At 42.0% G+C, this 72089-nt stretch overlaps 1 protein-coding gene across 1 annotated transcript; it reads left to right on the forward strand.

The window, feature by feature from the left end:
* The first annotated feature begins 7869 nt into the window (after positions 1 to 7869).
* EPYC (epiphycan) lies at positions 7870 to 36650 on the forward strand. The gene is made up of 6 exons (XM_073331070.1): positions 7870 to 8037; positions 23886 to 24039; positions 30543 to 30701; positions 32876 to 33078; positions 34406 to 34501; positions 36480 to 36650. The coding sequence occupies exons 1-6, from the start codon at positions 7870 to 7872 to the stop codon at positions 36648 to 36650; spliced, it is 951 nt and encodes a 316-aa protein (XP_073187171.1).
* The last annotated feature ends 35439 nt before the right edge of the window (positions 36651 to 72089 follow it).

A 72089-nucleotide genomic window follows, 5' to 3' on the forward strand; every position in this document is an offset into this window, starting at 1 on the left:
GCTCAACGGGTAGTGATCAATGGCTCCATGTCTAGTTGGCAGCCGGTGTCAAGTGGAGTGCCCCAGGGGTCGGTCCTGGGGCCGGTTTTGTTCAATATCTTCATAAATGATCTGGAGGATGGTGTGGATTGCACTCTCAGCAAATTTGCGGATGATACTAAACTGGGAGGAGTGGTAGATACGCTGGAGGGCAGGGATAGGATACAGAGGGACCTAGACAAATTGGCGGATTGGGCCAAAAGAAATCTGATGAGGTTCAATAAGGATAAGTGCAGGGTCCTGCACTTAGGACGGAAGATCCTAATGCACAGCTACAGACTAGGGACCAAGAGGCTAGGCAGCAGTTCTGCAGAAAAGGACCTAGGGGTGACAGTGGACGAGAAGCTGGATATGAGTCAGCAGTGTACCCTTGTTGCCAAGAAGGCCAATGGCATTTTGGGATGTATAAGTAGGGGCATAACGAGCAGATCGAGGGACGTGATCATCCCCCTCTATTCGACATTGGTGAGGCCTCATCTGGAGTACTGTGTCCAGTTTTGGGCCCCACACTACAAGAAGGATGTGGATAAATTGGAAAGAGTCCAGCAAAGGGCAACAAAAATTATTAGGGATCTGGAACACATGACTTATGAGGAGAGGCTGAGGGAACTGGGATTGTTTAGTCTGCGGAAGAGAGGAATGAGGGGGGATTTGATAGCTGCTTTCAACTACCTGAGAGGTGATTCCAGAGAGGATGGTTCTAGACTATTCTCAGTGGTACCAGATGACAGAACAAGGAGTAGTGGTCTCAAGTTGCAGTGGGGGAGGTTTAGGTTGGATATTAGGAAAAACTTTTTCACTAGGAGGGTGGTGAAGCACCGGAATGGGTTACCTAGGGAGGTGGTAAAATCTCCTTCCTCAGGGGTTTTTAAGGTCAGGCTTGACAAAGCGCTGTCTGGGATGATTTAGTTGGGGATTGGTCCTGCTTTGAGGAGGGGGTTGGACTAGATGACCTCCTGAGGTCCCTTCCAATCCAGATATTCTATGATTCTAAAGAGACCTGGATTTGTCACAGATCTGCTGTTTAATCTGGGGCAACTCATGTCACATCAATAACCTTATTTGTAATGATACTCACCCTCCCTTGTAAAGATTTTTGCAATCTATGGATGAAAAGCACTATACTACAGCTGAGTGCCGTTATTATTTAGTGAATTAAGAGATGATCATTTCTTAAAAATCCAGATGCAACCAGTGGAACTTTATATCTGTTAACCAGGGGAGTTTACAGCTGCAAAAGAACTAGTACTTTCCAACATGAAATACATTGATTTGGAATTTTGTAACTTCAATTGATTCATTTTACTTTCAACTCTTTCCCCCGTATTAAAATTCAATTGAAAGAGGAGGAATTCCTCAAGGACATTAGCTTTAATTAATAAAGGATGTGTGTGCCACCAGAAAAATCAGACATCCAAAATAAATAGGTTACAGTTGGAGTTATTTATAGACACTTAAGAAAAAGAGTGCAAGCATTTATAGAAGGAAAGGTGTATGTGTAAAGCAATAATGTGGTGCAATACAAGTAGTATTACCACTTCAGCCATTAATTCTTTTCTCCTACATGCAAAAAGTACTACATACTATATAAAGTCTCTTAATGCAATCAAACTAGCTCTTTCTGTTAAAAAAAAAAAAAGAAAAAAAAAAGAGGTAGCTCCTTGCCTGGATCTATGGATGTCAAGTGTCTGCCTAGAGAACAAATTTAGGAATCAAATTTAAAATGACGAAACAAAAGTGTTAGCATTTCCATTATGACACACTTACAACAATGGCCTGATTAAGAATAGGTGGCACCCTTTGCCTCTGGTGAATCCCCAACAAGATCTGTGAGAGTGTGAGGGGATCCAGGGGGTACATCTACACATGGATAAAGACTCTTGGCACGGCTGCAGCTGGCCCGGGTCAGCCGATGGGCTCGTGAGGCTTGGGCTGCAGGGCTAAAAATTGCTGTGTAGATGTTTGGGCTCAGGCTGGAGCCCAAGCTCTGGGACCCTCCAACTTCGCAGGATTTGGGGCTTCAGCCCAAGCCCAGGAGTCCACATGGTGATTTTTCAGCCCTGGATCCTGAGCCCAGCTGCAGGTATTTTCAATCCCTGTGTAGACATAGCCCATATTGTCAATGTGCAGGGGAACCCCCAGCTTTTTCAACAGAGGCCAGACAAATGGAATTCCTCTCCTACATATAGTTTAGTTCTATGCAGGGGACAATGCGGCCTTAAGCTTATTGTTCTCCTGTTTTATGGATCTTTTACTGCTTTTGCTATATGATGTAGGATCAAGGGGAAGATCGTGCAGTCTTAGCTTTGCCAATTAGTTCTTCCTTATTCATGTGAATAATCCTGATGAAATCAAAGCAACCCCTCACCTGGGGCTCCATTCCGCCCTTATTATGCTGAACACTTACTTATGTCACATGAGAAAGGGTGGCAGCCTTGGACCCTAACGGTCACATAAGGACTGTAGGATCTGGCCCTTGTTAATGGGAAAGACATAACGTATCTCTTTTAGAGACTGACCTAATTTTCAGCTTTTACTGTAAAATAATACCTTGTTTCTAAGCTGCAAAGTTTTTAGATCTGAAGTCTATGATCCCAAAAGAAAACAAAGCAAAAAACAACAACCACCCCCTAATCAAATGGATGTTGACAGCTGCACATGCTGAACATTGTGGAACAGCTAGATGACACTAAAGCTTTGGGACTGAATTCAAGTTCTCAGTCAGAGGCCTTTCCATCTCCAATAAAGCTGAAATGCAAACAAAAACTTCAGCAAAACAAGTAAATAAACTAACTCATTTAACTTTGTCAGCTATTAGATATCAGAAACGCATGTTAGATAGTAATGTGTTAGGCCATAAACTACAGCTGCGTGTAGTTGCATCTAAGGCCTTGATCCGAAAACAAATGAAGGGAATAAGAATCCCTAAATTGACTTCAGATGGGCTGTGAACCAAGCCCTAAATTAGTACATGTGAGAGCAAGACTGGCAAGTGATTGGCAAAGTTTATAAGGCAAAGTAACGTGGTTCTTTAACACAAGAAAGCCCTGTTAATTACATACTGTATATGGAAAAATAGATTAAAAATGTATGCTAGCCAGTAACCCATTTCATGATCCTCTGTGATAACAGGCTGCAACACTAAGTGTCAGCTAGGGAGTCAGAGATCTGGGATCAATTTCTGGCTCATCTACAGACTTCCTGAGTGACTATGAGTACATCACTTAATCTCTATATGCCTTGGTTCCCCATCTGTAAAATGAGACTAACAATACTTCCTTTTTTCTATCTGTTTAGTCTGAAAGCATTTGGGGGGAGGGGGGCAGAGAATGTCTTTTACCATGAATTTTCACAGTGCCTAGCACAATGGGGCTCTGATCTCAGTTGGGCCTTCCAGAGGCTACTAAAATAATAATAATATAATGTTTGAGAGTGAATGTATTGCTGTATAGTCAATAAAGCATGTTGTAGTCTGGGAGGAGTCCACAAAAGCAACAAAAATTAGTTAAGCTGAGGCCTGCAACCAGGGGGATTTAAATTGTGTTTGTCCTGATAACTGCAAATCACCGAAGTACCACTCCTACAGATATAACAAGTCACAGGTCCTAGACTACAGTATGTCTAAATCAGCCTTACTTTGTGAGGAGTATTAGAATCATGGATCTCCCTTTATGATGAGCTTACCTTAGACAGTTACCTGCCTTAGACAGGCTCACCAAATGTGAAGGATCAGGGCCTTCTGTGTAACTGAAATTCAGCCATTGAACAGAGTGCCTGTCTGGAAAGAATAATTCTGTAAAGGAAAAAGACATATGGAAAGTGAACTGAAATAGAGAAAATCCTTTAAATACACAAATACATGAATGAATAAATCACTTCAAAATAAATTTTAATGTAAAGATAGAGCATAGGTCACCCTAGTACCCAATCAGCAGGTACAAAAACACTTGTATAACCATTGGAGGTAGAAAATCAGCACTAGATTGCTCAGGATGGTGCTCACTCATTTTGCTGCACAGTGCGTGAAAGGTACAACTGCTTGCTTTGAGGCCAAGTGGTAAATGCTCAAAATGAAATCAGCTCACCCCTCTCAGAGCCCAAGTGTGATCCCTTAGGCTTGAGGCCAGTATTGCTTGATTCAAGAGCAAAGAGATGGAATTATTTGTAGAAACAGTATTTGTAGAGTGGGCCTACTTCAGCATTCACTATCCCAATTGTCTAATGGAGGAAGCTATTGATATAATGGGAGGAGACCCAGGAAAATGAAATGACAAATACCCTGTTCTCTTAGTTAAGACCTACCTTCAGAGAGAAGCAGAGCAGAATGAACGTTCTTTAAAACAAAAGGGCAATTGAAGAGAGGGGATATTATCATGAGACAGGAACCCTCATCATTTAAACAAGAGCTATTTCCCAAAGACTGAGAAAAGAATACTTGGATGAGGCGCTTTCTAAGGATATTGCTGCAAGAGTGCTCAGTGAAATGTAAGAAGAAAATATTAAGCAGTACATCTGAATGCACAGTATCTATACTAGGCTCAAATTCAGTTCACACTGTCAGGTATGCTGACCCCAAAAAGAAATATTACTTGCAGGGAGAACTATTTAATATTTAATCCAGTTTGTTAGGATCTTCCACTTACAGCAAGGGAAAATATGCATCCCCAATTCAATGGGACTCATAGTGTTTGCTTGGCTATGTGTTACTTTTTGAATGTTTTAAATGGCTTAGCCAAAACATGTTTTCCACTTCGTAATAAAGGGCCACATTCAGCTCTCAGTTAAATCATTGTAAATCCAGAATAACTCAACTGAATCTGGAATAAATCATACAGGTGTAATATAAATCAGGATTTGACCCAAAGTTAAAATCAATACAAATACCTTTTAAAAGTATGTAGATATTATCCTGGATTTTGTTACATCTAAATTACATTTTCTTTTACCATCAGGGATATCCTGTAATTACATATATTTTTTACTTAATATCTATATCTGAATATTAAATAGTAATAAAGACAAATTCTTCTAAATGTAAAAAACCTTGTTGTTCTAAGTCTTTGTTTCCATTTGTTTCACTGTATAAAGCATCCAGTACATCCTTGCATAGTTGTAATACATAGAATGCAAGTATTTTACTTTTTCTTTTATTGCAGAACTTATAATGAATGGATTCTAAAATTAAAAGTCTCTTTTTCTGCTCCTGAAATTTGAGGCACATTGATGGATTTTTTTTTTTTGTAACATGCTCTGTAACTTCTGAAGTAAACTGTACTTGCTTACAATACTACCTTTGTTTGACTTCACTTCAATTTGATTCAGCAAAATTAATATCAAGACCAAAAACCTTCTCAGAATGAGGTCTTCACTTGAGGGTAAGAATTGTACCACCCTCCCACAGGTCCAAAATCCCACTGCCATTGGTCAGGGTCAAATACCACTGGCTCTGCATTCTGAGTAATTCTGTGCCATTTGAGAAAGTGGAAGCCAAAGGTAAGTTTTACTACTTCTTTACTTGATTGGTAAATTGGATTCTTAAAGATGGAAATATTTTTTTTTATATTTGTTTTATTCTATAATGGAAAATACTAATTCAAATGAGGTAGATTACTGATGCTATTTACTTTATTTTTCTTCTTTAAACATTTCTTAGTTCCTTCCTGTGAAAGGTGTACATGATCTTCAACAAAATATTTGAACTGACAGCTACAGTAGATGCCAATATAATTACAGTGTGTTCCAATATCTGATGCTTAAAAAAAGTAAAGAGACACAAACTTTGCAAGCCGGTCCAGGTACTACAGTAACAGTTATAGAGATACAGTTTAATGGAGGTGAGAAGATAACTGATTACTTATTTTGTTGCTGATATTTGTTACGTGAGATAAAGTCTTTAAAAACTCATACATTTAAACTTTTATATCTAGGAAATGTAAAAATGGTTTTAAAATTATTTGAACATAAAGAAAACAAACAATTCTTAAATGATTAATTACATGTAATATTGATATACAGGAATGGCTTGGAAAAGTTTACACAAGGCAAAAAGAAACCTATGCCTGATACGTTAGTGATAATACACAGTATACTTTATTGTTGGACCTTTGGGGATGAATGCCAGAATCAAGCCAACCATAAAATGAGGCCAGTAACAATCCTGACAAAAATAGGGAAGAGAAAATAAAGACAAAGAAAAACAAATTATTTCATGTTTACTTTGGTTATTAAACCAGCACCAAACATTTAAAAAACCTGGGACTACAGAACTGAGTGAGGGCCGTAACGAATGTATTCTTCTTATATTTGAAGGATCTGCAATAGAATTATTTGTAAAAAAAAAAAAAAAAAAACAACTTTAATAATCTTGTAAGACACCACTGAAAAGCTGCCATTCAATTAAGACTTGCTCAAAGACTAGCTAAGCTGTCTCTAGGTTTTCCCAGAAGCAGATAAAAAAATTGTTTGAAAAAGCACTGGAAGGAAAAATGAGTGCCTTGTGCTGTTCATCATCCCCACTGGAATTTCATATCCTCGTGCCTAAACCTGCTTCATAAAGACCTTCTTTCAAGTAGCTGAAGTTCACTCTGTTGCTCAAAGTATGCAACCTCAAAAGGAAAGGCTCTCATGAATTTCTTATCTTTCATACACTGGGTAGTTTAAGCAGCTAGAATTTATAAATGAAATAATAAAATACCATAATACAACTGAGGATTGTACTTAGCATCATAGGGAGTACGGTTTATTAGTCCTTATTGGACCTATTCATCAATTATTACTGTCAATACTCCTGTTGAAATCAATCATAGCTATAGGTAAGTAAAGGATTGAATAAGGAATGATAAATAGAGCCCTACATGTGGATATTTTAGATAACAGTGAATGGATCACTTCAGCATGAGAGAGAAGGAATGTTAATATTCAATCCTATTTTGGATTTTCTACTGTTTATTAAAATATGGAACATTTAAATCAATTTCACGTGTTCGATATTCTAGCTGGGGAGAAGAGGTGACTATGTCACACCACCACTGCTCATTGGAGCGAGTGGGTAAGAAAAAATGGAGCATACCATTCCTTTAAGTAGTGGGGGGGGGACATAACTGCTTTTATTTTTTTCAGTTGGAAATCTGCAGAAGGGATATTTTTAAAATATATCTTGCCTTCCAACTAGTTGAAATGCCATAGTTCAACATATTGGTAAACAGAGTAAAAGTACTTGAAATAAGGTACTACCGGAATTGTGGAAAAAAGGTTCTACTCTTGTTGGGTTTGTAGGGGAAATATAAAATTCTGTTGCTGGATATTTTGAAAGGTCAATCATGGTTACTGTGATGTATAAAAAGTCTACTAATTTGGCCCTTGATTAGCTTCTCAAAGTCATTTTATGGTGGAATTGAAAGGGCCAATGTTATGAGAGTCAAAATGTATTCCACTTTCAGCTTTTCAGAGCTATTCTCATAGAGGCGAGTTTTGTCAAGAAATTCTCTGTTAATGCTCTCCTGATACACGTGAAAATCAGTGGGCCAGATCCTAAGCTGTTGTAAATCAGCACATGCTCAGTGAAGTCTGCAGAGCTATGCTGATATATACCGGCAGTGGATCTGACTGAATGATCCTGATTCAAATGAAATCATAAGGTATCTTCACAATAACATAATAATCAATTAATAAATACTTTCAATCAATGATCCTGGAATTTTTTAAAAAGCTCCTTAGCCTTCAGAATTCTTGCCAAATTGCATATCCTGCTTGTATAAGATTGAAATTTTGCAGGTGATTTGCAATTATGTATTTATGCATATTATGTTTCCATTTAGAAATAATTGAACAATGAAGACATTTGCAAATATTTTTCTGGGACTTTTTATCTTTGAGGCCATTGTGGCTGCTCCTACAATAGATACCTTAACTTATGACTCTGAAACCTATGACGTAGCATTGGAAGACTTGGATAATCTTTATGACTACAATGAAAACCTCCCCGTGGACCAGGCAGAGGTAATCTGAACTTCACTTATTTTGCTTTTCCAAAAAGTACAATGCATAAATGCAGTGGTTATTTAGGATTTTTTTTAACTATTCATCATTGAGACAGGTCAATCAGTGTGGGGGCTATTGCCTAGAGTTGACTCAACAGTTTTCTGTGTAATTTAATATACCATATTTAACACATGATTTCTCCCCATCTTCACATGTGGTCCAAATTGTGCCCCTGAATTTTTTTGAGCTAATCCTTGAGATTATAGCCAATAGCCTCTGTTTCCCTTAGCTCTCCTCACTTGGCTCTGATACATGTTGGAGGCTCTCATGGTGGTGCCACTATGTTGGTGGGACAAAAGCGAGAAATGGAGAAAGTTGGGATAGAAGAAACATCCACAGCTCCCCATAAAGTGGGATAGAGCAAGGCTGTTTCCTGAGGTTGCATTATGGAACAATGATTACACGGGATACAGGTATTTCAGCCCATAAGTTCTTTCTATAACTTCTGGCACAGAGACAAAGGAAAGGAGGAGGGAAGGAAAGGGGAAAAAGAGAAAAGAGAGAAGGGAAGAAAGATAATTAAGGAGAAAAGACAAAGAGAAAATGATTAAACAGATTATAGTCCACTCCTGCTGTAAGGATTTAGGCAAACTCCCAAAGAGACAATGGGGGTTTGCCTGAGTCAGCACTGAGTGCTAAGAAAATATGAAGAATAAAAGAATGTTAAATAATGTTAGATTTAGATAATAAAAACAAGACTTTTATTAAATATTATATGTTGGGGGTTCTGAATCTGAATCCTTCCTATGCCATCAGATGCTGATTAGGGCACAAACAAAGCTCCGCCATCCCTGTCTGGTCCCCACCCTTTGACGTGCTTAGTTTGGACGGCCCTGCCAGGAGTAAAAGTTCTTACCCTCACAGTTCTCAGGGTCATTGGAATGTGCAAGATTGCATCAAGGCGCAGTCCCCACCCCACAAAGTTTTGGTGCTCATTACCTAACAGAATTATATAGGTTTATAGGAGTGGTTATTGTTTTAGTGTTTCATGATTGAGGACAGTAACTTGTAACTATATAATAAACATTTCCCAGCAATCAACAGTCAAAGGACAACTTACTAAAAAAAAGTAAGTAGGCCAGAGTCAGATGGTGTAAATTAGCATAGTTTCATTGAAATTAATGCTGAATACTAGCAGAGAATCTGGCCCTAAGATCATAAACACTTTCATGAGCTCACTGATGTAGTGCAGGGGAACTGTACTGTTCCTTTTAAAATAGGGAGGAAGATTTCTGCTAAGCCAGAGATCAGGCTTTATTCAAAAGTGTTTGAAATGGGTTTAAAATGTTCCCAAAATACAAGACCCACAATGAGCTGGTTGCTCTCAGAGATGTTTGCAAACAGCCTGCTAATGACCATCTTCCTTCCCTGCTCCAGAGACAACACAGTCATGGTGAAAAGGTGGCTGACTCTTCCCTACAGAGATAACTCACCTTAGTCTATCTCCCCAATGCACAGCCCCCATTTGCAGACACCCAGCTCTCCCCACACTTGTGTTTCCTGCATGTCTTCCCTGGGAAATTTACCTCCACTCACTGAAAGCCACAGCTGCATGTCAGCTGAATATATTTGATGTTGATTAATATGGGATACCTATGCCTTGCTGCCATCTGGGGAAGAAAAGGAACATACACCACTACTGTAGGGCTTCTCATACTTAATTTTCCACCTGCTTCTCTTCCTTTGTGATGTCCTAATTAAATCAGTAAATATATTACACCACCGAATGTTAGTGGTGAATCTAATAAATCTATTCTTTTTGAGAGTTGCCCAGTAAGCTCCCATCTCACCAAAACATGGAGTGACTCTCTTTACCAAATTCCAACAATTAAGGATCGAAATGGGGCTAGCCTTTTGTTGCTCACTTCCTGCTAAACAGAAGTGCAGGGTTCAGTGCTTAATTTGTACCGGGGTTTGTCTGACTGAGCTCCAGCACCTCTAGGCTTGGTTGTTCATAGCCCTGGCATCTCTGGGCTCCCAGACAGCAGCCACTGCTCTCCAGCTGCCAAGCTCTCAAGTCAGCACTGCCATCAATAGCAGTGCAGAAATAAGGGTAGCAGGATACGGTGTATCGCCACCCTTACTTCTGCACTGCTGCTGGCAGCAGCACTGCCTTCAGAGCTGGGTGCCCGGCCAGCAGCCATCACTCTCCGGCTACCTAATCTGTGCTTAATTTGTGCTGGAGCTTGCCTGGCACCTCTTTCATTACAAATTAAGCACTGGCGGGGTTCTCAGCCCAATCTTTGCTCCCACCAACCAAAGAGAAGAAGTCTCTCTCCATCTCAATTTCCCTCCACTTCCCTATGAAAGTAATAAATGGGAGGGGTGAGAGCCCTTCAATAGGAAAGAAATCAGAGATGGAAAAGCCCTATTAAATTGTTTAATCAATCTCTCTCCTGAGACAGGATTGTCTCCTATTACTGAGCAGCTCATTCAGTCATTTTTAATTCCTTTTGTGATGCATCATCCATCACAACACTTGGAAGGTTTTGTAGTTTAAAAGACCTCCTGGTAAGAACATTTTCCAGCTATCTAGCCAAAAATTTCCTTTGCTTAGTTCCATCTCATTACTCCTTCCATGTCCCATCCTGAACAAGTCAAGGAACTCATAGTTCCCTGAAGTCAATGAGAGTTCTGAGTGCTCAGCATTTTTGAAAATCAAGCCACTATAAAGTAGGTGTTTAAATATGGATTTAGGTGCCTAGGAACCTAAATTTAAAAATTGTGGTCATACATTTTGTTTGTAGCAATTAAAATGTAATTTATCTACTCATTCCATCACTCCTATGTCTCCTATCTGACATGGAATCCAATTGTACTTATAGATCTGAGCTACATAAAGGGCTCTGTTTAACAGAAATGATTCATGCAAGGCACAGATTATAGGTATTGATATGAAGTGATGAGTGATAGTGCAAAAACTCAGGCTAGCTATAGAAATACAGTCTATCCCATTTATGGATGGCTGCTCTTTAGGGTCCTGACACACTTCCATTCACTTCAGTGGGCTTTAGATCAAGCCTTAGATCCTTAAGGTAGTGTAGACAATTACTCTACCTCTTGCATTAAGGACTTTAAAGTCAAGTGACCTGTGAACTTGAATTAACTTTATTAGAACAGCCTGTTTGCCTGTAGATGAAGGGTAATTTTTTCAAAGTGCCTGATTTACACACCAACATCCCATTAAATTTCAGTGGGACCTAGACACCGAAGTCAGTTAAGTGCTCTTCAAAATTTTACCCAACAGGTATTATACCTGGGTATTCAAATATGCAAGCACCAAGTTCAGTTATATTTCTGCAGACTGGGAAAAGAAATAAATTGAAAGTCTGAGTTCATTCACCATATAGGTCAGTGATAAACAGTGGATGAGAGAAAATTCAGGTCCATTTTATTTAAAAAGAGAGAGAGTGCACTTGATATTCTTTTATGGAAGTCCATCTCTTCACACTGGAGATCATGTTGTCTGTGAAGTGAGCACCATCTCAGCACTGAATTAATAGATGTGGAAAATGACAACCCTTAGACATTTATCTTGAACATGAGCCCAAATAAAGAGCTTGTCACTTTTTCTAGACTTGCAAGGGTCCACTGATGTGAAGCTGCTGGAAGGAGCATAAGCAGATGATCTTGCAATAAAGTGAAGTTATATGAGTGTGTTCTCGGAACTGAATGCTTGAGAAACTTAGTCCCTAACTTTCCCTCTGCCCTTTGGGGTTTGTTGGTAGGATGTATCGGGATGAGTGAGCCTGAAGAGAGGTATTGGTAGGAAGGTGTGAGAAGGAAACCATTTCGGAGGTAGGTGAGGAAAACAGCAGCTATAATTAGTGGAAGAGATCATGGTGGGAGTTGTGGGCACTTTAAAAAAAATTACTTAAAAATAAATAAATCTGGCCAACAAGGTAAGGGAGCTCAGAGAAGAGGTCTGGTTGGGTAACTTAAGCAGCCTACTAGAGGCAAAGATGGCCTTAAAGATCCTATCAATTTATTTCCTCTGATTCTGAGGAGAGTATATTTCCTTTAAATTTTGTGCTTGGGATACAGGTCTAGGGGTTCATTTCTGTGTCTTCTGTTTTAGAGATTCTTTCCTTGGGGAATCTTTGTATTCCAGTGAAAAGAAATGAATACTGGTATTTTTATAGACTCCATGGACTATTTTCTGTGAATTATGTCACCTAGCTGGTGGTTGTTGAAGGGATCTCCTGTGAAGCCTCTGATTTGTTAGTGCAACTTTAAGGTCTGTAGAGTTAACAGGCTGCAAGGATACTGCCAGTGAGCCCCTGAAGTCCCTTCCCACTGTATGTGGATAACGGACCTAACTTCATCTCCTTCAATGTGTTCGTCTGGTATTCTAAGTGTGGTGGGAAACACAGTATATGGATGTTAGAAAGGGCAAGATAGCTGAGGTTGTGTATTATTTAGGAGAAATGTACTCAATCCTTAATCCTAACTAGGAAGCAGTATAATAGGGAAGGCTAAATTTTGGCTATGAAACCCAAAGTTGCTTCTAGCACCATTGCCTTGAGACCTGCAAGTTCTACTATGGCTTTCCAACTGAAGGAAATTTATTGTCGGAGAGCCTTAAGAAAAGAAAAGAGGTAATTCCATTTAGAAATTTATGTGGTGTTTGTAAACAGACTAGCGTTAACCCACAGACAACAGGAAAAAGAAAATAAATGCAAGAACCAGGAAGAAATGCTGAGGTCCTGACAGAATGAGGCTAGGAAGGAGTGATTTAAAAGGCAGCCTTGAAACTTTAATAGGGTTTATCTTCTGAAACTGACAGACAATCATAGTTTAAATATGTTGAAATACCACATCTTTTCCTCATAATAGTTTTTATTAATGATTATTTATATTATAGTAGCAACCAGAGGGTCCCAATCAGTCTTGGGGCTTCCTTGAACTAGGTTCTATAAAAAACATATACAAAGTAATATTTTCTTCCCCAAAATTGGTATAATCAAAAGACCAGATTGTCAAAGGCACTACTCATATGAGTAAAATGATCACTGATTCAGGGGTTCAGAGACTTTCATTCAAAGAGGGCTTACACTAAATCTCTTAAATGAAAACTGGATTTGAACAGCATATAAGACAATATTGAAAACTGGAGACTGATTTATGCATATTTCAGCTAGTAAACTCAAAAGAAAATCCTAGCACAGTCTGATTACAGAATATATTTAAACATGACTAACCTCTCTTCCTTACAGCAGACAAAGCTGCTTTATAGCAGAAGGACAAATTAAGACTACATCTACACTATGAACTAGGGGTGTGATCCCCCGCTCTTGTAGAGTTACTTGTACAAGCTTGAGAGGTAGCACAAACATAAATAGTAGTGTAGCTGTGGTAACATAGGCCATGACAAGTACGTACCCATGGGGTTCAGGCGAGTATGTACGCGGCCCCACTAAGCCATATCACCACTACTGCTGCTCATGCTACCAGGGCTATTTACACTTGTGCTAGCTCAATGGGCTCCAGCAAGAGTATGCTGCATGAGCTAGGAATCACACCCCAGCTTGTAGTGTAGATGTAGCCTAAGAGATATTGAGATGGAAGTAAAATATTTTCAACTGAGATGGGGAAAATGAGATACAAGATGGCTATGCTAGATGATAGGAGCTAAGGAAACAGTAGCAAGTTTAAGAGAATGGACAGAGATGAGGCCAGGTCAAGACAAGTGAAGAAATTGGGTTAGGGAGATGATGGCAGGAAAAGGGTTAAAACAACACAATATCCTGTGACTGGTATTGGGAGTGCAAGGTGGGAAACTGAGTCACAAATCCATCCAATTTAGGCTTAATTAATTTTGACCTTATTTTATACAATTTCAGACAGATTTGTTATAATGTCTGTCCATATGCTTATGCCAGACAAAGAGATAAGATGGACTTGGTAGAGGGCCCAAGTTACCACATTCCTGGGCTCTGGGAAGGTCTCCTGTACCTCATGATGGTAGTCACTGCCTCAGATCTGGTCCTTCAGTCCTGTTCCTTCAGTTTCTGGCCTGGTGCTTGCCCAGTTTGGGTCTTTATCACTTGGACCTTTTTATATATTTCCTCATCGTGCATTACTTAACCTTTCTCCAATCAACATTAAGCACATTAATCATTTGTTTTAGGTAATATGCATGTGCAATCTTCAATTTACACAACTTTTGCTATTTATTCAATTTCCATATCATTCTACTTCTGTGTCACCCTGCCTTTGGGATTTCCCAGTAAAGTGGGCTTCTTGTCATTATAGGTTTACGTATTTTACCTAAAATCATCCAGCACATGTTGTCTTTGTCCTGTCATCAGTTACATCAGCAATTCCATGTAAAAAGAGAATTGGAAGAACACCACTCACGTCAGGCAAAGCTTTGGCTTAAATGTAACCTTATCTAAACTCATTCACTATCCACAATTTTAAATTACTGAAGTGTAACTAACAAAACTCTTAATCTGAATATTCTGCAATTCTTCATCTAAATAAATATCATTATTTAGCATGTGTGTGTTATCATACACACATAGGGGGTAAAAAATGCCACAGGCTTAAAATGTCAGAATTTCTTTATCTTCTTTAAAACATAGGTTTTGAGAGACTTTTTAACTCAGAGTACAACCCTAGGTTTGCAATACATTACAAAAAAGCTTTGTTAGTAATTGTCCATGTATTGCATTTTAAGGGGTGTCTTAATTTTAGGGCCTTAATAGTCAAAACTGGGGAATAAGAGCCTACACAGAGGATGGCTCAGAAGACTGGTAATTGTCTGCATACTATTTTATCACATACTCATTGGCTTGAACTTTGATAAAGTTAAAGTTATTATTTCTCAGCTGCCCACACAAAACAAATGTGTGGTGTTAGTGTACACGCACATATGACTACAAAAATCTACCTGCAATTTGCCAACAGGTGTGCCATCTCATCTGAGAAGGTGAGGGCTGAATAGAAGTGAAGATGAAGCTATTAACTCACCCCTACAAGTGAAGGCTGAGGTGCATTATCAGGGTAGCGTGAGGAAGCTTGTACTGCTGCTACTTTCTTGAGATAAAATAGAAGACTTCAGTGTATTGCTATGTAACGCTGACAGACCCCAGTCGTCGGTGGGCAGGATTGAACCTGGGACCTCTGGAGCTAAATATATGAGCCTTTTCTGCATGAGCTAAAAGCCATATGGCTGTTAGCTGAGACTGTAGAGCAGACTCATTAATCTCTCTCTCTAAGTGGTCTCAGTGCCACTAGATGGGACAGAACACCACACCCAGGAGGTGTGTGAGCTACATCTACACTTACCAGGGATCGATGCTGCAGTGATCGATGCACTGGGGTTTGATTTAGCAGGTCTAGTGCAGATCGCTCTCCCGTCAACTCCAGTACTCCACTGGAATGAGAAGTTTAAGGTAAGTTGATGGGACAGTGTCACCCATTGACCCAGTGCAGTGTAGACATCACAGTAAGTCAACCTAAGCTGCATCGACTCCAGCTACGTTATTCATATAGCTGGAGTTGTGTAACTTAGATCGGCTACCCCCGTAGCGTAGACAAGGCCTCAGGCTGACAATCCAACCCCTTTCATGAGCATGATATGCTTTTTTAAGACTTTCCATTTGATGAAGCTAACATGGAGCCGGGAAATAATCAATATGGGAATTAAAGCTTTCACAAGACACCATTTGTCCTTTATCTTAACACTGGAAATCTCCTGCTTTCTATTAGCTTCTTATGTAGCTCAACTGTGATGGAGGTATACAAACCCCACACTGGAGGAGGGGTTAAGGAGCTGCTCTGGGCCTGGGTGACTCAGACCTACCCCCGTTACAAAGCCTTCACAGGCTGGAGGAAGAGCTTAAAAAGGGAAGCAAATTAGCTCAGTGGCAGACAGGGAGGTGACCTGACCTCCTCTCCCAGGAAGCAAGTACTCTTGCTGCCTCAGCCCTGCTGATACTGATCTGACCAACTTGCAAAGAAGGGACTGGTGACTTTTGAAGGTCAGAAACTTTATCTCAGTGTTCTGTTATTTACTTTACCCTGTGGGAAGAGCAGGCAGTGGTAGGAAGTGATATAGGGAGGCAGCTATAAAGCACCCCAAACTGTAGGGTTTAGCTGCCTATGACTGGATCCTGGATTGGAGCTTGGTGGAGAGGATGGGCCCAAGCTCCCCTACCAAGCTTTAAAGAGTGGATTATAACAGATGTCTATCCCTCAGTGAAGAACCTATCTGAGGAAGACACTGACCCAAGGGGGACTCTCCAAAGCCCTTGCTGACTTCAGAAGACTTCCACATTGTTGGACTTTGTATACCCCCAAAAGGGTGAACTTGAACATGTGACATGGGCAGAGGGCTGAGCCTCTGAAAGGACAGAGGTCCACCACCAGGTGAAGCTTTAGTGAGAAAGGGGAACATCTGGAAAGACGACATCTCCCAAATGCTGGCCTGAGCACTAGGCAGCACTGGTAGTAAGTGTTCACACCAAGGTTTAACTGCAACTCTCAGATTTGTTCAGTTATTCATGATTGCCTTCATCCACTTGCACTTCCAAAAAATATCTATCCTTTAATATCCATGAGCTTTGTCAGGGAGTCACATGACTGCAAATCTGCAACTGTAAGTAATTGATAGAAATCGTGGAAAAACTGAATTCAAATTCTGCCCTAAAGCATGTGGGTAGCAGATCAGTATGCCTATTCCCTGCCCCCATATGACCCCTCTATCAAATGTGGAAAGTGGCATGCACAGGACCTTGAGCTGGCACAAAATGATCATAATGGTCCCTTTTGATCTTAAAAATCTATGACCATGACTTGCATGAGCAGGGAGTTCCACTCTGACCATGAATTATCTGCCTTTCCACTCCTTTGCACCTCCTGAGCTGCAAAGAGGCCAGATCTAAGTATCAAAACTGGCCCAGTACAGCTTTATACAGCACTATTGTTACCAGTGAGTTTCTAGCTTTGGTCCAACCAAAAGAGATGCTGAAGGCTGACTTATTTCACCCGCCTAATACTTTTCTAAACAAAACATCAGGACCAGAAACTAGGGCACCTGAAACGGCAAATGAAATTGGTAATCAGGCTGGATGGAGTTAGAGTCAGTATTTGATTTAATTGGTATCAGTGTAAATCTAGTGACTCTCCATTTCAATCAATGGATCATTCAAAATTCTGGTACAAGTACAACAGAAGTGGTAAGTAAATGTCATACCAGTAGAATCAGTGATTACTCAAGATTTATACCAGCATGTCTGAGATCAGCATGCAACCCACAGACTCTTGTCTTTGGAAAGAGGTGCTTCAGGGTACCTATTTGCAATTCAGTGGCCAAAGATGAATGGATGGAGTGTTCCTGCTTCCCATAAGAGATTCAGTGGAAGAACCCAGGAACCTTCCTAAGTTTCCATGGACAGCTTCCACAGATGTTAGCTTCTGAAGAATCACAATACAACTAATTTTGTTTGCACAGAGCTATACATATGACATTAACAGTGTGCCTGTCCTGAAGAACTTGCCATCTAAAGAAATGTTACTTTAACATGCTATTTGCTGCTGTCTCTCTGGGTTATAGATTTTAAGATAAAGAGGAACAAAGAAAGAAACTAGGCTCAGGCTACTTCTGTAATAAACATCTTAAATTGCTAGGCATTTTCTTGTATGGTAGCTGCCATCTTCTGTACCATGCAAATCTCCCTCTGTTATACCAATAAAATAAAAATCAGCAGGATCTTATTAAAGGGGGAAACGACAAAATACCACATTTATTGTGAATACAGAAAGAATCATAGTAAGCAGTTAGTTATAGCTATAACATTCCATTCAATCTCATATTTATTCACACATTCATTCATACACACACACACAGGTTCTGCTAGGTTGTTATCATAGTTACCAGCCTTAGAGTTGCTCATGCCAAGCCACTGGCCAGGTGGTCTGGATATGAGGAGGGAGCCTTGTGAGATGCACATCTGATGCTCCTGGAAGTTGGTTTGCAGAATCAGACCCCAAAGTTCTCACTTTCTAGAGTCCATTTTTATAGGAATTTCTTCCTAAGCCAGTCTATGGGAATTGTTTCATCATGCTGTTGCTGAATCAGTCAGCAGATAACACATTCCTGACGGCTCTGTGCTGCTAGATCTTGTTATTTTGTTCTTTGGTTCTCCCATTCTTGAGGCTGTTGGGTGGATTCCAGTCTGCCCTCCGGGGGTCTCTGGTTATTTCCACTTGACGCCTTCTTCAGCAGATGGACATTGGATTCTTAGGCTGGCACCTCCCTGATCATTCAGTTATTATCCACACCAAGCATCCATCCTCTATCTCTATTTTAATCACAATTGTTAATACAACAAAAGGGTGGGGAGTCTCTGGGTGCTGTCTCTGTTGTTAGAGTATTGCTTTGAGTCTCTCTCTCTGTGAATTGCTTTGAGAACAGACTCTGTCTTAGAATGTACTAATGCAATTAGCAGCTTGCAAGTTTCACACATATAGGGAGAGAAACAGTCCCAAAAACCAAGAGACCTCTTAATTAGTAATACCCTGGAATTTAAACTATGGGGAATCAAACTTATTTGTGATTTTAATACAGGACTTCTTTAATATGATCCAACACCTCTCTTCCTTTAAATGCCTCCCCAAAACTCATTTGCTTTCAGTTAGTGTTTCATCACTCATTTCTGTTCAGGGGTATTTGCTCTGTTTTGTGCCTCACCATAAAGTTCATAAATATCACAAAAATAATGTAAAGTAAATCAGCAAAAAGCTAATACATTAATTTATGTTATGAAAAATACTCTCTCATGGTTTTACTCTCTGCTACAAAATGCTATACTGTGCATATGGGCATATGAAAATTGGTTTTGAGTGCCTCATTCCATAAATAGCATCTAAAGAAAGCTGGAATGCTGGTAGAAGAGAAAGTCTATAGAACATTGGTACTGACTACAGGGCTTTTCCAAAGCCAGCTGATTTCAATAGAAAAAATCCCATTGATTTTAATGGGATTTGGATCAGGCCCAACATTAGTAAATTTCATACCTGAGATGAAGTGTTATACAGAAAGTCTAACTAGAGACTAATTTTAAGAAGTGTTGAGCACCTACAATTCAAACCAAAGTCAGTCTGAGCTGGGAGTGCTCAGCACTTCTGAAAACCAGATCTTAAGTTATCTAAGATATAGACCTACAATTTCAAAGGTGGCTAGTAATTTTAAGTGCTCAACTCGACATGCCTGAAAGAGGCTTAATTTTCAGAAGTCGGTGCTCAGCACTTCCTTTTAGGCATACCAAGTTGGGCATCCAAATTAAGTTGTCACTTACGAAAATTTAGTACATACTGTGTAAATAGACAAGGGGGATAATTACAAGATGCTATGTGGGTATCTGAGCTTAAAAGATTTCACGGTGTTATATTATATTCCTTGAGAAATAGTTTGACCATGTGGTTAAATATTCAGTCATAACGTGTATACACAAAGGAACAGAGTTGAGGTTACATGTGCAGCCTTAAGTTTGTCCTTTGCTTACCTTTAAGGGTATAAGTGTGCAACCTTAATGTTTTCTCTGTGTGCATAAAGGGATATATTTATACACTGTTTGCTTATGTTGGGGTATGTTATGCAAGGCACAGGAGCTTTGTAACGATGTAAAGAGTCACAGTATTTAACAAAGAAAAACAAATGCGTATAGAAACAAAAAAACCCACATACTTTGGCCCTCTGCAATTTCTTTGTAAAATTCTTCACTTTCTTAAAATAAGAAAGGAATTGCAGAGAACTACAGAGAAAAAAACCTACTAAATCATCTAGAAATGTTTTTGCCTGAAATATCTAATAAGGCAAATCCTGCCAAAAACAAACAAACATCTGAAAGACAAAGGGTCATTTTTGACAGTCTAGGAAACATCTTTCTCTTATTAAAATTTTGCGTGATCTATCAAATATGTAAAAGATGGAGCCCTGCAGGACTCAGAAGCTTGATAATAAGAAACAGACTTTTACCTCTAGGTCACTGGTTCAAATCCAGCCCCTGTGTAGTGGCCAAGAAGTGTTCATATTTTGTGACTTGTTTGTAATACATATCAGTGGTTTCTGTCCATTTTCTAGTGGAGAACTGTCGACATAAAAATCATCATTTAAACTGGCATTTTCCTTGACAACTTCAGCAGAGGTTCTAACAATTTAAATTAATTTAATTTAAACAATTAAACAATTCTTAACAATTAAGAATGTCTCAGCCACTCTGTTGGCAATAGCCTCACCAGATCAGTGTTTAAACTCACTGACAAGACAAGTGTAAAGAAAGCTCCCACTGCCCATGCTATCACTGCTGTGTTTGAAAGAACTACAGTTTCAGTCATGTATCTTTCACAAGCACTATATTTAAAATAAAAATACCTGTAATATTACACAGGAACACAATAGGAGAAATGGTGATCTTATGCTTAAGGTATAGGAGTGGAAGCTGGAATAGCAGGATTTACTTCTTGACTCTGCCAAAGATTGTCTGTGACCTTGGACAAATCACCTAGAGTGAAATCCTGGCCCCACTGAAGTCAATTGGAATTCTGTCATTGCCCTCTATGAGGGTAGGATTGCACTCTTAATCAATTTTCTTCAGTTTCCCAACTGGAAAACTAGGGATAATACTTATTTCAGAGGGGTTCTGTGGGACTTAATTCATATCAGTGAAGTGCTTTGGTATCCTCAGAATATGTAAGTAGAAAGACTACATACTATAAACAGTGTTCCAATAATGTACCTAAAAATATGGATCATAGGGTATAATAATGGTGTGGTAGACAGGAATGTTGATAGGAAACCTATCTTTATGACCTGACTCCGTCATATGACCTAGACAGAGTTTACAAGACGTTACTGGACATCTGTCAATAACTACTTTCTTCCCCAGAATTTTCTTTGCAATACAATTTCCATATCTTACTTGAATAAAAATGTGCAAAGCCATTGCTGAGTTTGGAAACACATTTTGGATGTGTTAACACTTTTCCAAATCTGCACTTCAAAAACTGAAACTTTACAGATGTCCACAAAAGAAAGAAAGTTGACCTCTGGAGACGGACATATGCAAACACTTTTGCACAACACCAGTGTAGGGTCAATAAGTTTGGAATGCATCTCTCCCTCTAGGCTTTCTCCATTCAGAGAACATCTGCCCCTATTTCCTGTGTTCTCTTGGTCTTCTTTTGATTTGTCCCCCTGTCCATTCCTGTTAAAGCTGTCTCACTCTTAGCCCCACAGATTGGAACAGTATGTGTTTTTGATAGATACATTGATAAGGTGCATCCTTACTTCCTATTACCCCAAGTTGGCAAGCACTGGCATATGCAGTTTTGTTCATGTTTAGGACATAGACCAAGTGCCATTTATGTTTATTCTTAACTTCTTATTTGTCCTTCATGAAAGGCCTGAATAAAAAAAAATCCTAGAGGTAAAGTCCTCCTCATTAAAACACGGCAACCCACACTCAACTGGAGACAAGAACTGATGGGCTTGGCAAGAAGATGCAGTGCCAAATCATCTTCGAGATGTGGGGATTCAGCACCTCTCCCACATCCCCTGGTGCAACTTGTGTAAAGCACCAACTGGTCTGTAAATCTGCCATCCCACAACCCCCCCACTGGCCAGTTATTGTGGTACGAATGCCCCCCTCCAGCATTGCTCACATATGGGCACAGGGGAGTGAGTATTAACTGCACCACCCTGCACTTGCAGGAGAGACCATCTCCACACTTGTAAAGGCTGGTTAAGTATGCCCATCATCTTAACAGCACCCAGCCAAATCGCAAAATAAACCATTTACTAGGAGAAGAAAGCTCTAGGACTAGATGCAGACTGCCCAGTAATAATTACATACAGCACACAGATGCCTGTGGTTTGGTTTCTAATTTTCATAACACTTCACAATTCTGAATCTGAACTATTCTTCAGTTCAGCTTCTCTAGTTTGAAAATAAATCAAAGTGGTTTAACTAGGGAGTCCATTATGGCCAGCACACCAGCATGTGATGTTTGTTCTTTTGTCTGGGCTGATGCAAGGACAGGCAGCCATATTCTAATCTATAAAGCATTCTTTAAACACAATACAGAGATGGTGAGAGGGGTGTCAGGCCTTGTGGAGATGACTTTACCCTTTTGAGCTAAAATTCCTCATTGTCCCTCCTCCACCCCCCCCCCCCCCCCAAAAAAAAAGATAATCCTTAAACGCCTACACAAAGTAACAATTTATGAAACTGGGACACCAAATGATGCATTTCAATTCGGTCCAATCACTAAGAGGAATATGCACCTTAATATGGAGGAATGTATGCCAATTTATTGAACAGTTTACAGGAAGAATTAGTTCTAGCCCAAGTCCCTGGGGCTCATTTTCAGTGTACAAACATAAAGCCCAAACCAGTAGTCCTTTCTAAGGCACTTACTTCAGTGGGAGCTGAGCTTGAATTTTATAAATATTTGGCAGTTATCTAGCACCTTACATGTTCAAAGCACTAGACAGACATTAATTACTTGTTCCTTATCAAATGAAAATACTCATGTTCACCCATCCTCAGAGGGGCTTTTCAGGTAGGTAAGCATTATTATTTCCATTTTACATATGGGGAAATGGAGGCAGAGAGGTGAAGAGATTTGTCAAAGACCACACAGTGAATCAGCGGTGGCAGAATCCAACGTAGAATTTGTGACCAATTGATTCCCAATCCTGCGTTCACTCCTTCAGATGACACTGCCTGTCTGCAATGGTAGGCTTCTCCTATACTCACTTGCCAACACTGCTTTGTTCTGTGATAGCAGCAGACGTGACACTGGAACCCATAGATGCTGAACCAGGGGTGCTGCCTCACCCCCTGGTGAGTTTCCATTATATACAGCGTTTACTGTTTGGTTCAATGGACTTCAATATCCCCACTATACAAATTGTTTCAGCACCCCTGCTAGAAACTGGCCACATTTATTTTTCCCTAACGTAGTTTTGAAGCAACATTGACAGAATGCAGCTTTATGGTTAGTATAGTAACAATTGGGTCTTCCAACTTATTAGATGGTGGGACTCAGAGAAGGAAAAAATGTTTTCTAGTGCCATGGCAGGGTTTACCAAAGTTTATAGGATTTTCTTGAGTGGAGGTCTTCATGCTTATTTAGATGCTTTTTATCTTTAACCCTTCCTTTTTGTGTCTTCTGCAACTGCTGATGAATAAAGCTACACAGTGCTGTGCAACCATTCAGACAGTGAAAAAGGTTGACAAACACTGAGACTAATTTATTATTACAAGCACTGACCCCCTGTCCTGTTTTAAGAGGAGGGTTCTTTTAAACATATTACAGTTCAAATGTAATATACATGTGCTGGTATGTTTTGTGGATTTATTCTGGCAGATTTTGCCATTTTAAATTCAGATGATTGGCATTTTTCTCAGGAGCTTCTTAGTAACTTTTCATTTGTCAAACAAAACATCACTGGCTGTATCACAAAATTGGTTTGTTAATTTGAATAAGTGTGAAAAGAACTTGGTTAATAGACGTTCTCATTAATGTAGAATGTTTATAATATTTTCCCTAACAAAGAAAGTATCTGAGGTGCAAAGTGAATAAATGTATTTCAATTTTATAAGCTCTACAGCTGCAGACCAAGTCAAAGTCATCTAGTAGCTGTAGCATAAAACACAGATGTACCATTGAGTGTCAGAGCATGTTTGGCCTCTAGTGGTAGAATCTGATCAATGAAGCATTGTTAGACCACCACCAGCCAGTGAATGCAAACATGTAATGTACCTCCTTAATATAACTATGTTTCTCCCCAGATAGAGATTGGAACCGTGTTACCTTCTGTAACTAGAGAGATTCATTCCCTGCCACCACTGCCAGAGGAAGCTGAGGAAGAAGCATCAACACCAAAACTAATTGATGGCTCTTCACCACAGGGGTCAGGAGTTCTTGGGCCCCAAACACATGATGGTTAGTGGGGGGGGGAAAGCCATATCATTGCATTGGGTTGCTTTCCATGATGCACTGAGTCCGGTCGTGAGTTTGCTTTTAAATTAAGCATTTATCTAATTTGGGATGAGTTGTCCTCTATAAAGCTAGTCAAATTTTCCCCACAAAACAAACAAACAAACCAGAAGTGGAGTGTTCAAAAACAAAAAGCTTTTCATGAAAAAACACAACATTTTCCATTTTGTGAAATTGTGACAATTGAAATTTTTTATCAATATCATGTTCAATATCATTTTTGAACATATGTTTGATGATTTCTAACAATTTCAGTAAGCCTTTCCATTAAAAATATTGATTAAAACATTGTGGCAACTCTGGGAAAAGAGACAGACAAGTTTCCATTCTTAACTTGCAAAATGGAAACATGGGCATTTCCTGTGTCTTGGACTATTGCTAGTCAGACAGAAATCCTTGACAAGTCCCAAGGGAAATTCCTTTAAAAGTTTAGAATAAAATGCAAGCCCACCAAACACCACTACACCAAAGATCAGTAATTGCTACAGGCTCAAGTACATGGAAGGGAGGGTTCACTAGTTCTGGTGGCTGCCATGACAGGTCTCAGTGTTATGCTGTGATAGAGATGCAGCTGGGGAAGAGCCTGCAGATTCTGTTTTGTATCGAGTGCCTACGGGGACAAAAAAGAGACAAGTTCCTATTTCCAAATGTGAATGTTTAGTGGATGGAATGGAATCACTCCCAGACCTATTTTTTTAAATGCCACCAGTTAGACTCAAGCAGGATAAAGAATCTGTACTGATGTCAAAACACAAAACAGGGGTGGGAGGTTCTCGGGACAATTCTGAAATATCCAATGCAATTTCCTCCATTTTAGATTTTCAAACCTTTCAAAAGAGGTGTTATGCAAAATTTCTCTATGTTATGTATTATGTATGTCATACTTCAGAGGGGTTAAGGGGGCTCTAGCAGAAAGAGAGATCTTCCTTTTGAAAATGTGAATAGTGAACTCCTGGCTGGAACACCTGTTCTTATGTTAGGTGTTGCTCTGCCAACTAACAGGAAGGCTGAGAGACCCAGGAACTCCAGCTTCTCTTGCTGAATCCACTTCAGAGTCCCTTGCCTCCTAAGTTCACACCAGCCCAGGAGAAGTAGTAGTCCCCAAGAAGGAGGGAGAAGAGGAGAAAGTCTGTCCCTGTTTTAGCTGCAAAGTCCTGTCTAAGGTGGTCATCTAAGATTCTGAACTAAGCCTGGTTGGGAAACAACAACTCCATTTCATGAAAAGTTTAAAGGCTTTAATATTTGTTTTCACTCTAGTGAGGAATGAAACCAAGCCCTTTTGATATTTTTCAGAAAAAAAAGTGAGCCCCACCCCAGAATAGCCAACAACCCAATGATAAGGGTATTCACCTGGGATGTGTGAGATCTAGACTCAGGTTGACGCGCTGAATGAGGAAGAACAGGGTCTCCTACAGGTCATGTGAGCTGGAGGCTATAGAGGCAGTGTCTCTCTCTCCATTTCTCCTGTTGAAGCTGTTCCACTATGTATAAATAGCCATTAGAGCAGAGAGATAGATACTGACTCTATAGACCAGTGATAACTGCACTCACCTGCAATGCCATGTGAAACAAGGACTGGAATCAGGGTCTTCAACTGCCCATGTGGGTGCCCTGATCACCACACTATTGGCCATTCCAAAGTCTGTGGCCATGTCTATATCCTGGACCTGAGAAACCATTTTAGGTGAAACTGATTCATTTGCAAGAAAAATGTTTTCACAAAATGGTATTTTTGCCAGAAAAATAGTTATTTTTTTTCCCCTGAACAGCTTTACTCTAAACTCACTTAGCCCCAGATTCACTACAACTGATTCAAGGAAGTTTGAGGAGGTGTAACTTACACCTTTCTGTGTCAGACTTGCTCCTTGAAATTAGGTTAAATCACCCAGTGGGAGGGAAGGTAAGAGGGCAGGCTGGAGTGGAGTTTGCCTCTAAGATATTTCTCCTGGATCCTTGAGCACTGCAGACAGAAGTTCCAGAATAAGGGAGGATTTTAGTCTGTGTCTCCTCTCTCTGCTTGTCCAAAGAGAGCAGGTAGCAGACCTAGTATGCCCTTGGGGGGGTATCCCTCAGCTAGGCACTGCTAGCAATTATCATGGTCTTCAGTGATTGACCTTTTTGCAGAAACAAGACTTCTTATCCTGGTTGACCAAGTGGGGTCAAGCCAAAACAGGCAATTAAAAAAAAAATCTAAAAGCCAATCTAATAAGAACTTTTAAATGGTAAGTTCCTCTAACTTTCACTAACTACATTGCTAACTCAGCTGTCTAGTAAAACTGACCAAATAAGTTTTACAAATAAAACTATCTAGCACAAAATGCACAGTTAGTTCTGTGGCCAAAACAGGTGAGAAACAGATAAGGTGTAGCAGGAATATTTATACCCTCAGTGAAATGTTAGGTTTCAGGGATACGCCCATGCCCACTAATATTCCCTATTCAAAATGGTCTGAAGGCCATCTGGCCAAGCATATGATTTCCATAATTTGGCTCTGCAGAGGAAATACCAGGAAAAGAACCTACTCTAGCCTTCCATATCCCACATCTTTTAGTAGAAAACTTCTGTGAATGAGGTGAAATGGCTTGAGTTTTGATTTTCATGCTCCTCCTGGGGCAGCTAAATGTTTTCTTTGAAAATGCACATCTTTCAAGCAGTTTTAGCTCAAGGGATGAGAAATCTTTCCTGATGTCAAGGTTCTGGATCAGAAATGTTAATTAAAAACCAATGGGAAGGAAATTGATATCCTGTCTCTAAAAGTATCTGAAAAAATTCATTTCCTCAATAATCATCCAAAAGATACTGTTTACGGAACTAAACTTAAGTAACTGTAATAAGTTTCAAAACCACCGCATTTGAAACTTTAGGGCAGCATAGCATCTGAGGAGTTCAATGTGGCTATAATCTCATAACCCTAATAAGAAGGAAATGTCAAATTAATTCTACTTCTCATATGAAACTCTTATGACAGTGGATTGCAGTTGTTATGACTGCTGTTCTTATCACAGTTTTAATCACAAAAGGAATCTATCAGGAACTTAGATGTTTCATATTATTGTATATTAAGTTCATGTTCATTACATTGAACTTTGAAGCACTAAGTTTTGATTGGCCATATCATGTCTTGGTTCACTGTTAAATGAGACTTAACAATCCAGGAAAGGAATTAGCCATTAAAAACCCAAAGAGGATTGTCCAACGGCAACCCATACAGATAAGTGAGATGATGAATTCTAGTTCACATACCTAATCTTTGTAATCAAAATTATAGCAAGAATGGAATTTGCACACAATATGGATTGTATCAAAGGAACTTGATCCATTCCACTGAAGTTTTAAACCTTCTGCTCTTCTGGGAATGCCAAGGATCAGGGGATATCTGGAATGTGTTAGGATTCAAGGTTCATTTTCCCTATATCATTAGGTTAGTTCTACAAAAAAAATTGGATCCTACAATCTCTGGGACATATATAGTAAAGATAGCTACAAAACCTACCATGTGGACAAATGTCACTATAGCTAGACGCACCCCCTCCCCGCCAGTCCCAAACTACACCTTATTAGATTCTGGACTTTAACTTCTTTATGCAAAAACCTAAGGCCAAGACTAGTGAGTGGGACTAGCATAATCATACAGTGGTGGGCAAGCAGCTATCACCCCTGGCATGGCTGCTCATGGTCAGGGCTGGCTCCAGGCACCAGCGTTCCAAGCAGGTGCTTGGGGCGGCAGTTAGAAAGGGGCAGCAGTTCCTTCTCCCCATTGTCGGCCGCGGCAGCTTCTTCCTTTTGCCAGCCATGGCGGCAGTTATTTTCCCCACTGCTTGGGGCTGCAAAAACTGTAGAACCGGCCCTGCTCATGGTAAAGGGGAAGCATGTAGGTAGGTATTCCTCACAATAGCAGTCCCTGCATCCTTACTCTCGTGGGAGAGCAGGTGGTAGGAGGGAGGGAGGATCAGAGTACCACACCAGGCCACAGAAAAGGTCGGGAGTACCAAGGGAAGCATTCTGCACCCACTCTGCAGCCTCAGGGGAGCTCATTCCTACATGAAGGACAATCTCCCCAGTATTGCCCCCGAGCATGCAGAAGCCTGCACAGCTCTCTACTGCCCCCTACTGAACATTTTTGGCTTGCTACCACAGTCTAGTCCCAAGAAGAGAGACAACAAGCCTTGCATCATGAGTTGAAGGCAAACAGACTGAGAAGAATGCTTGGGCCTGATTTTCGACTTTGTTATTGTAATCAATAGCGTTGTACCCATGGCGGTAAAGGGGATTGGGGGAGTACAGCAGAATGGAGTGTCCTCAATATAGCAGAGGATGAATCTAAGAATTGAGCCAAATGGCTCCAAATGATTTCAACAGTCATGACAACACCTAGGAAGAGAGGGAACAAGCTTCCAAATCATGCAGAGGTTTCTAGATCAATGTCAATATCTTGAATTACTCCTCAAAGCAAAATGAGAAGCCACTGAGATCTTTGGAGATGACATAATATACACTATATAGCTAGGACATGAAACAGACTTATTCTGTGCTAGCTGCAGACATCAAATGGTCTTAGAGGCTAGCCTCATATCAAACACGGTCATAATTTAATCTGGAGGTCAGAGACATGTAACTGTGACAAGATCCTCAGGGGATTAGTGTCCACCATCCTTTACTCAAAAATAGATGAAAAAAAGGCATTTTGGCCACTACTATGAGCTGGAAATCAAGAAGTGGTAAGGGATCCAGGACCACCCATATATAGTGAGCCTCATTCTGACACACACACAATCAATCTTTGGCATACAATCTACATGCTTTTCCTTTACCTATAAGCATCACCTCCGTTTTATCGGGACTGACTCTTAATCAGCTAATCTCATCCATTCCCTGCTTACCGCCAGATACTTGGAAAGCAGAGAGGCTGCACTATTTGGGTCCAATAAAAAGAGAAAAAGTAGACCAGGGTATCATCCACAAACTGCTGGTAATAGAAAGCCACTCTCACAAGCACCCCCAGCAGCCATCCAAACATGCTGAATAGGAGGAGGGGACAGAATAGAACTTTACATAAGAGAATTCTCAAAGGGGATAAGCAATTGATCCCCCACCCGAACCATCTCAGAGATCAGAGATGAAAGAGATCCCATCCATCCCAGCAAGGTGTAACAGACACTGAAATGGCACTGAAGGCTGCTGCCAGAGCTAAAGGAATCAACATGGATATTTAACGGTCTTTCCTGAGAGAGGAAGTCACTATCAATGAATGCAGTGGGATTCTTTTGCCACTAGCAGAAAGCCAGACTGAACAGAGACAGGGAAATCAGGGGACTCCAGCTGGCATCAGAACTGATTCACCAAAACCCTCTTTGTTGCTTTTCCCAAACGAGAAAGTTTAGAGACAGGGCAGCAACTGATCAGTTTGCCTAAGGAAAGCTAAACATCTTTTATTCTCCCTTCCAGAGGCATTAACAATCTCAACAAATAAAGGGCAAAATCACCTCCTCTCACATGCACGCAATTGATTTTACTGTCCATTACTGCATCTTGTGAATTGTGGTCTCTAAGCAGGTGAGAGAGCAGCAAGAGTAGATGGAGATGGATCCCTCCATTCTTGTGACTGCTCTCCCAGTCTGTGGGTTGGAGGAGCAGCCACTCCCCATTTGCACTGGTCACCCAGGATGCTGAAGACACTGGATCTGCATAAAAAAAAACAACCAGTTCCCATGGCTTGGTCCTGGCCTGCCTCTTTCATCACCATCTCAGCTGACCCACTCATCAATGAGCCAGTTGGGAAGATTCTTTACTCTGTGTGTAGATGTGCTCAGGCACCCGCCTGCACAAGGGCCACCCCCTTGTGCCCATGCACATCCCTTGCGTGAGGCTTAAGTGCCGTAGAGGCCCTCCCATCAACTCTTCACGCCATGGAGGAATCTCACCCTTTGTGACTTGGATCCTATGTCTACATATACTTCTTTAAAAGCACAGAATAAAAATGTCAGCTACTGTAGGATTATTGGATTCATTTTATATTCTAAAAACACATGTTTACAACTACAGTTCCTTTAATTTCTATCTCTATCATTAATAAGTCAAACAGGCTAAAGTATACAACATTTAAAAGCTTCAAGTTTGGAAGGAATATCTGGAACATAATATGTTCTATAATTATTGCACAATGTGCTATTTTCTAGTGCTTATTCTGTAATGAAAGAGGTGCCAGGGCTCAAGCAATTTTTTTACTTTCATAACTGATGCGGCAAGCCCAGAGGTGCTGGGGCTATGAAGGGCCAAGCCTAGAGGTGCTGGGCCTCAGCCCTGGGAGCCCCTGGAACAAATTAAGTACTGCCATTTTCTTAATACCACCTAACTCTTAGATAATAGAGCTTTTATAAAAGTGGCCCAATCTTAATATTCTCACTGCACATTTTTCTTCACATAATTACTTTCTTTTATTCTTTTGATAGGCCTTCCGACTTGCCTTCTGTGTACATGTCTGGGGACCACAGTCTACTGTGATGATCATGAACTCGACGCTGTTCCTCCACTGCCCAAGAAAACCACCCATTTCTACTCTCGCTATAACAGAATCAAAAAGATCAACAAAAATGACTTTGCTAATCAAAGTATGGATGACAGTTCTGATGCAATTGGTTTCCCTTTCTTTTTTCCTTTTCTGCTTCATGCCATTTTAAGTGGTAAACTGTCTTATATAAGACATGTCAAATCTATCAATGTCAGTGGGACACATGCTGAAAGTTAAGCATCTGGTAAAGTGCTTTGCTGTACTGGGGCCTAAGCCTTCAGTAACTTGACTATAGATTCACTAAAATTCAATCCTAGAATTAGTGCAAATAGTACAATACAAATAATTGACTGTTTACCTGTGTCCTTGCTAGCATTTCAAATTAACATTAAAGGGGAAAAAACCCACAGAGAATTTAAAGTGCAGTGGTTAGTTCTCTTCTTTAAAGAAAGCAATCATTTAAAAAGAAAACGAGTCCTTGTGACACCTTAGAGGCTAACCAATTTATTTGAGCATAAGTTTCGTGAGCTACAGCTCACTTCATCGGATGCATGCAGTGGATGCATCTGATGAAGTGAGCTGTAGCTCACGAAAGCTTATGCTCAAATACATTTGTTAGTATCTAAGGTGCCACAAGGACTCGTTTTCTTTTTGCGGATACAGACTAACATGGCTAACTACTACTAACTACTCATAGAATCATTCTAACTACTCATAGAATTCTAGCTACTCATTCTAACTACTCATAGAATCATAGAATATCAGGGTTGGAAGGGACCCCAGAAGGTCATCTAGTCCAACCCCCTGCTCAAAGCAGGACCAATTCCCAGTTAAATCATCATCATCATACTCTGAAAATCATCATTTAGGCAGTATATCCAGTAATTAGCAAGAGTAAGACAGGAATCTATGTAAAAGCTTAAAGAAGTTTCTTCATTTAAAGATATTTATTGATTTGCTCTGGTATGAACAGGAAAACCTTACGGAAAAGGAAATATTGAGGCTAAAATTTTCAAAAATGTGCTAAAGTTAGGCTCCTTGAGGCCTAAATTTTCAAAATCAACTAGTGATTTTGAGTCCCTCCATTTTTTAGGTAAGCAACTTATGAGGCCTTAAAGGGGCCTGCTTTTCAAAAAAAGTTCAGAGCCCCCAAAATTGATTTAAAAAAATGTTCAGTACCCAGTGGTTTCCACTGAAATCAAGCCAGTTTTTGGGAACCCAAGTTTAGCCACCCAATTTTGAAAATTTTGTCCTGACTGATTTTGTTTACAAAGTAAAACACCAGTACTGAACCGTTAAAGTAGTGCACTTAGAATTAATCATGTAATGTAACACACCGACTTATATCATTACTTCATTAATTTGAAAATGCCCTATTTATTCTTATTGAGTAAGACTGCCCATCTCAAACATGTTTACAATATCCAGAGTCACTACCAGGCTCACAACCAACCTACTAATTTTTTTTTTTGTGAATCCCCCCCATGTACACACACACACCCCTTTTAATGGTAAATACGTTTTTTGACCAAAAGAAAAAATACTTCTTTAGGAAAAATTGTTTCATTTTGCTGGAAAAAAAACAAAAATCAAAACCTGTTATCACTTTTTACTCTTTTCTACTGGAAAAAGTTAGAAAAAAAGGAGGCAGTGGGTAATAAAAGTGTTTGGATGGAAATGCTTACTTTTTTAACCTCCCTCCTTTCCTTTTTTCAGTATGAAAAATATTTTGCCCTAAAAAACTTTAAAAATTTCAGAAAATTTTGAGAATTTGACATTTCATTCTGAAATTTTTCAGATAGGAAAAATTTTGAACAAAAGGAGAATCTTTTTATTCATACTCATTTTTTTCAAACCAGCTCTCCTCAGAATCTCTCAAAATGTAACTTGTTCCAATTGTGTAATTTCACTCTCAGTGGAACACCCCCCCCCCCCCACTTCAGTTGCTTACTGGACCTCCTAGAAGTATGTTCTGCTCTTGAAGCTCCCATAAATTGCATTTGCGCTCATTATTAATGGAAGCTGGGCCCTTTCAGAAGAGGAAAAGTTCTTCAAGCCTCAAATTGGCATTACTGCATTATTAAAGACCTCTGGAAGAAGTAATCAATGCTCTCCCATACAAGTACATGTGTGTAATTAAATACCCATATAAGGGGATGTTCATATGTAATTAAAATGCATTTGCTTTTTTTTTTTCCTTTCCTTTTTAGGTTTTAAGACAATCAGAAATAAGTTCTGGAGTGCTCTAAATATTTTATTAATTTTCTCTGCCAGACAATTTAAAGAGGATTGATTTGACATCAAATTTTATATCCGAGATCGATGAAGATGCCTTCAGGGAGCTGCCCCAGCTTCAGGAGCTAGTGCTCCGCGATAACAAGATAAGGCAGCTCCCCGAGTTACCGCCTACCCTGACATTCATTGATGTTAGTAACAACAGGCTTGGCCGCAAAGGAATAAAGGAAGAAGCATTTAAAGTGAGTTTGGGATTGACAGAAAAATCTCTCCTCCTCTCTGGGGGAAATTGTGGTCTGACCAGAGCACAGAGGTGCTATGTCCACCTTTATGGGTGGGCAGAGCCTTGGCTCTCCTTTCCAATTTGCTCACCAGTGTAGCTACACCAGCACTTTGTGGAATGCACACTGCAGTGCATAGATGTTACCTCCTTCTCTGGAGCAGCAGGTAGACTGCAATTTCCTGAGCGACACCCTTCCTCCTAGTAGCAAAGCTATCGTGCTGCCCTTTACTCCAGGCACATCACTAAATCACAATCCAGGCCTTGATCTTAATACATCTAAATAATAAAAATAGTGGGCCAGATTCTCATGCCTGATCTGACTCTTCTACACTGTCCAGTTGTCCCAAAGGAGCTACATTCTGGCTGTACCAGATCAGCTATGAATTCCTGCATGGGAAAGTGGCTCTCAGACAGCATAACAAAGTTTGCAGAATCAGCTCCTGCACCAACTGTTCCCTCTCAGCCTAGTACCTAGGGTGAGATGTGGAATGCACAACCCAGCCCCCAGACTCCCTGATGGACTCTCACTCATGCATTCAAGGGGGTCTCAGACATGGGAGAAAATCTGCCCCACTATTCCACACATACACACCTGTCATCCTAGAGTCTGAAAGAGCTTGGCAAACGTTAATGAATTCACAATAGCCAGTGAAACAGGTAGGTAGTCTTATGCCTGTTTTACAGATGGGGGAATTGAGACAGAGAGGTTTACTGACATCCCCAAGATGATCAGAAGGGACGGGAACTCAGGAGTGCTGATATTCTGTACCTTGGTGTAATTAGAAGATACTGCTTCTCCCAGACTTGCCACTATTGATATGCAGGGGTCTATCTTACTTTTGGGGGAGGAGGGTAAAGATTATTATTTAGAAACATTTTGCTTGAACAAAAGTGATTTCTGCCAAACAATAACCTGATGACTCCTCAAAGTAAAAAAAAAAAAAAAAAAAAAAAAAAAACAGGTCCAAAGGAAGGGCTTTCTGCAGGTAGCATGTGCATTTTAAAACAATGCTGAGGTGAAGACTCCACTTAAATATTTATTTGCCATTCTCAGTTGCTTTACCAAGACAGCTTATCTCTGATAGTAACTGATCTTGGCAATGCATGTTCCTATTTATATTTCATTGTAATTTTTTTTTTTAAAACCTAGAGTCATGTTGATTTAAAAGGAATTGTTGAGTTCAGTTTCTCATTGCAAAGATGTATGTAAAACTTACTGTCTCCTTCTTGGAGATTTTACAAAATTCTAGTTTTTTTAGGAAACACTCCCCTTCCTTCTCTTCCAGGATATGGTTGATCTGCATCATCTTTACATCACCGACAATAACCTGGATCACATCCCACTCCCGCTCCCTGAAAGCCTCCAAGCTCTTCATCTTCAGGTAGATTACAAAACCAATTGATTTTTTAATAGCAAAACAGAACAACAGATATAACTGGGAGAGCAAACCAATATTAGTGCTTAGTGGTTTGTTTGTTTTTAAAACTTCAGGTAAACTCTTATTATCCAAATGGATCATGGGACATCTGAAACCTTAGGCTAATCAGGGTATTGAATACATTCACTCTTTCTACTCATTTCAGAGTCAGGTGACAAAAAATGACATTTGAATAATCCAACTAGTACTCCATCTGGATATGAATCATTAAAACTTATCTGTGCAATGTAAATATTTTCAAACATAAAAGGCCATATTCTCCACTGATATTATTTAGTATTGGCAATGGAGCCATTTTGATTTATACCAAAGAAGGAGCTGGCCCACAATTCAGAACATAAGTTTTTTACCATTTGTCATGGGGTGCTTTACTCATCACTAGGTGGCACCTCCTCCTGGATGCTCTGAGGATTAGCTCTTTACAGATCCAATACCCTATTCTACTACTTACTGCATCCCTGTCACCACTCTCTCTTACTCTCTGTGTCTTAAGGTGTTCTGTCTTCATGCTTAGCCCTCCAGCCAGGTCACTATAGTTCTCCCCTTCCAGGGTAGGGAAGTCCCTCTGGACAACCATCCTAGGCAGTCTGCACTCTGCTGCCTGGTCTGTGCCATTTCTCCTGTGGCTGGTAAGGGAACCTAGGGCCACCCACTATTCCAGGTTCTAATCCAGGGACCCTATACCTGGCAACTGTAGTCTGCTTTCCCTCAGACTCTGTTGGGGCTTTCCCTGGATTCCTTCCTACAACTTCTAGCTCCCCACTCTCTGAGTGTACCAGCTCAAATGCTCTCCTCCCAGGGAGAAGCTGCAGGCTACTGAAATCCATAGCATCAAACTCCCTGCCCTACAGCCCTTGTCTGCTGTCAACTTACTAGCTTTATACCAGCCCCTCCTGTTCCTCCCCTGCTGGGCTCCATCTTCAATCAGCCCTTCAAGGCCTGGGTCATCCCCAGGTGCAGCCTATTAGCTTAACTGGCCTCTCCTCAGCCTCATAAATCCCTTCTGGGCTGCTGTGGGCTGAACACCCCATTGCACATTCATACTTTGATTCCAACCTTTTAAGAAATAAAGACCTGTATAGAATAAATGTATTCTAACAATGTTAATCCATTCTATTGGTTTCAAATTGCTAAACTGGGGCTACATACACCACTACATATTGAACAATAGTACAGACAGGTAACAAGCTGGATTCCCTCCTGCACCAATATCTGGCTGGTACAAAAGTGTGGGAGGGGCTCTCCATAGCTGTTAGATGCTCCTCATTTTGAGACATGTCATTTTAGTTCTAAAATAACCTATGTCCAACACAAATTTGGTGTCCTATCTTTTTATTGGTGAAAATTGTTTACCTCAGAAAAAGAATCACAAAGCTGGAGTTACAGGAAGAGTTAGTTATACTAAATGAATGAATCCCACAGAATTTTAAGCTTCCTGCATGAATTGTGTGTGTGTGTGTGTGTGTGTGTGTGTAAGCCCTTTATTTAGGACCTTTGACAAACATTGCATTCCAGATCTGTGCCTGGCAAGTTTAGAGGTCTGAGGATGTCAAGAAGCTGACTATAGTTCCATGATTCTTTGGGCTGAGGATTTGCTCTGGTCTCTCACCTTCCCACTTTCCTCCACCCAGTCTTCTTGGTCTTTTCCAGAGAGTGTAAGGGGTTGTTTCAGGCTGCAGTTTTATACCAGTTGAGAGCTCCTCCTCCCTGGGAGAATTGTCAGTTGGCTATCTGCAGCCAGTATCTGTCTCTTTTGCACTTTGAGCATGAAAAGGCACTGGTCTGGGAGATAACCTGGTCCTTTGTGCTTATGTTACTTTCTTTCATAACACAGAAAACATGTCAATGCATTGGTTTTCAAAGACAATTATCATCAAACATATATTTTTGTCTTTCTGGATATTTTTGCTTTTCTTTTTAGAACAACAACATTCAGGAGATGCATGAAGACACTTTCTGCAAAATGAAAGATGTTGCTTATGCCCGTCGAGCTCTAGAAGACATCAGACTGGATGGCAATCCTATCAACTTGAGCAAGACTCCTTCTGCTTACATGTGCCTACCCCGTTTGCCAATTGGTAGTCTCATCTAAGCTTCGACAGTGGCCAACACTGTCCTCTGACATGGTAGTGCTATGACAAATGAACAAGTCATTGCTACAGAAAGCCCAATGCATATTATTTTCAGAGCTCATTTGACAGGTTTTTAATCAGTAATGAAATTAATGAAAAAGACAAACGATAATGTGAAATGCTAAGAGATGTACTGAAATATAGGCTGTGCGATGCTATAGATACCAATGCATTCAATACAACAACTGCATTGAATATATAGAAAGAGGGGATCAGAACAACGGAAACTGTATAACTTGGATGCAATCAGATGTAATGTATGCATGCTAAAATTTAATAATTTTATATAGATTTAAATTAATTATAACAATAAATGAATAACACAAAATGCATGTACGTAAGATCTATATCCACGACATTTTCATTTTAATTGGCTTCATACTCTCAGTGAAATACAAATCTTTGCTTTCTACTTGTTTTCTGAAGCACCAGATTGTTTTGGAGAAATCCTAATAATATTCCAAAATATTTGGAAAATATTGAACCTGCCCTTGTATCAATACCGAAATGTGGAGAATAAACATATACAAGTAAATAAATTTACATAAAATGCTTCTCATTGCCTTTGTAGTAATAATTGGACATTATAATCTTGATGAAACGCAAAGCCTTGTTTTCTTTATCTTTGCTAAGCTAGCCAGTTCTTTTGGAACAATAATAAAATCCTCAAGTTTGGAAAATATTGAACATTAACCTGTATCTGTTAAAGAAGCTGAAGAACTTTACCTGGAGTACCTTGATAGTCATACAGAACATTGTAGCTGAATAAGTTCAGTTTTGGCATATGATCTAAGTCTCCAAGTATATATAGCTATTTCTCTGAATTCTTCTTCATTCCTCCTGGAGTCTCAACAATTAGGATCTGGAAATTCTCTCACCCTGGCAATTTAGAAGAAATCTGTTTTCTGTTGAATGTTTAATACCTTCCACTTTGGAACATGATGGTCAAAAACAACCTGATGGATTCAAAGAAGCTGTTCACTCAGAAGGGTAAAGAGAGAAACGTGACACCCTGAAAATCTTTTGAAATATTTCTGAAAAAAGTTTGTGCTAGCCAATAACAAAAAATATCTTCCCACCTACAAAAACTAAAATTTATTTGGTATGAAAATTCACCTGAGCTTAAATGAGCATATGCACCATGTAAGCATCAAATGCAGCCAAAACAGTACACTTCGGCTGAGCCAGGCAATGGAAAGTCTGCACTTAGGAACACTGCATCTCCCTTTCCCATGCTTTCTGAACCACAACATGGAAGTAGGCATACTGGGGACATAGACAGTAGGTTTGTATGTGCACGGCATGAATTCAGAAGGGCCAAAATTAATGCTGGACAGTCATAGCAGGCTACCTCCACTACTCCCCCACTAAGCTTGAGAGTATTTTTTCTGAAAGCTAGATAGGAAGGATATACGTTCTTCAGGATTTCAGCCTCTGTTCTCATTTCATACTTCTGCTCAAACTTCAATTTTTCAGAGTTTTGCAAATCCTGGTATAACAGGGAACACAGGAAAATAGTTTATTTTTGCATTCTCCAGCCCCCTAAACATGTTCCTCCCCCCCCCCCAAAATGTGCTATAGCATCAGTCTTTCCACTGGTGAAGCTTCTTTTTGTCCTCAAAGGGCCCTGCTGTCTCAGACAACAACTGGTGGGTCAACAGTTTCAAAATCTCCCCCTACTTCAGATCAAAAAATCTTAATCAGCTGCTTTGTGTTTGGTAGTCCAAGGGTAACAAACAGAGATGCATTGCATTTTACAAGATAAGGACTCCACATTGGTTTGTTCTGCAGCCATTTTGTCTAGCCCCTGTGGTTCATTTTACCCACCTTGTCATTCATTATTCAATCCGTGACAGATAGGACGACTTCCTCCAATATCTTGGAGAGATCTCACTGTTTTAAATTTAGGTACCATTGCGGGATAGGAATTTTACCTAATTCCATGGGGGAGGGAGATCATAGCTCTCCAGGAACTAAGAACAGTGGGTGGAGACCCCAATTCTTCATGGGAAGGGTTGGAAGGACTTGACCTATTCATGGCGGTGCTTGTTCCGAGACAAGATGTTTATGAACTTGTAACCACAGAAAAAAACCTTGTCGGGGTTTGAAGGACTGGACACTTGCTGGAGCTCTTGTTGGATCCAGTTGGGGTGATCACTGGTAAACTTATTAGCATATTTGTATGGTTTTAGCATGTTCCCTCTGTTAATGCACTTCCTTTAAGAATAAATGTGCTTGCTTAGAAAGATTGTGTGGTAATTTACACCTATGGGCAATTATGCTGCTTAGAGCATAAAGCAGGCCTGTTTAGGCAGTCTGATTTGCTGGGGAATTCACAGTGTAGACAGGCAGCCTGGAAAAAAAAAACTGGTCAGGAGGTAGTGGGACACCACCACCAAACAGAGGTGACAGCTGGGGAGCCTGAACCCTGAAAGTGGGTGCCTTTGGTGGATCATAGAGGGAGAATACTGGTGCAATTGCCCTGAACTGTGACATAAGCTGTATGTAAATTTTTGGCAGTCAAATGGAAAGTAATGTTAGGAAAAATAATCATTTAACATTACTTTTATCTGCTTCACACAGGCAATTACGATTTCCCACTACTAAACACTAATGGCAGAGGTCAAATTATACTGGTAAAGTGCAATATGTTTCATAATATTGTTTAAAATTTTTGAAAAATATTCAGTCCCTCCTGTTGTTTGGTTGTTCTAGCTAGAGAGACAGTCCAGGGGAAACAGTGGGACAGAGAAAGCAAAGGAAAAGTGTTGGAAGAAAGGGGAGTGAGTTATTCATACCCATTTACTGAGATCTGAATATATGAAAAATAGGAATCTCCCTTTCTCTCACTGCGTACAAACCACCTGTCTTTTCTGATTCCTGTTTTCCTGCTTTGTTTTTTATACAACAATGACATAAAAATCAGTCACAGACACTCAAACTTTACTAATATTTATGATTAATCATGGGAATATTTTTAAAGTGAATCCAGTGTTCACCATTTGAAATGCTGGATCTATTATGTAGGGCTCCAGCAGCTTCAGCATATTCTGCTTTCTTTGCTCGTGCTGCAGCAAATAAATACACTCAGAGGCAAATAAATGGCTTCTTAGTCACTTTTTTAGTTGCCATACTGTGAGAGACTTAAAAAGCTCAATCTATTCAGTTTATCAAAAAGAAGATCTAGAGGCAATCCCAGATTAACCAGTGTTCATTTGCTGCATTTGCACAGGGCTCCCATCTCAGGGGGCCCCCGACCAAAGTTAAAAAAAACCTCTGAGCAGTTTGGAGACTCCATGCACCAGATCACCCACTCAAATTTGGCCAGGCCGCCCCTCCATCATGAGGGAGGAGTGGGCAGGCCAAACCTGAGCAGTGTGGACCTTTATGAGTGTAGAGCAGGTGAGGAGAATGGATAGAGCTGAACACCTGGGATCAGGAGAAGGCACCCTAGCTCCGGATAGGAGCAGAGCACTGAACTGCGGGGGCACCGGTGAGTGGCCAGGAAGGTCCCGGGGCACTGGTGAGGAGGTGGGGGGCAATTGTTGATGGATTATGAGGTGAGTGTAGGAGAGCTGCAGAGTGAGAGGTAGGGGGCAAGCAGGGGATGTTAAGGGCAATGCTGGGGACTGTGATGAGTGGGATGTGTCCAGGCTGCTGGGATGTGTGTGGAGGCTGTCAGGATAAGTGGGGACTGGTGAAGGGTTGTTGGGGTAAATATGGGGTGAGAGGGGCATTCAGGGTTCTGTGGAGGGGTGGGGAGAGAGGGTCATTTGGGGTCTGTATGAGGTGGGTTAAGTATGGAGTGGGGTTCCTTTGAAGACCCCCCCCCTTCTCATAGTGCACAAGGACCCACAATTCTTTAATCTGGGCCATGACTTGGCCATGAAGAGAAGGTACCAGGCACTAAAGGGTTCTTTAATCTACAGAAGAAAAGTATAGCAAGAACAGCTGGATCAGACAGAAATATAAGATCCCAATGATCAGCTGCCTGGTGAACATTAAATAACTGCTCTGGTAAACTTGATAGTGTGGTGTTCACACAAAGGGGTAAATTTTCAACATAGTGGCTGGGGAAAAAGTGTACAGCTTTCAATACACCATGAGCTGAATGGCATATCAAACCTCTCTGTACATCACATTGAAAAACATACATACCCGTTGTATGCCAAACCAAAATACCGAACAGTGAACGAAAGCTTTGTTGGAACTTCTGTTTGCTGAATACTCAACATTGTGGCAGTTGCCTGGAAAACTATTAAGAATGAAAGGACAAGGGACTACATTCTTGTAGGACAACTGCTAAAGGGAAACCGAGTCTTTTATCATTGTCACAGGTTCAAAATGACTCTGCTCAGTAGTGACATAAAAATCTTGACCACCTTAAACTGTAGAATTATTTAAATGGAATGGGTTGATGTTAGAAGTCTTCTTCCTAGTGAGCAGGCCATCAGCAAAGATGTCATCATTGTGAGCACACTTTGAAGAGGCCCAAGATGCTAGCACTTAACAAGTAAATAGAAAAGACTAAATAAAATAAAATAAAATAAAATCATCATCTTAATAGACAATCATGACTATTGAATTACCCTATCACCCATATCGTTGGCCCTTCTGAAATGGGGTTAAGGTATGTTAGCAATATAGTTTGGAAAATGGAGTCTGTTCTGTGAATACAGAAGACCTGTTTGTCTGGCAACTTTCTTAGTGCCTGATCCAAAGCTCATGGAAGGCAAGGGAAAGGCATCCATTAACTTCAATAGGCTTTAGATCAGACCCTTAAATACTTAAATATAATTGAGAAATAAAGAATGAATAGGGAGATCTGCTATAATTAATATGACATGCCACAGATACTGGAATGATATGTCAGAGCATCTCCAGACTACTTCATTACACAACAGAGTCTAGTTCAGAGACCATATTTGTAGTTGAACCTTGCTCAACTGCATTAAACAAAATGTAACATCTCTCCCACCCTAGTTGCAGCTCATCCCAGTAATTGTTGGGCTATGTAAGCTTTTGTTGTGGTTGTCTCCATAAGAACTAAAAGCAAATGAGGTTTGGTTTCACATACCCATACATTGTATGAAATGTTGTTGTAGCCGTGTTGGTCCCAGGATATTAAAGAGACAAGGTGGCTAAGGTAACCTGAAGAAGAGCTCTGGAAAAGCTTGTCTCTTTCACCAACAGAAGCTGGTCCAATAAAAGATATTATCTCACCAAACTTGTCTCTCTAGACATCTTCAGTTAATTATTTTACAGACTACTACTGCCATCGTGTGTTGATACATTATACAACTTTGTATTATACCAAAGCCTTATATTAAAGATAAATGTACTTGTCCTTCGTTCAAGCTTGCTATGCTCATTACTGAGAGCATCTTTCCCTTTGTAGTCCCAGTATATCAGTCTGCTAGAATTTTCACCGTGGCCTCCTTACTGAGTACTAATGAAATACATGGAATTGGTTTGAGAGTAAAGCACGGTGACACAGTATGAAATTTTATTAAACCAAAAGAAAAAAAACTGACTGTAATTCCTTTTGCGACACTCTGTTTCAAAAACAGCATTTTAAACACACTCCATTCTTAACTGTTTTTTTTCTGATTTAGTATTTAAATAAAGAAAAAGCCTGCCAGAACTATTTAGGTTAGGAAAATGATTACAACAACTGTATCGTGATGACACCTTTCCCACATCGAGATAATACTGAGGCATAATATTCAAAAGCCCTCACTGGGTATTGTCTTAGTTATCTCAGAGATTGCAGCTCCCTCTGTGATAATAACCACATATGACAACTACAATTACCCGGGTACCATGAAACTAACGACCCACAGGAAGAGGCATACAGATGGGGGACATATATTAGATAATTAGAAGGCATGGATATGCTGTAACCTTTAGTATCCCAAGGCTACCCCTCTGCATTCAAAAGGAGGCAGACCTTAGGACCACATTACAGAGCTTTGTGGGCTGCATTTTAGCCCATGGCCAGGTTTTATTTTTGGAAATCCCTAAAGGTAGAGTACATAAGGCAACATGCTCCAGTGACTGGGCATGGGACATGAAGCAGGAGAGCTGGGTTGAATTCCTGTCCCAACCATTTGCTCCTTGTTACCATGGAGAAGTCACTTAACCTCTCAGTGTCTCAGACATCCTATCTGTACAATGGAGATAATAACAATCACTCACCCTTATTTTTGAGGTGTTTTGAGAGCCTCAGATGGAAATCTCGGTATATGTAACAAAACGTAGACGGGTATTAAAGCTAGGAGTGGGGCTGGGGCCTGGAGGTAATAAAGGGGTGACACCCAATTTTATTTCTTAGCCCCAGCCTCCTGACCTGAATCAAAGTCACAAAGGTTGATATCCTTGTCACATGACAGGTGCCAGCATCCACTGACTTCAGGGGTAACTGCTACACTAGGTTTGATCTATCCCAGAGTTTGGGGTATTTGGATCAGGCATCTTGTCTCAAGCCCATCTCTAGTTAAAACCCATCCACAAAGCGTGGCAGGTGTGTGGGATCTGAACATGGTGCAGTTGCCCCGGAGCCTCGGGCAGCAGACAAGGGATTTGGCTCTCCTCAAGCCTCCTAGGCAAGAAAAACAACCTCAGGCCCCCTCTGGACAAAAATTCCTGTGGAATGTTCAGTCACAGCCCCGCCCATTGCTTTGTGATTGGCTGCCCGTTGCCCCCGGTGACTGGGATGCTATGTTCAGTGTGGACAGGACTCCTGAGGCAAAAGGAGGCCGCCAGCCCCGGTGGCACTACACCCGCGGCCTGTTGAGTCTGTGCAGGGACAAGGGACCAAGCGGCATCTCGCACCGGGGGCTCATCATGTTACGAGCCGCTATAGGAGTTGGGCATGGCCCCAAGGCAGGAGAAGCTGGAAGGAACAGCAGCAGACAAGGACAGGAGGTGCAGGAGACCAGCTGGTTAAGGCCAGGAGGAGCTGGCAGTAGCAGAAAGAATCAACAGTACAGAGGGAACTGGCAGCTGCAGGAGGAGATGGAGCCAAGGAAGCAGCTGGTGGTGCAAAAGAAGAAGTATCTGGTGGAACAGGATCCTTACATATCCCTGACTAGCCGGTGGAGGAGCCGGCATTTGTGGCAGCAGCTTTCTATGCAGGGTCAACAAGATCAGTGGCCTGCAACAGCAGACAGGGCCCTGGTGTGGGGGAGAAGAAGCCTGGGAGGGTTTTCTCACTGCCACTATGGCACTGGGCAGAGGCAGCCAAGGGCTGTGCATCCCTCTCCTAGGTGGTACCACTACAGACTCCCTAGAAGGAGGCGGTGTTGGTGGATGGGGGGAGGCAACAGCAGGGGATCCTGGAAGAAGAAGCAAGCAAAGCGTTGGAGCACAACACGGCGCCGCTGGGTCCCCAAGTTCCGTGTACCAGCAAGTATGCGTGCAGCTGTAGCTGCACTGCTACGACCCATGAACCTGTGTGGCTGGCGTGCACCAGGGATGCGTGCACCAAGGAACACAACTCAGTTCATCATGCACCAGGTGTATCAGGACATGCGGCGGCAGGAGAAGGAAGCAGCAGCAAGCAAGGGAGCAGCAGCAGTGTCCACTATAGTTGGGGAGAAGCCAGCGATGCAGCACCCCAGAGGAAATAACATCTGCAATCTGGTGGCAGAGAACTTCTCTCACATGGTCACCCTCTCTGCCATGAGCCCAGAGAGGTGCATCTCTGATGGGGAGGAGGAGGAGGAAAGAAGACAGCAAAGCCAATTTGGGCCCTTCTGTCAGGACCTGGGGTCCCATCTTGGTATCTACTGTGAGACATAAAATAGAGTCATGGGCAGTGCAAGGAAAGTGTCTGACTTGTGGAATCATCAGCTATTAAGAGCAGTCCTGCTCTTGACATTCAGGTCCCTGAATAAATATATATATCTGCACTCCTAACCATGCTGCCTACTGCCTAGTGATTCACACACGCTGAGACAGGACCAGGATGATGAAAGCTACAGAAGTGCATGGGCTAGTTTTGCATAGATGTGTCCTTTAGCTCTGATAGGTTCCTCAAAGGTCTATTCAGGTCCCTCTTTTGCACATATACCCATTCAGGAAAGCATCCCTATTCAGAAAAGCACTTAAGCACATGTGAAGTCAATAGGATTCATGCACATAATTAAAGTTAAGCATAAGCTTATGCATTTTCCTGAATAGGAATGCTTATGTGCTTAAGTACTTTCCTGAATCAGAGTCCTAGTTAGGACATTAGCTGGGAGAATACTACTTAATTCGTTAATTTATTTAGATTTATACAAACATTAAAATGTATTCACCCAGAGCCTTGGGTAACTTTGGGGTCTATATACTAAAAAACCCAATAATACGATAAAAATAAATGCATCAGCTTCCCTAAAACCATCAAGAAAGGGAAAAAAAAAATCACATTCCAGCCACAGAACACTACTGTCAATGGATCTATCCTGACCCTCAGCTCACCCTCCCCTCACAAAAAGTCAGTGAAAAGAGAGAGGCTTTACAATGTGTCCTAGCTTCAATCTGTTAGCCGATGAAAGTTTAGCCCCAGATACCATAGAGTACATATCAGTAGTCTAATCTCTAGGTGACAGAGACAGGGATTGTGAATGCACAGTCCGCATCAGAAAGAAATCATCACTAACTCAGAGATAGACAGCAATAGAAAAAAAAGCCTTCCTGGCCCCTGCTGCTATATGATCATCTAACCCCAGCTGGGGATCCAACAAGATCGCCAGATTAAGAATTTGAGTAACAAGTGACAACCATATACCAAAAGTTGAAAGGGCACATATAATAATCCTAGCCATATCTCCTGGTTCCTTGTGCCCACCCCCCAGGCAGCATCACTTCCGCCTTATCTTCATTGAACTTCAGCCTGGTTCAGGAGCTTCCTTTTGTACAACTGAGTTGTGCGTTGGGATTGGGAGGTAATGAACTGTGATTTGTGTTGTTGAGTTTGAAGTAGGTGGGGCTACAGTTGTTCTCCTTTTCTTTGATAGCCCATATTCCCCTTGCCCTTTCCCTATAGATAGAGCCCTACCAAATTTGTGGCCATGAAAAATGCGTCACGGACAGTGAAATCTGGTCTCCCACCATGAAATCTGGACTTGTGTGTGCTTTTACCTTACACTATACAGATTTCATGGGGGAGACCAGTGTTTCTCAAATTGGGGACCCTGACCCAAAGGGAGTTGCAGGGGAGTCACAAGGTTATTTTAGGAGGGCTGCGGTATTGCAACCTTTACTTCTGCACTGCCTTCATAGCTAGGCGGCTGGAGAGCAGCAGCTGCTGGCTGGGTGCCCAGCTCTGAAGGTGGTGCCTCACCAGCAGCAGCGCAGAAGTAAGGGTGGCGATACCATACCAGGCCACCCTTATTTCTGTGCTGCTGCCTTCAGAGCTGGGCAGCCAGAGAGTGGCAGCTCCTGACTGAGAACCCTGCTCAGCAGGCAGCAACACAGAAGTAAGGGTGGCAATAACATACCTTGCTATCCTTAGTTATGCGCTGCTGCTGGCGCAGGTCTGCCTTCAGAGCTGGGCTCCTGGCCAATAGCCTCCGCTTTCCAGGTGCCCAGCTCTGAAGGCAGCACCTAGGGTTGCCAACTCTCCTGGTTTTGCTGGGAGTCTCCCAGAATCAGGCTCTATCTCCTGGAGGCTACTGAAACGAAACCAGGAGAGTTTAGGTCACTTAAAGTTCAGTGGCGCAGCAGGGCTAAGGCAGGCTCCCTGGGAGCAGGGGTCTCTGCACACTGCCCGTGCCCCGAACACTGACTCTGCAGCTTCTATTGGCTGCAGAAAGTTGTCTTCCTAATCATAGGGGGTGATAGCAGAAACTTGCTTCTTCTGCTCATAAACAACTGGAGCACAATTCTACAAAAGTGGTCAATTGTACAACCATGGAACTGTGGAATTCATGGAAGCATGACTACAACAATGTGAATATGTATAATGAGTGAAGATCTGAAGAGTCAGTTTTTGCTTGTTTATGATTAAGTTCTCAGGCCACTGATATTTTAATGACCAGTTTGGATGGAACTGCCTATTAATTTTGTTTGTTCAGCTGTGGGACTAATTGCGGAGAATGTAATGCAGTGCAGTTGATTCAAATTTCTTTTAATTTGGCTATACTTTTTAATTGGCTTGAATTAATCATGGAATATTTCCCCCAGGACACTATTCACAATTTATCTTCAAGTTTTGTGTCATCTTTTTGTGCAGAGTAACAAAGATGGAACATCAGTATGGTATTGTTCAAAGTTTGCCTTGCAGGAGCTAATGTCTAGTATAAAACACTATGACAAAGCTCTGTCCTTGCCTCCATGGGTCCTGCATTTCCTGGCAGATTTCGCTAGCCTCAGAGGCTCACTATGACCCTCCACGTAACCCTTCTCTCTCTAGAGACAAGGGTCACAGTCTACTGAGCCATTTTCATCATAAGCCAGCGAGGGAGGTGAGGAGAAGTTATCCTTCCTTGCACAGTCTCTGTTGTCTCCCAGTCTCAGTGATTAATCAGGGGGCAAAGGTCTGGGGGGGAGCCCAGGCCCACCCTCTACTCCAGGCTCCAGCCCAGGGACCCTAATAGTACCAGCTATGGTAGCTGACCTTTTAGAAACATGACATGTACAATTCTCTGGGCTACTTCCCCCACAGCAGCCCCCACTTCCTCAAGCACCACTTCACCCTTACCTCAGGGCCTCCTTCCTTGTGCCTGATATGGTGTGTACTACTCAGTCTCTCCAACAGCACAACTTCCTCTCACAGCTCCTGACATGCACACTCACCTGACCAACTGGGAGGCTTTTAACTAGTTTCAGCCCGCCCCTGATTGGCTTCAGGTGTCCCAATCAACATAGCCTTCTCCCTGCCTTCTGGAAAGTTCTTAATTGGGCCCAGGTGTCTTAATTGACGTGGAACAGCTGCCATTTCACTTATCCTGGTACCAGGGATTTGTTTAGCCTGGAGCTAATATATCTATCTCCCACTACTTTTCTATAGCCATCTGGCATTGCCCCATCACAACACTAAATATGAAGCTATTTACAATGTTTACATTTTTTCCTTCTGAGAGATTGTTTTGTTTCCTTATTTATTTGTTTGTTTGTAAGTGAACACTTTAATCTTCCTGAAATTCTTGTAATCTTACAGTGAAGCTGTTGTTAAGCCCAAGAGTCTGAATGACAATGATTTGATTTATTCTGTTTTCTCCTGTAGATATAGTTGGGGGAAAAGCACTCTGCTCTACTGCTCAAACATAATCCAAAGGAACATGGGTTAAGTATGGTTTCTGAGAAGCATTTTAAGACGGCAAAATCAAAGTTCATTGCATCTTTCATAGTTTTGTCTCTTGTGATAACAGATGATGGATTTTAGAGGAGAAGAGCGTTGTATGTCATTTTATCTCCAGAGAGCAGAAAGAAAACCTTCACTTTGGAGTTATCTACTGTAATAGGGGAAGGAAGTGACCAGGGTTAAAAGTGGACAGAAATCCCTAAAACTATTTTAACAGTGAAACAGCATTTACCAAATGTGTGATGAAGATCTTATATATAGTGCCAACCCATGGATATTAGAATTGAGGGATAGGAATCCCATTATGAAATAGAACCGTGAGAAGATCTAAATTGTTATTAAAATTGTTTTAAAATATGACCAAGGATATAAAAATATTTTACTCTAGCATGGCATTTGGCCACTAACTTTTAACAGGTCAGATGCTGTGGCAGCGTCATGACGCTATGGCATTGGGTCAATCTATTCCTTTTTAGCAAACTACATTTTGCATCTAGACTAGTGCTCTCGACAAGTAGGATCTAATTAATCTTTAGGTGAGATATGAATAGTTTTACAAATGTGGTATTTCAACTGAAGAGTCACGTGTTCTATTTAATTATAAAGATCACATTCCTTAAGAGATGAATAATTTCAGGCATACACTGTCTGAATATGGATACATACTATATAATAAAATTGAAATGTCTATGAGGTAAGTGAAGTGTTCTGACATCAATGTCAATCTGAACTGAATGCATCCGATGAAGTGAGCTGTGGCTCACGAAAGCTTATGCTCAAATAAATTGGTTAGTCTCTGAGGTGCCACAAGTGCTCCTCTTCTTTTTGCGGATACAGACTAACACGGCTGCTACTCTGAAATCTGAACTTGACCTAGCTTCATGTGTAATTTGAAAAGAATAGTTTCACTTTTATTTAATCTAAACCACAAGTATTATGACAGCATATTATTAACATTTAGAATAAACTCAGTCAATGTTATAAAATGAGGAATATTGGGTGGTGTCGTTAACGATACTGCTGTCATTACGGCTCTGTCAGGATTTCTAATGTACACTGGGGAACTTGTGAGGATTATTTTCATTGAGTATATGTTTGTAATACATCAAGTGGGAAAACAAAATCTTATACCTCATTGAGTCTGAGATCTCCAAGCCTTCTCCCAGATTTATTTCTCAATTTGCCAAGGCCTAAATGTTGGCCACAATGAGTGACATAGACCCAAAATGGGAACGCAAAAGCATTAGTCATGCAGGAATATTAATATAATGTGAGATTTATTCCTTTAGTGTAAATACCTTGTGTTACTTCATTTTAATTATTGTTATTTTTATGTCAATAATTTTCAATAATAAAGGCGGGGACACCAAAGTGGTGTGCAACACAAGTAATATGGGATTGAAATAAGGGACATTTGCTAGTAATGCTCCTAGGAACCCTCATGCTTCATTCCTCTGATCCTGAATTTCGTTTTCTCAGCAGAAAGGAAACTTTCACCCAGATTTCTAGTCTCTTCACCTAGAAGCTTGGCTTCTGAGGTGTTAGCAGGGAAACCTTTCCACTTTTTGGAAGAGATCTGACACAAGAGGTGTTGAATCGTTATCCAGTGGGTGTGTTTCCAGTGGGGTCCTGCAGGGAATAGGTTCTTGGACATAAGCTATGAAAACATATTTATCAGTGAACTGGAAGAAAACATAAAATCATCCCTGATACAGTTTGCAGATGATACAAAAATTGTGGCAGTGGTAAATAATTCCGAGAACAGATCCCTGATACAGGGCAATCTGGATTGCTTGGTAAAGGGGGCACAAGCAAACAATATGTGTTTTAATATGGCTAAATGTAAATGTATAATCTAGGAACAAAGAATGTAGGCCATACTCACAGAATGGGGGACTCTGTCCTGGAAAGCAGTAACTCAGAAAAAGATATGAGGATCATGATGGATAATCAGCTGAACATGAGGTCCCAGTGTAATGCTGTGGCCAAAAGAGCTAATGAGACCCTGGGATGCATAAACAAGGGAATCTCAGGTAGGAGCAGGAAATTCAGAATTAAGGTTATGCTTAAAAGAAATCAAAACATATTAAGGAAAGAAACATACAGTTAAGGCACTCAAACAACTTTAACTCTGAGCTGTAGTTATGCCACAATAAAAATTTTGAAAATAATCTGATGTTTTAAAAAATCAGTGCAACTTAATCTGGGACCACAACCACTAAAATATATTATTCATAATTCTATATTTATTGCATGGTGTCACTACAGGACACAGTTAAGGTTGCTTGGGTGCCTTATTCATGTCCCTCTGCCATGCGTTTGGGAGAGTGCTGGTGTAGGACCTGAAAAGGAATTTTAACACTGTCTCAATGGTGGGGTAATGCTCTACAGAGGCGTGATTTCTAAAGCACACTAATGTGTTGTGCACTAATTGGTCTGTGTACAGCCTGCTGGTGCATATTAGTGTAATATGCTTGGAACAGTACTATGCTAAAGAGCACTAGGGGAACTTAAGTGTGAAACAGCAGGATCTACATGGACCAATTAATTCACAACATCTTAGTACACCCTATACCTCCAGAGAGTATATTACCCCACCATGTAGACAAGCCCTTAGACTTTCAAGGTAATGTATATACATATGTTACATGCATAACACATATACACACAACTTACTGTATTGCACACAAAATATTATGTTAAAAGAATATTAAAGTTTAAAAGCCAAGCATTCAAAAGTTAGGAAATGCCACAGTTGAGGTTGCCTGTGCAACCTTAATGTGGCCCTCTAGTGCATATGGACTATGATATAATCTTTAATTACATGTACACATACTATGTTTTCCACTGGACCCCTGCCTCATTCAGAACACAGGATGTATTTATTTTGAAAATGAGTCAAGCAGGGGTGAGTAGTAGAAGAATCCCTGCCTCATTTGTTGCAGAAGTTGGAAATTTAGGATGGCAAAAGGTACCTAACACAAAGATCACCTAACACCTAACACCTCCTGCTGAATTTCGAGTCTCTGGTCCAAAATATGGGTGCACTAGAGAATTTCATAGATTCCAAGTCCAGAAGAGACTACTGTGATCATCTAGTCTGACCTCCTATATAACACACACTGTAGAACTTCTCAAAAATCATTCCTAGAGCAGATTTTTTAGATAAACCTCCAATCTTAATTTAAAAATTGTCATTGGTGGAGAATTCACCACAACCTTGAAAAATTGTTCCAATTGTTAATTATTCACTGTTAAAAATGTACACATAATTTCCAGTCTGAATTTGTATTAGTTCAACTTCCAGCTATTTGGATCATGTTATACTTTTAACTCCTAGATTGAAGAGCCAATTATTAAATATTTGTTCTCCATGTAGATACTGACAAACCGTAATCAAGTCACCCCACAATCTTCCCTTTGTTAAGATAAACAGACTGAGCTCCTGGAGTCTGTCAGTACAAGACATGTTTTCTAATCCTTTAATTATCCTCATCGCTCTTCTCCGAACCCTCTCCAATTTATCAACATCTTTTTTGAATTGTGGACGCCAGAACTGGACACAGAATTCCAGCAGCAGTCACACGAGTACCAAATACAGAGGCAAAATAACCTTTCTACTCCTACTTGATATTGTCCTGTTGATGCATTGAAGTATCACATTAGAACCATTTGGCCACAGCTTCTCACTGGGAGCTCATGTTTAGCTGATTATCCACCACAATGCCCCAGTTTTTTTTCAGAGCCAGGGCTTCATGTAATAGAATTCCCCATTCTCTAGGTACGGCCTATATTCTTTGTTCTTCAGCTATATATTGAGCTGGATTCAAATGTATATTGTTTGCTTACACCCTCTTTGCCAGGCAACCCAAGATCACTCTGTATCAGTGAACTGTCCTCTTCATTGTTTACCACTGCCCCAAGTTTTGTGTCATCTTCAAGCTTTATCTGCTAATTAATAAAAATAAATTAAATAGCATAGAGCCAGAAACCAGTCCCTGCCAGACCCCACGAAAAACATATCCATTCAATGATAATTCCAGTTTACAAAGGCATTTTGAGACCTATCAGTTAGCTGGCTTTTAATCCATTTAATGTGTGCCATGTTAATTTTATATTTTTTAATCAAAATATCATGTTACCAAGTCAAATGCCTTTATAGAAGTCTAAGTATATTACATCAACATTATTAAATTTATCAACCTAACTGATAATTTTATCAAAAGAAGATATCTAATTAGTGTGACAGGATCTATCTTCCATTTTCCTATGTTGATTGGCATTAATTATATTACCCTCTTTAATTCTTTATTAATGTAGTCCTGTATCAGCTGCTTCATTATCTTGCCAAGGCTGATGGGCCTATAATTACCCAAGTCTTCCAAATAACCATTTTAAAATATTGGTACAACATTAACTTTCTTTCAGGCTTCTGGAACTTCCCCAGTGTTCCAAGACTTTATTAAAAATCAATATAAATGGTACAGTGAGCTCTAGAGCCAATTCTTTTAAAATTCTTGGATACAAGTTATCCTGACCTGCTGATTTTAAATTGTCTAATGTTAGTAGATGCTATTTAACATCCTCTTGAGGTATTAGTGGAATGGAAAGAGTGTTATCACATCATAATGACTGCATCATCTGTTTTTTTCCCCCAAGCACAGAACAGAAATATTTATTTAACACTTCTGCCATTTCTGTATTATTATTGATAATTCTATGATTGCCAACTACTAATGGACCAATACCATTGCTGGGATTCTTTTTGTTCCAAATATATTTAAAACACTCCTTATTACCCTTGCCCCTGCTGACATTTTAAAGAAAAAATCTCAAGGACTTATTAACATGAGCTAAACAACTTATTCTTCCCTAGCCTCATTCCCAGGAACAGTTCAACTGGTTTGGCTGATGTTTTCCTAAAGAGTGTGGCCTGAGACAGACACCAGGCATGGAAAATTTCAGCCCATGGTTAATGTTTGGCAAATGGGAAGTGCTATAATGGGCTCCCTTAATAGGTAATGCTACCAACCCCACCTTTATAATTACAAAGGCATCTGAACTATCTGTATAATATTATACATGTGTGAAGTAACTTGTGAGACTTATTTCCCCACAGATACACCACCTGAATGAAAACATACCCTACTCTACAGAATGCAACCACACCCAGTAAGGAACAGATCTACAGTTCTACCAGGACCATGCTAAAGTGTAAGTTTTTGTGCCTATCATCTAAACACAACATTAATGGAGCTCTATATGTCATATTAGATAGAAATGTTGGAAGTATTGGTGTGGGGAGGAGGCAGCAGCTACTATACTAGGGTTCCTAAGACCCACAACACCCATTCACGTGAATCCCCAGGAGCCATGGGATGGCAACAGCCACCTGTTTCTGAAAGCCACCCTTCTTTCCTTCCCTTATGTTCATGCTCACCCCATTTACCCAAGTTAGCCAAACAGCCCCCACTCTCGTGAAGCTTTTAAAATGACGGTGGAGGGGCAATTTTGGAGGAATTGATGTTGCACAAGCAAATTTGTGCCACATCTTATCAGAAAAAAACATTATGGAGATATCCGCCTGGTCACAACAGTACCTTATATCACGGAGGCGGCCAACCCAGAGCTTACAGTGAGCCTGATGTACTAAATCTTGGCCACTGAAATTCTTATTTACAAATCAATTAGTTAAGTATTTATAATCAGAGGAGACGCTGTGACTGCCAGCCAATATTTACAACACTGGATACATAACCATAATCATGTGGCATTTGTTTTAAGATGGGAGTGTAAACTTTAATTAGATAATGTTTGTAAAGGACTTTGGACATGAAAAGTGCTATATAAGCCTTAAGTAATTACAAAGACACCCTAGTGACTAGGGCGAGCCAGAAAACAAAAATTCTGTTCCATAAAAAATATGAAGGTTTCAAAAAATGGTTTTCATTCCAATGCAGAATGAAAACGAGACCTTTTGAAGTTCTCCATGAAAAAACACAAGAGCAAGAGTCTAAAATAGCCAACAGCCCAGTGGCTAGGGCACTCACAAGTGATGTGGGAAACCAAGGTTTAAGTCCCTGCTATGAGTCAGAAATTCGAATCTGGGTCTACCACATCTCAGTTAAGTGCTCTATCCACCACGGTATGAGTTATTCTCTGGTCTCTGACAGGAAATTCCATCCCGGACCCAAGAAACCTCTCTGACAAAAGTTTCCTTGAAACAGATACACTTTCACGAAAAGTTTCAGTTCCAAAAAATCAGCATTAGATGAAAAATGTTTTGTCAGAAAGTTCCCAACCAGCACTAGCAGTGACTCAATTGGTGCTTTGAGATCTGCACTAAAATAAATATTTAAGCCTGTTTTTCTCAGTATGAATAATATAGTGTCTTCCCCAGACTCACTGTGTTTACTCTGAGTGTACACAATGAATTCTCTGAGAATTTTCAAGTAATTCAATTTGTTTACATTTAATGAAAAGGTCAATACGCATGTAAGATAGTGGATCCCTTTGATAACAAAATGTCAGTTCAGTGTAGATATATTGCTTCAATGGTAATTTACCCTAGGTGGCACTATTTGCGAAGAAACAGAGCTATTTAGAAGTATATATTGCCATTCAAGCATTTGTTTTATAAGATCTTCCTACGGTTTGCTATTGGAAAAAAAAATAACCCTTAATCTTAGGAAACAAAATGTTAAATGTTCTTTTTCAAAGTTCCAGCAGCACTGGCTATCCCTATAGTCTTTTCTTTACAGGTGATCCATAAATTTACTCAAAATACTGAAATAAATGAAACAACTACTGCAGTATGTTCAGAATGACCCAAATTACAAGAGCAAAAGGTATATCAGCACATCACCTAATCATTTTGCTGTTGCTTTATAGGTCTGCAAGGTGTTGTAGGTTGGTGCTTCTAGTTTTGCATGGCACTCCCGTCTGCATTCCCTTGCTATGGAATTCATTAATATACAGAGAAAACTAGCACAAGGCCTGTGCACCAAATGACACAAGAGTGAAGGAACCAGTTATTTGGTACCATTATCATTTATTTTTGATTCATCTAAGAAATGGTGTTTGGCCACTTACACAGCCTCATGAATGCAAAAAAGTATAATGAAGTGCATTAGTGGTTGGTGGAAGGAGGCAGAACAGTTTAGAGACTCGAACAAAGGGACAAGAATCAGGCACAATATGAGTTCTCATACTGCTCTCTAACATTGACTTGCTGCATAGTGTAGGCAAGTCATTAGTATGTGCCTCAGTTTCCCCATATGTAAACTTCAGAGCATAGTATTATCTACCACACAGAGAAGTCCACCAGTTTAATGTTTGTGAAATGTTTAGAACTCCTTGGATGTGCAGTGCAAGAGAAGTGCAAGTTTTTATGTCTATATATCTCACGGCTATCCCAGCTCTTGCTCTAGCATTCAATTGTTTTGAGAACTTCAGGAAATACCACACAATTATCTCAGAGCTTTTGTGTCCAAGTGATAGGAGCATAGGCCATCCTTTTAGCCACATCCAGAAATTGAAATACTAAAGTAGTGTAGTTTCCCAGAAGTACATTCTATAAATACGTTTCCAAAAGTCAATTTTGTTTTTTGAGACGAGGTGGGGGCTGCTGAAAAGAGAAAACAAAATGGAAAAATTGAAAAAGATGAAAGGCAGTAGAACAGCTGCTCTCATCCTACAGAGGACTGGGGGTAGGAGTGGGAGGAGAGAATTAATCTTTTAAAGCTTTTTCCCAAAGTCAGCAAAGCTTGGCTTGTTGCTAGTCTTATTTATTTAGTAAAGGACTAAACATTATTTATTATTAGCGCGGTCTGGAAAATGGAAATTCCTTCCTGTGACATTATGCCCCATATTCTTTATAGAAATATACTTATGATATGAATATGGCATAACTAAGATGTATTTGAGGCAAGATAGGTCATATGAGGTATCATTGGAAATGTTTTGATTTACTGAATGTGATTATCCAATTTGTATGCATGTATCATTTCTGTATCTGGAGTTAGGAATATTTCTTATGTAACAATTACAACTGTGGTTATACCTAGGGAACGCCCATCAGACAGTAAGCAATCAGCCTGGATGGGCCATTAGGAAAGATAATGGGTCTTTGAAGATGCTGATCTTCTATCTTCTTGGAGTTCCTTCCTGTGGACTTTACAAAGAAACCTTGGCTCATGGTTGCTTTAACGCTACAAGGTCATGTGATGACACCTGTTACGAAATACCATCTTGGACACTGCTGGTACTTTTCCACTGAAGGGGGGTGGGGATCAAATAGGGAAACAAAAGATTCCCACCATATGTAAATCCTATTTAAGGCTGGAGAGTGAGTTAATCCAGGTCGCTAGTTCTTCACTGATACCCCACCTAGGATGACTGTTGTAAACACCTAAGACTGATCTGGAGAGAAAGTGTGACAGATTTCTATTACCTATCTGCTTGAGGCATCAGGTGATCAGGATGCAATCCATATGTGCTGATAGTTCGAAGAGGTAGTTAGCACATACCACTTAGCCATGTCATTGGGGGGCATTACCTCCCACACGTCGCGATGGACCACACAATCCCAGAGGTAGCCTTCCCAAAGGCCTGCTTGGATTTTTATAGCAGGGGCCCACACTTTTTTTTTATGAGACCAAAGGCATGAAGGCGTATTCTGGGTAGGAATGGTCAAATCTTTGACGAAGGACTGGTACTTGCTTAGCCAGTACTTCCAGACAGGTGCGTTCTGCTTTTTCCGTCTGGTAGGCCTGTCTCAAGGCCTGAAATTTGTCCTGGACATAGGCTAGGGTTGCCGCCTGGTTAGTAATTTACGTTTTTAATTGCTCAATTTCCACTAGCTGTCGCATGCACACTTCTTCCCTTTTCCCCAACTCCTCTTTCTGTCCCAACAACATTTGATACCACATGGCTGCTGCAGTCCAGATCAATCCCACAGCTGTCCCTAGGTTTTTACCCTTCTGCTTTTCATACTCGGCATACAGGTCTAACAAATTCTGCAAAGTATTCACACTTCTCTGAAGCTCTGCCACAGAACCCCAGGGATTATATCCCACCTTGGTGAGAGCCCTCTCCAACTGGGAAAGGTCCTCACACCCCCCCCCCCCGTGAAAGAGGCAACAGGGTCCCGTCCCTCTTTTCTGCCTCCCCCGTAGCACGGCATCCAGCTCACCAGCTTCCTGTGACCCCCAGAGGGCCGGGTAGCCAGACTCCCATGTCCACACTCCCTAATGCCCATGCGTCCAGCCATGAACCCTTTGATGATGCCATTGCTCATGACTGCAGGACTCCCAAGTCCACAGCTATACCCTTCTGTTTCCTGAACATGTTGTCACAATCCATTAGTACAACTTTTAAGGTCTTTCCAGTCACTTGAGATTTCAGGTTGCCCATGCCAGCACCGGGGCTTCCAACATTACCCCACTTGGCCAGAGGGAGGGACTCTAAGCCTCCCTCTGTATTACTTGGCCTCTACCACGGAGGGCCCATACACCAAATAAAACCCCTCCTGCCATCCCCCAGGAGCAGAGCGAGAAACCCTAAGTTCTCCTCTTCCACGCAGTCATGCTACAGCTGAGGGTGTATGCACCGAGGATTTTATTCTTTGGCTCAGAGCGACGATCTCGAAGTCCTCCTCCTACTGCCTGGCACTTGACCCAGGGTTGCACCCTTCCCCCACTGATCGGGGTGGAGATAGGATGCTAAACCTCCCTCCAGTTGTCAGTCATACTGTGGCTGAGGGTGCGGCACACCTTTAATCATAAAATCCTCAACATGAAATACCAACCATGCCGGGCAGAGCAAACATGAAATACCAAGGGCAAACCAGTTGGTGCGCTCCGCAGGATTCCCCCCCCCCCGCAATTCTTCACTAAAACTGTGACAGATTTCTATTACCAATCTGCCTGAGGCGTCAGGTGATCAGGCTGAGGCCGCAGGACGATTAGGGGCGGAGATGAAGGAGCACACCAAAGGTCTAAGTTTTAAAACTTTATTAATAAAATAATAAAATAACAGGGGTGAGTGCTGGAAATGCCCCCACATCACTCAGAGGAAGGAAGAAAGCATTAGTGCCCCAGCCCTAACCCACTTTCATACTCACACATGCATGACCTTAGGCTGGCCAAGCCTGGGTGTAACATCAGAAGAAGAGTGGGGGGAAGGGTGGATGAGTGTTCTGTCTTGTGCACAAGCCGTCCAGGTTCTACTGTTGATCTCCAACTTGCTTCAGCTCTCAGGAGGGTTTTAAGTCCTGGGTTCTTTTGGGGGCATTTCGTTCAGGGACTTTTGTCCCCCGTGCTTTTTGTACCAGTCTAAACCAGCTTTCTGTGGCCTCCTCAGCTTTCCCAGAACACACCGACGCGAGACTTTGTTTTCCCCCTTGCTGGCCTTTGCCGTCTCACTAGGTTTTGCAATCTCTGCAGTCCTGCTCAGCTTAGTTCTCCTTTCTCATGGCTGACTGGGGTTGGGTAAGATATGAACACAGCTGCAGACTTCTTGTTGAGCGCCGTGACCTTGGACTGGGGCCAGTGTCTTATTTTCGGACTGAGCTAGCTGAAGCATTGAATTAACCCAATCTCTGCTCTCTCCCTCTCTCTTCGGCCTCTCGCAACCTGCAAAGGAATCTTTCACTCCACATTCACACCTTTAACCCTTCCCAGAATACTTTGCAATGCCTGAAACAGCATTAGCAACATACAGTGCTGAGCTGCCTCCTTAGAAGACCCCCTGAGGGAGGGGACCATTGGGGTGTGACAAAAGGACTGGGACCCAGGCTGAGACAGGGGTCTAGCCTGTGAAGAGAAATACCTGGAACTCTAAACTTCAGAAACTCTGCAACCTGCTTAAAACAACATTTAGAGTGAGAAATTACTATTTGTAACCAGTTTCTTTAGTGAATTAAGCTTAGGTTGCATGTTTGTTTTATTTTGCTCAGTAATCTGCTTTGTCCTGTTTGCTATCCCTTATAATCACTTAAAATCCATCCTTTGTAGTTAATAAACTTGTTTTGTTTTCTAAAACCCAGTTTGTGCAATTGATAATGGGGCAGAGCAAAGAGCTGTACATATCTTCCTCCATATTAAGGGAGGGGGCGATTTTTATGAGCTTACACTATATAGATCTCTATGAAGACCAAGCCAATATAATTTTGGGTTTACACTCCAGAGGATGTGTGCACAGGAGTGCTGGGCAATCCCCTAGCTGAGTCCTCCCACCCAGAGCTGATCACAGACTCTGTGTGAATCCATAGCTGGGTGTGTCCCTACCTGTGCGTGTGCTGGAAGGGGGCTTGAGAGCCTGTCACAGCAGCACAGAGTAATAGGAATCCAGACTGGTGGGCTCAGTGGGACCCCAGCACACCTGCTGGCACTGAAAGGGGGGTCCAAGCCATCACAGTGGCACAGCAAGCAGGGTAATGTGCACAGCTTATTGCTCTGAAACACTGGTGGTGATTTTAAGTGAGTTTTTAAGTGTGTTGGCTAGAGAACAGGCGAAGTGGTTACTGGTTTGTTATTTTATGTTTGCTTATTTCAGGTAAGGGAAGTAGAGGGGAAAAATTAGCAAGAGGAGTGAAAACAGTGAAACGGTTGCAAAATTGGAGCTCTGCAGATTGCAGGCAGCAGAAAACGAAAAAGAACACAAATGATGTAAGGAATTACTGGAAGCAGAAAATACCAGACAAGAGGCAGCACACCAGAGGGCCCTGGAACTCAGACAGCTCGAGACTGACAAAGAAATGGAGGCAGAAGCAGCCAGGCAAAAATCTGCTCTGGAACTAAAAAACAAAGAAATGGAAAAGAAAGAAAAAGAGAGAAGAATGAACTGGCCTTGATGTAATGGATGAAACAGAACCACACATTAGGGGGCTTCACCTTTCCAAAAATCCACAAACGGGAGCAGTTGTGTCCTGCATACAGCAAGACTGGGGCCATTGCTGAATACTTCATCACCTTTGAAAGGCTGTGTATGCTCCATATGTTTCCTGAGGATCAACAGATGACTATTTTGGTTGCAAAGTTGTCTGGGATATGTTCAATAAGGTGTAAATTGATGATGCTTCAAACTATGGTAAATTTAAGGAATTTGTTTTAAAACAGTATCAGATTACACCTGAAATTTATAAAGTTAAATTTCAAAGACTTAAGAGAGGAGCTGGATTGAGTAATGTGTTATATGTGAACCAAATGAGAAAATTACTGGATACGTGGGTAAGGGGAAAAGGCATTTCAAGCTTTGAAGCAATGTGTGATTTAGGTGCTCAGGATCAGTTCCTGAATATGTCTAATGATGATGTAAAACAGTGTTTATGGGACAAGAGTGTAAAACCTGTCAAGGAACTTGCAACTTTTGTGGATAATTATGAACACTCCCAAGCATTTATTAGGAATAAATCATAGGCAGAAGGGTTTAGGCTTGGTCCCTGCTTTATCCCTGGGAAGAAGGAGGATGGATGGAAGGCTGGACGCTCACCTCCCTATGTTCATTCCACCAGTCCTCGTCCCATATCTCCTGTAAAAACAGAAGAGCCCAGAAGGTGCTATCATTGTAATTCCACTGGGCACCTGAGGAATAAATGCCCTGTGCTGAGTGGGAACAGGCAGCAGATAACTCATGGAAATGCTGGTACCCAGAGCACAGAAGCACCTAAGACAACTGCCACTTATCATGCAAGGTTTGTAAAGATAGCTACTGCACAGCCTGGCAAGAAGCACATAAAGGCTGTCAAGGTAAATGGTAGAGAGCTCCCTGGATGGAGAGATACTGGTGCAGAAATTTCTGTGGTCAGGAGAGACCTAGTTCAGAAGGAAGACATACTACTAGGACAGATGGCAGAGCTTTTTTTAGTAGGAGGGCACAAAATCCTTCTGTCTTTGGCTAAAGTGCACATGGAAACTGAGAAATTGCAAGCTGAGGTAACAATTGCCGCTGTCCCCCATAACCCAACACAAATATTGAGAGCCTGTCACAGCAGCACAGAGTAAGGGGAACCCGGGCTGGTGAGACAGGCGGGCTTGGTGGGACCCCAGCACGTCCAATACCCTGAAAGGGGGATCCAACACGTCACCCTTCCCATGGAAAAAATTGGATTTTTGCATCCCAAATCAGGACAAAAAGTCAAACACTTGAAATTTTTTAAAGGAAGGGGTTTCCAGAAAAATCCTGTTTTGAGAGAATTTTGTTTTGGCTTCCCGGCAGAGATCCAGGCATACTGCTCCTAGCAGCCTGCGTGGAAGGAAGTGAAATTGACAAGACCCTTCCAGGTGGGTAGCTAGGAAGCTATCATTTTGCTTTTCCCAATGGAAAATAAATGTTTTTTGACAAAACTGAAATCTTCCCAAGCATGATTTCAGTTTTGTGAAAAGGTCATTTTCCACTGAAAAATCATTCTGATGGAAAAATTCTTGACCAGCTCTACTTATGACAATTTTAAGGCTATTTTCACACAATCATGCTAACTAGTGTTGCAGCTGAACAATTTAAATAGAAGTGGCTATGTTCCTGTTGTCCACTGGTAGGACAAGTTCCCTGCATACAGAATGCTGCAGTGAATAGTGTTGGTCACAATTTTTCTAACACATTTTTCTATCAGAAAATACCATTTCATCAATATTGACACTTTCCTCAGGAACACATTGATTTTTGACAAAATGTCATATTATTGAAAAAAAATCAAAATTATAATGTGAAAGTGGAATGCTTTGATTTTATTTCAAAATGGCACTTTATATTTATTTAAGCCCCTTCATTTTTAGTTTAAACCATTTTTTACTGAAAAAGTCCACGTTTTACAAAAAGTTTTTTTTCAATTTTACCCTACTTTTGTATCAATCAAATATATAAAAAATAACTTATTTTATTAGGAAAGTAGAATACATTACATGAGATATAAGTATTACAATAACACATTAGTCTGTGTGTATATGGAAAGGTTCATGTTGAAGTAAGGCTATATATTAGTCTAGAAGATATATACAATAAACAGGCACATACGCAGGCTCTTAAGTGCATGCACATCTGAACATAATGATGAATCTCACACCTACCATATACACATTTCAAGCTGTTAGCAGATAATGGTTTAAACATCGTGGAGTATCTTAATGCGACTTTTAGATCACAAAGAGTTCAACAGTGGAGAAAGCCAAAAAGCTGAAATCTCAATTGGATATGCAAGAAATTAGGCAAAGCTTTCATACAATACTTGCATTCCTGATTGAAACACTTCAATCACTACATGAAGCACAGAAGAAATTTTAATCCAATACTTTAACAGACAGCACATTTTCTAATACAAAGGTGTATGGCACTGTGGTGAAAAATATCTCTGCAGAACTTTCTCACAAAAGTTCATCTGGGGATGTTCCTGAAAAAACAAATCTTTTCATGTTTATGTAAGCAGAGTCAGGATGAGCTCCACCCTGACATCTGGTGGTGAGGTGTGGCAAGTTGTGGAAAAGAACTTCAGGGGCCGATCTCATTTGCATAGGCACACCCACCACGCCTAGAATGAGACCACAGCTGCCCAAATGGTCACTTTGGCTGTTGTGGGATCCCCAGTGTCTCTGTTATTGGGGCGGGAAGAATAAATTGTTATTACCCTGATTATGGGAACTGTGCTTGGAACTGCACGTGGCCTTTTGTTATGATGGAGGGATTCACCATCAACTAAGTAGCACTCGCTAGGCAAGGGTCATGGGTTCCAAAACTGTGTGAATGAAGAGAGGCTGGGGACAAGTATTAATACTTGGTGGCATGGGCCCCTTGGTGAGGGCCTTACATGCTAATTGCACTTCCTCCTCTCTCCACTGTGGAATATCAGAGCTAATTTTGATTTCATTAGAAGTCTAGTTATAGGCTGCTGAGCTCACTTTGGGCTGACAGTGCACCAGCACTGGGGCTCCCCTATTATAAGCTGAATTCACCTAAGAGCTGAAATCACTGAGTGTTGTGTTAAGTAGTGGGGGAGCCTGAAGATATATTGTGGAGCAGTTCGATGCGGCGCAGTGTGTGGATGGCAGGAGCTGCTTGTGGGCCGTGGAGCTGAGCGAAGGAGTTCGTGGGGCGGCTGGCAGAGCGGAGCGGAGCGCAGCTGAGCGAAGGAGTTCGTGGGGCGGCTGGCGGAGCGGAGCGCAGCTGAGCGAAGGAGTTCGTGGGGCGGCTGGCGGAGCGGAGCGCAGCTGAGCGAAGGAGTTTGTGGGGCGGCTGGCGGAGTGGAGCGCCACTATGGAGCTATGGGGCGGTCAGCTTCAGATCACGTAAGGTGCCTCTTACCCCTGTCCCATTTCCACCCAGGTTGGGAGGTAAAGCTCCGCAGATAAACTTTCGAACTCTGGGGCTGCCCTGACCAGGGACAGAGACTTTTGGGGCATTGGACTTTTGGGACTTTGGGTGATTTGGGGTTGCTGGACTCAAGAACCAAAGGGAAAAGGGCATGCCCCAATTTGCTTGGGGTGGGTTTTTTTTGCTCATGGGTTGTGTTATGAATCCTGTTGGTGGTGTTTCCCCAACATAATGCCACATTGTTTCTCTCTGTTATTAAAAGACTTTTGCTACACTCAGACTATGTGCTTGCGAGAGGGGAAGTATTGCCTCTTGGAGGCGCCCAGCGGGGGTGGTATATATTTGTCCCAGGTCACTGGGTGGGGGCTCGAGCCGGTTTGCATTGTGTTATTGGAATGGAACCCCTAGATATTGAACCCGGCCCTTGTTGCTGCCAACTCTGACGGGCAGAAGGGTTACATTTATGTTGCCAGGTACTGAGCAGGACAACCTTGCAAAAGCTTTCAAAAGTTTTTACAAACAGCTGTCAAAGAAGTGGGAAGTTACTGTCACTCACAGTATGTCCCCTGAAGCTTTTCACAGCAAATCATCATTCTGGAAAGTCATTGGGCTACTTGACCCTCATTGTAAAAGTGTGGCCTCAGATGATAAATTTAAAAGGTATGCTCATGTAATCTCCCCCTTTGTGGCTTCTAACAAGGAAAGTGCAAAACTGGAAAGTGAATTCTGTGCCTACATGGCAATGCCATCCCTGGACAGCCACTCCATCATGCCTCTTGAATTTGGGAAAATCCACTGCACCAACTTTCCAACGTTGAGCCACGTTGCCTCTCGTATCCTCAGTATCCCACCTGGCTCAGCTGACTTGGAGAGAGTATTTTCAAAATTTGGCTACATTCAAGACTGTAGGAGAACAGGCCTTGGAAAAGGCTCCCTTAAAAGATTGCTGCAAACCTATGCTACACAGGACTTTTGGAAATTACACTGAAGGACTTCACAAAAGACAGTGAGTGTTTATAAATATTTTAATGTATTGGGTCCAATTATTGAATATAAATAATGAAAGGCTACTAGTTCTAAGTCTACAACAGGAACTGTTCTCTGTAGCTGGGCTAGCTTTCCTTTATTGTATTCACTACTTTGCTTCATATTCTGCTTTGCATTATATTCAGCAGTAATGCAAGAAACCTACAGGACCGTATCCTGTAAGACATTAGCTTCAGCAAGTTCGCATAAGGCTTCAGACCTATGAACTTTGAACAGATAAGCTTTGCACAGATAAATGGCCCAACAGAAACCCCAAAGTATTTGGGGAGTTGAAAATAGAGTTTAAGGGGATGTTCTGACCACAGGAACATGATTCAACCACAGAAATGTCCTGGCAATGAACAGATGTACATAATAGGTACATGAGATACATCTGAAGCTAGCCTGCTTGCTTGCCTACATATCTTTTCTTATAAGTGTCTTATTTTCTTATAGGTTTGATTATTTGTTTTATTATAATAGGTTTATATTAGAGTATATTTTGGCTGTAATGCAAGGGACCAACAGGCCATACCCTCTATGTTGAGCTAGGGCAAGGTTAGCATACATGTGTTTGGGATCTTTCACCTAGATAGATGTTGATGAGCTAAAGCATAAGGTCCAGGTATAACAGAGAGGATATGTTAAGCAGGTTGGGATGGGGGCTTTCCTAAGTTCATACCCCTTTAAACTTGAAAAAGAACCGAAATAACCAGTTAGGGCAGAAATAACAAATGTGATATCTAATCACAAAAGGGCAAAGGTAACAAACTGACATATATGACAATAAGTTGAGATCATGGTTATACTAACCTATAGGGGGAAAAAAAGACACTATTAAAAAAAATAGACATTATTAAGGTGAGGAAATACAAATAAGGAAAAGGGAAAAATTCCCTACTGAATATGCATTGAACATAATGGCGTCAGTGTAACAGATTATAAAAGTGGCATCCCAGCCTAGGGGCGGTAGGAGAGAGAGAGAGAGACGTAGTCCTTTGGAGGTGCCAGAATGTTGGCCGCTGGTGATGATGGGGAAGGTGATGGTGATGGAGAAGATGATGGCTAACACTTCAGGTTGTTCTACAGGAGATGGCTATGGCTCTAGCAATAAACCTTTTCCTCTGTAACCTCAGTATTACAGACGCGGCTCCTCACAGGCCTCTGTGTCCATCTCTCTGCTCTGTACACGTTCTCTATGACCTCTTTTGCCTTTCCTTACAGAAGATGCACCTTGCAAGCTAAAGAAGCAGATCAGCACAAAAACATAATGCCCAAACAATCAAATCCCCTTATCCAATGAGAACATTCATACTGGGGAACCCCAAACAGTGAAGCCACAATTGGCACTTCATGCCTATGGCCGTGGTGATGGTCCTACTGCAGAGTCATTTGCATCCACTGCTCCTTGGAGTAATATCTTGACACCAATCTGCCTTCATCAATGAGGGCTTGGAACTGAGCCCTGTCTTCCTAGGGAAGTTTGTATCCGAATTCCAGAAATTTAGGAAATCATACTTTGCTGACAGTGCCTCGTAGTTAGCAAGTCTGAATTGGGAACTTGCTGATGAAAATACCTTCCTCCCCAAGAGATCAAGCAGTTTAGTGCCTTTGTCTGTTGGAATAGTCTTGGGGTCCTAGATCCTCTTTGTACCATCTGCATCACTGAGCAGGTGGGTACTAGGTAGGTAAATAAAAACTCTACCTCTTAAGCTGGTATGAAATAACATTTTTCAGCCCTTTTCAGGATAGGGGCACAGGAGGCAGGGGTACAGACCAGGAGGTTTCCAAAATGGCCTTCCTGACTGGGAGGGCCATCCTACTAGAGCCAGAGTTTTGCAAGATACCTAAAAGACCATATAGTGTGTTCTGTACTTCCTCAAGAGGTATCTGGACTTCATTGCTGTCGTCTGTAACAGTTCCTGATACTGCCTGTAGGCATCAGGCAGGGAAGGGGATGATGGAACAATTGCCTCATTAGGAGAGGAGGATGTCATATCTGTTGGGATCAGAGGAAATGGCAGATCTATTTCAATTTCTTCCTCTGCAAACTCCGATGGAGCTGGCTTGTATCGACTGGGAGAGGAGAGTCAGTGTAAGTCTTTCACAGATCTGGGTCATCCTTTATACTGATCCCATGGGTCCAAATAAGGCCAGTAGGAAGGATCAACTGGCCTGGGGGAGAGACCAAGGCATAGGGTACCAACCGTCCCCTGGTAATCATAACCAGGAAGAGGAGGATAGCTCTAAGACATCCTTTGGGTTCTGTCCGGAATTGTTTCCCTCAAAGGGGAAGGCTCACCCAAAGCATTGGATTTATCTGAAGAAAAAATAGGATTTTGTTCTACTGGCGCTACCAGTGGAATAATACTGTGACTTGTGGATGTGGCTGGGGAGGATCCTTGTCTCTTCAAAGTATTTTCTGGCACTGAAATGTCCCCAAGGATGACTAGGCCCGATAGAAAAGGGGATTGTGGGTAGGGCAGAGCAAAAATATACTCCAGAAAGGTAAAGGCTTTAGTCCTTCCTGGAGTTTGAGGTGTCCCTGAAGTAGGGACCCAAAAATCTGGGGTGTCCAATGGTCCTCCAGAGGATTCCAGTCACAGTGTGCCAGAGTCATCAAATTGGAGACTAATATGGAGCACCCAGACAGGACCAGTGAGTGCCAATATTTTGGCCTGTGGGACTGAGATGGTCCTGGTGGATCCTTCTTCCTTCATGGCTTGCCTTCTTGGATGGAAAAATTATGTGTATCTAATTCCATTGGACCACATGCGAGGACACACCTGACTTGGATGAAGGCAGGGAGGGATCCTTTTTCTTAAATGCTGATCTTGACAGGGATCTGTCCTTATACCTATGGTCATGTCCCCTGCTCTCATGAGAGGGTTTCTTGGGCTTAAGTGTTTTGGCCTCTGCTCTGGAGCTCATGCTCAGAGGGATGCTGCTTGCAGTCTGGAGCAGGAAATACAATTCTTAAATCCCAGGACTCTTGCATAGTCCTTATCCACAGGCAGAAGCTCCCCGAGGCAGGGAGAACTAATGAACTATACTAGCTATGACATACTGGGGTGCAACTGAGAACAGTGAGAGGGTTGTGTCACCACCTGCCCTGCAACCTTGGGTGCCTCACAAAGCTTTGTTCCTATGGCTTCCACCTGGGCCACTCACAAAGCCCTCCAGGATGAAGGCCACACTCTGAGTGTCTGTGTATAGCCACTGACCAGCAGCCTGTCAGCAGCACACCGCCCGTACTCTGGCTTCCAGCGGCCTCAGTTACTACTTGCATGGTGACCCCAACACACTCCCAGTCCTGAATTTCCCCCCCAAAACATGTGTTTTACACTGTCCAGCCCTCTCCTGGACAGGTCTGATATTTTAGGTTCATTCCCCCTGTATGGGGACAATATCCAACAGTTTTTATATGTTTATCCAAACATACAGTTCAGTTTGCACTTTAAACTGAACTATATGGGTAATTCCATTTAAACAAAACTCTGGATTAGTTTTTATTAAAGAATAAAACAAAACAGAGAGATTTGAAGTGAATTAAACTATAAGGCATTAAAGTTATAAATGGTTACAAGAGAAATAAAGATAAAACACTTTCTAGTAACTAAAACTTAAACTAGACTTGGTTCAAGGTGAAATTCTTACCACATGTTCCCAGAAACATTGCTGACCAAATTCTCAGTGCAGGAACCCATCCCAAAGTCCAAAGGCTGGTTTGTCTTCTCAGATATGAGAGAGAGAGAGAACGAAACTGGGGTGTTTTGCCCCTCCTGGTCACCCTTTGAAATGCATTTTCTGAAGGGCTCCTCTAGATAAAGTTCCTTTCAGCTGTGAGTATGGAGATATGGGGTCTTGTGATGAAAGAGGTTCCATGTTGTTGTTTGCTAAATACAGATTGATCCGGTCCTGCCCCCCGCTGTTGCTAAAGAATGGCCACTTGACCAGTGATTGCCAATCGACTTTGATGGCACCCGGGGATAGAGGCATCAGCTTATCCTTCCCCAAGCTACTCTGGTAAACTCATTTCAGTCATAACTTCAGCTTCTGTTCAAAACTTTACATATAATGTTGCTACATGCCTTTCACCATGATATTACTGACCAGAGAGTTATTAGTTTACAAATGATACCTCACAAGGCATATTTTGTACAACAACAATTATTACAATAATGTGTAGGTTGTGAATACAGGGTTGCATTTGGTCACAAGCTATAAGAACACTAAGGGCAGGTCTACATTAGAAGTGCTACATCGGCGCCGCTGCACTGATACAGCTGAGCTGCTGCAGTGCATCTGGTGAACATGTCCTATGCTAACACAAGAGTGCTCTCCTGTTGACATAGTTACTCCACCTCCAGGAGAGGTGGAAACTATATCGACAGGAGAGTGTCTCCAGCCAACATAACACCGGTGTGGACAGCAGTTAGGTCGCTGTAACTTGAGTTGCGCAAGGGGGTGGCTTTTTCACACCCCTGAATGATGCAAGTTAGATTGACTTAAGCAGTAGTGTAGACCTGCCCTAAGTCTAAACTTACTAAAAACTATTTACAATATATACTTACAGCTATTCAAAGGAGAGGAAGATCATAACAAACACAAGATTCTGACTCAAGCCAATGGACGCTTCTTGCAATAAATCTAGAGTGTCACATGCATCGCATGCACGTGTTCCCATGTGAAGAATAAACATAGGGGTCAGCACCTGAAGAACTATTCATTATTTGAAACACTTTGCACCTGAGATTCATTCATGAAGTTACTCAAAGAAAGTGTACGTTAGGGGGAAAGTTCTGTTTAGTTGATAACGTCACTAAACATGGAATTCAATTTAAAAAAAATTATCAGATGATGGCAGGGGAATAGATTTTTCTTCTTAATGCAAGAATTAACATTGCATGAAACGTAAGGGAGAAAAAGTGATAAACCACGAGGCCACAAGATGATAAAATATGTGATGGACTCAGACCAGAGGGATAAGAGAGTAGTCCTTTTGAGCACCAGGACGTGGGAGACCACTAGCTCGCCCACTGCTGAAAGCCCCTCCCCCTGCCTAGGAAGGGGCTACTAAACCTGGAACCCAACTGAGTTCGGGGGACAACAAATGCAATAACAGGAACAAACGTGAAGGTCAAAGGGCCAAAACCAGGGAACCAGAAGGGGACACTGAGCAGAAAGCCCCAGACAGGGCCCACTGCTCCTTGAAGGCGTCAAGAGAGCCAGCGGATGCTGCCCAGAGGAACTCTGCCCGGATGCACGAACGGATAAAAGAATGGAAGACAGCCCCACAGTCACAGGGTCCCCCCTCTGCCAACCTCCTCTCCCTGGTGTTATTGATAGCCACCTTGGCCATGGCTAGGAGGAGGCTGACGAGGTGGTCCTGCAACTTTGTGGGGCCTCGAATCAGGTGTGCATAAATAAACAAGAGCAGGGAAAAGTGCAGCCAGGGTGTAGAAGAAGCGGGAGCTGTGATCCATCTCCTGCAGAAGGTAGATGCGGGATCGAACGAAGGCACCCGGGGCCCAAAGATCGTCAAGGGCCCGGAGCTCCTCCCAGTATGCTCCTCAGAGGGGTGGATCCCTGGGGCTAGGGGACAGACGCCTCTCCAGCTCCAAAGCCTCCAGCTCCAGCTGTTCTATCACCACATCCCTCCACCGGCTGGCACCCTGGGTGTGGCTACAGCAGAAGAGCTGGGTGCGCACTTTCCCTACATCCCACCACTGCTGCGCTGAGGGAAAGGCATGCCTCTGTTCCCGCCAGGCCAGCCAGAACTCCCAGAAGGATGCCACAAATCCCACATCCTCCAGCAGGCTGTTATTGAAATGCCTGTAGGCCAGCCCAGGCCTCTCCAAAGAAAGAGAGGCCGTCACGGCCACCAAATGGTGGTCCGAGAATGGGGCTGGCTGAATGCTGGAGGAGTGGGCCTGCAAAAGATACATCGAGAAAAGTAAATGCGATCCAACTGGGAGTGGCTCAGCCGTTGTTCCTCCACCCGGACAAAAGTGAATGTAGCGTCATCGTCCGGGTGGTGGTTGCGCCAGACATCCACCGGGAGTGATGGGCTACAATCTCCCTGAGGATGTCTGCGGCGGCCTGGCTCGGCTCGATCCCCGTGTGGTCCTGCTCCTTGAAGGTGCAGTTGAAATCTCCGCCCAGCGCCAGGCACTCGCGAGGATCCAAAAAAACGAGGAAGGCAGACACCTGCTGAAAGAAACATGTTTCCTCCAGGCCGGATGCCGGGGGATAGACATTGACGAGATGCAACATCAGCCCCTCCACCCGAACTTGGAGTTGCAGCTGGCTACACCTCGGTAATTCCCAGCACCTCGGGCTGTAGGTGTGGGGAGAACAGGGTCACCACCCCAGCTTGACGGGATAAAAGGTGGCTAAAGTAGACCCTGTCCCCCCACTCCAGCCGCCAGCTCGCTTTGGCAGCTGGGTCTGTGTGGGTCTCCTGCAGGAAAATAAACGAGTACTCCCCCTCACAAAGGAAGGAGAGCAACTGGCACCTGCGTAGACCCAGCCTACAGCCCAGGGTCTTTAAAGTGGCAAAGATGGATGGCGACATAAGTGTGTGTGTCGGGGGTGGGGGGGGGTTGATCCTCATGGACATGGGTGCTAGCGGTTCCCACTGGGCCTGGCAGCAAACCGTGACCAACCCCAAAAGCCATCAGGGCATCACGGAAGCCACGGGCCTGCTGGTAAGCCACAGCATCCCGCTTCCCGGTCCCTTTGCCCTCCCCCATAATGGCCCTCACGGTCCAGAGAACAAGATGGAAGTTGTCCCAGTGCTGAAGAGCGAGATGCACTCTGTTCGTGGAGCCACAGGTGTCTTCCAAGAAACAGTGCATCTCATTCCTCTGAACGGCAGGGACCGGGGTCACGGACCCCTGGGCGTTCCCCCGATTGGACCCCCCGCCAACCCCGTGGCCCATTGAGACGGGCACGCAGGGATCAGAGCCCCATCCCTCTGATGCCGCGCCACCCGACTGAGCGCTAGGCCCTAGGGACAATGGCAGAGGGAGAACTGCAGCCCCAGATGGGCCAGGAGAGGGAAAAACAAAAACTGCCTCCCAGGGGCCCTCGTAAAAAGAAAATGAGGCAACCCTGGGGGTGGCAGCAACGGGATGGGGGAAGGAATAAAGTTAAGAACAGAAACAGGGGCCAGAAGCAGAGTCGGGGCAGGGAACGGGGAAAGAATCGGAGCCCGAGTGGCAGAGCCACTGGGACATGGTGACTCTCGACCCGGTACAGTAGTCAAAGGGGCAACAAGGGATTGGGGCGCCTCCACAGCGCTAGCCTCAGGTGCCCCACTAAGCGAGGCACCCACGATTACAGCGCTGGGAGGAGGCGAGGGCTGCGGCTCCGCCACCTGGGGTACGACACCTGTGGTCTCAGAGCCCGGCCGCTCAGCATTAGCCGTCACCTCACCTGGCACAGTGGCGTCAGCTGGATTACCATTCGCGGCCGGGCAGATGGTCAGGTCCTGGGGCATTGCAGAGGCCAAAACAGGGGCAACCTCCTGAGGTGGGGGGAAAGGAAGAGGGAGACAGATCTCAGGTGCCCTGACCAAGGCCCTCTAACAGGGGGGCATCCACCCCCTCGGTGGTTGGGGTCAAGCCCAGGGCTTCGATCTTAGTGAAAATAGAAGCAAAGTCCCCACCCACCGCTACAGGGTCAGCCTCAACAGCAGCCGGGGCAGTAGCCACTTTGGCGCCTACAGGGGGAACAGATGGCAAAGCGGCAGGGGGGCACCTTCCGTAACCCC

The sequence above is a fragment of the Lepidochelys kempii genome, chromosome 1 (genome assembly GCF_965140265.1).
Source record: "Lepidochelys kempii isolate rLepKem1 chromosome 1, rLepKem1.hap2, whole genome shotgun sequence".
In the NCBI taxonomy this organism is placed as follows: domain Eukaryota; kingdom Metazoa; phylum Chordata; order Testudines; family Cheloniidae; genus Lepidochelys; species Lepidochelys kempii.

Bases quoted from the DNA above. Each gene is read 5' to 3' on its own strand.
- EPYC (XM_073331070.1), top strand. From the start codon at position 7,870: ATGAAGACATTTGCAAATATTTTTCTGGGACTTTTTATCTTTGAGGCC. The intron at 8,038-23,885 runs GTAATCTGAACT...GTTTCTCCCCAG, and splicing joins TCCCCGTGGACCAGGCAGAG to ATAGAGATTGGAACCGTGTT. The intron at 24,040-30,542 runs GTTAGTGGGGGG...TTCTTTTGATAG, and splicing joins TGGGCCCCAAACACATGATG to GCCTTCCGACTTGCCTTCTG.